Here is a 57,746-nt window from a genome sequence, read left to right as displayed (position 1 = left end):
TAAAAGACCAAGATAGCCGGCCCTAATTTTTTAGTGAGAGAAACTCTGCATTCTCTCTAAGTTTTCTCCCTCTTTCACACATCGAGGAGGGGTGATTTTAGGTCAATTTTGACCTAGAATCACTCCTCTGCATCTTTTTCCCCTTTCTTTCAATCTAAATAAGTGATTTCTACATACATTAAGTTTTTCTTTTGTGTTTTTCGTGATTTCGTCGTCTTAGTGCGACGTTGTGTTGTTCGTCGTTTTGTGCGGTGTTGTTTGATTTCGCATCTTTTGTTGTGCGGTGTTCGTTTGGTTCGTATTGAAAGATCAGCTTCAGACAATCATAAATTCAATCAATGATTTGGACATCAACGTTGCAGATCCAGAAGCATGGGTATTCTGGTGATTTAGATTTTTTTCATATTATTTGTAGGCATTTTGCCGCTGAATGCTATTAACTTGGGTACTGTGAGTTTGTTCGCAGATTCACCCTTTACATTTTTAGCGATATTGATCATGTTATTGTCTTTGATGTATTCTATCAATATGAATGAATGAATATCCTTTGTTTTTGTCAAAAAAAAAAGACTAAATAAAAGAGTAGAAAAAATATCCAAATCGTAAGTATTTTATATGCAATTCACTTGATTCAATGCTAACGATTAAGGCCTTGATCTTATAGAGCATTTGCATATATGTAGACACCGTATGTTTGAACATAACTCATTGGCTCTTCCATAATTTTTCCAACAATACAACGAGCTCCAATGAGTTCCATAAATCAAATTGACATCCAAGAGATTTGATAAAATATGTTATAGATTGGCCTGAGACCCTTAGATCAACGCGCACGAGGCCTAAAATACATCTTTGGCCCAAATAACCTACATCTGACGACATCTCCATCAACCTCTAAAAGGATAGCACTCCAATTGTCGGAAGTTTCATATTCTCTAGATCTATAACGCTTCCGACCATCAATGCCTACAACGTTCGACTGTTACAAATCCGTAGTCCACAACAACCCTTCAACGGCTACCTTCAACAATCGCATCAACGACTGTATAAAAGGGTCCTTCTAATGCAATTCAATGTACACGTTATCTACCCAATTGTTACCTCCCATTCTTTGCTCTTATGCATATTACATCAAAGTGCTTATAAGTACCCTCTCTCTAACTCGCATCTCGACGAATGCAACTCCACAAATGTGATCATTCTAATTACTCCATCTTTTACGGGAACTAACTTTTCCACATCTTTTTGTCAAAAGTTCACTCCATATTAAAACTACAAGAGTTGTTACAAAAATAGTTACAAGAAAGAAAACAAATTTCGATGCCCCATAAATTTAGGACTAAGTGTCGTCGCTCCTCTGCACACCCTTCAAATCGGCAACACAACACACAATATTTTTTATTTTAATTTATTTCTTTTATATTTTGTATTTGACTTTTATTTTAAATTGAGAATGAGCTCTAGTTTAGGAGGGAACCACCCAATAATTTCAACCTCAGATTTTTTTTTTTTTTTAATACCGTCAACTTCGAGCTTACCTCAGATATTTATTTTTAAGACGAGCTCAACCTGAATATGATGTGTCCAATGGAGAGCGTGTAAAATGCCCATAGCTTCTTCTCCTAAATTTAAATATCGTACTTTCTGAAAGGTTGTTGTTGCCAAATGAAATTTCTACGTGGTGATCACTATCACAAGCACCGGTTCACCAAATTTAAAGATTATTGAAAAATTGAAGTCAACGTTACATTTTAACAGTATATCATGTGGTGGTTCAAAGAAAGACAATCACAAAAGCCTTATTTCGAGCCACTTCCACCCAAATAGTGTACCATCATTTGCTCTAGCAATAATTCTCCAAGTGTTAAGAGGAATATTGTCCCAACAAATTTCATTCATAAATTTCTACTCAAATTCCGCACCTCAGTTAGAACATACACCAATGAAGTTGTTTCCAACAAGCTTGAGCAATAGAGCATGAGAAGAATAGATGTCAACAGTGTTACGTTATCCATATTTGTATCGCAAAGCACACATTCACTCGGACAAGATAATCCTTTATTTTACAAAAATCAATGAGAGACTCTTTCATAAGCTTATAAATCAATGATCGAAAATGCCACATTACACTGATTTTAGAAAATCAAATTTTAAAATCAATAGCCACGAGGAACTCAGAAGGAGACACAAACATAATGTCATGAATGACCATCAAATTGTCGTTCAAGACACGTAGTGCCTTGAGAAAGAGTTACTTGTATCTAGTTCACTTATTATTTTACTCCACAACAAGCTTAACAGTTTTAACGTTCACATTGAAATGGGAAAATGTGTAACTCAAATCTCAAAACTAAGAAGACAGTTTGCACATGGAAGGAGGGATGGGTAATCCTAAACAACACTTCTACAATCCTACTATTTTTATTTATTTGGGTACAAGAACAACACTACTAGTATTAATCAAATAAACCGTTTCAAAAAAAATATTATTATATCAAGAAATGGACTCCATTAAATAAATTGACTCTTGCTGGATCTCCCTGTGGATGTCCATCCACCAACATGATTGTATTGTATTGTATTTTATTGAAAGATCATTTCTATCTACAAACATGTTCTTTTGCAATACAATTATTTTCAAGACAAGCCATGAGAATTTGCTTAAAGCCAACCATGTTTACACAAAGGATCATGCTACCAAGTATGCACTTGCTAAGAAATTAAAAAAAGAAAATTGTACATTGAAAATATCATTTTCACACTTTTAGAACTTTGACTGCACATATTTTCAAAACAAAATTGTTACAATCAGATTGGAATAATTATCCCTCCAAGTGATGAGAAAAAAGCTGTCTATAGTAAGAGTATAATTGAATTACCGGGATTAATAAATTATGAACATTAACGCAAAATCATATTGATGGTAAGCTAAGAAAGACGTTCAAATCAAAATTTCATAGCATATCAGACTTAGATTGAAGAAGCTACTAAGAGAATTAAGAGAAAGGAGTGTTATCCCAAATCTGATTGCATAAGATAAACAGAAGTGAAATGTTGATTAACTATAATACATACTAAATTGGAAAGCAAAAGTTTCCGTGGCCATGAATTGTGGTTTCCAATTCATGCCCATACATACATTTTCTTTTCTACAACCACAATGTTCATTACAATTTAAAATCAATACGTTGAGCTTTCCCGTTCTCAGCCACAATAACAAAAATGTGACTAAGTGACTTGTGTCATTTGTTGAGGGAAAGGGTAATAAGTGATAAGATATCAAAAGAATTAATAGAAAGGAGGTGGTGGAGGCGAAGCGTATGGGAGACCAACGATAGGTGGCAATGGCCCTCCATATGCAGGGGCAGGTGGTGGAGGAGGCGGTAATGTTGGTGGCGGCGGTGAACTGTAAATGTAATGAACAGGGGGTGGTGGTGGTGGGGAATTATATTGAATAGGGGAAGGATGTGATGGTGATGGAGGAGTATATTGAACCGGTGGATGTGGAGAAACATGTACTGGTGGTGTTGGTGTGGAAGAAGATGGTGGTCCGGGTGGGGATGGATGCTCTTCACAAGGTGGTGGTGATAATGACGGAGGAGGTCCTATAGAAGGTGGAGATTGAGATGGTGGTGAATGAGGACCTGTCGGTGGGGGTGGATATAGTGAATGAGACGGTGGCATTGGAGTATGTGAGGGTGGCGATACAACAGGAGGTGTTGTTGGAGTTGTAGATGGAGGTGTTGGATGCGCAGGCGGAGAAGAGTGTGTTGGTGGTGGAAAGGAAGGTACCGTTCCCGGCGTTGGTGGAGAGGAAGGGGACGTTCCCGGTGGTGGTGAAAAAACAGGGGAATGAGGGGGTGGGGATGATCCATAATGAGGAGCAGGAGATGGTGTTGGCACCACAGGAGTTGTTGGAGATGGTGTATATCCCGGTGGAGAAGAGTGCGTTGGCGGTGGGGAGGAAGGTGTCATTCCCGGTGGTGATGGAGAGTTGGGTGTTCCTGGCGGAGAAGAATGTGTTGGCGGTGGAATGGAAGGTGTCGTTCCCGGTGGTGATGGAGAGATAGGTGTTGTTCCCGGAGGTGAAGGAGTGCTAGGTGGCAATGCCGGTGGTTCTGGAGATATAGGTGTCGTTCCGGGTGGTGATGGAGAGATAGGTGTCGTTCCCGGAGGTGATGGAGATACAGGTGTCGTTCCCGGCGGTGATGGAGAGATAGGTGATACTGCCGGCGGCGATGGAGTAATAGGTGTCGTTCCCGGCGGTGAGGGAGAGGTAGGTGATCCTCCCGGCGACGGTGACACTGCCGGCGTTGGTGGAGAGGAAGGTGAAACTCCCGGCGGCGATGGCAAAGGCAAAGAAGGATTAAAAGCTTTGCACCCAAACGACTTACAATCCACAGGCTTAGACAAAAACGACGCACATTCCAAAAGCGTCTTCTGAAACGGCCTCGCCGGCAAACAATTTCTCCTATCATCAGACGCCGGTAAGCCAAAGCACGCCGGAGGCTCACCAGTAAAGAAATTATCCGAAAACGTAAAGTTCTTAAGATTAGGCAACATACAAATACTTGCCGGAATTTTACCAGAGAACATATTATGCGCCACATTAAGCTCTTCCAAACTCACCGCACCACCAATAGCAGCCGGTAAAGGACCCACCAACTGATTAAAACCCACATCGAAAACCGTGAGATTCTTCAACAACCCAATCTCAGAAGGCAAACATGACTTAAACAAATTGTTCAAGAAATTGATTTCGTTTAAGTTAGACATGTTTCCTATACTGGAAGGAATGCATCCTTGGAATTTGTTGTTTGCAAAAACGACAACTGAAACAGGTGAGTTACCAAGATTTTCTGGAAGATCAAAAGCAAAACGGTTGTCGTTTATGAAAATAGCGTCAAGGTCTTTATCAAACAACTCTCTTGGAACCGTTCCTTCAAATTCGTTGAACCTAATGTCCAAGAATTTAAGAACTGGTAAGCGTAAAACAACATTTGGAAACTTCCCTGCGAATCTGTTGTTACTGAGATCCAATTCAAAGAGAAGTTTCAATTTTTCAAAAGTGTGTGGTACAGTGCCACAGAATCTGTTGGAGTTTATGTGGAAAAGTGCGAGATCTGTTAGAAGACCGAGTTCATCCGGTAAATAACCAGCAATGTCGGCATGGTTGAGATCAATACCGGCGACGGTGCGTATATTGGGGTTATCTAGTGCTTGAGCACAGTAAATACCAGTGTAGCTGCATACATTGGATCCAACCCAGTTGGTTGTGAAGTTTAGTGGATCAGAGAGAATGGCTTGTTTCCAAGCTTGTAATGCTATGTAAGCATTTTGGATGCGGTTGTTTTCGAAGACAAGAGATGGGTTGTTGATGGTTTGGGCTGAGAGGGAGAGTGTGTTTATGGTTAGAAGCAGAGTAATTAGGAGGAGTGTTTGTGTTTTCTTCGTCATCGTGGTAATAAAGCAAATGGGGTAATTTCCTCACCTTTGCATTTCTCTTTATGGAATGTATGTGAGGTTTGGAACAAAGTGTTTACGTTTTGAAATGTAAGGAAGATGAAGTTTGTTGGTGGCTGAGGAGTTTATATTTCTATGGATTTTGGAGGTGTGACTGTGAGTGAGGTTTAGCATATGTTTGTTAGAAAACCCAACTTCATGAGAAATTTAAGGACCTTCTTCCAATTTATTCCAATTCCAACTATTGAGTTTACGCGTTGCCTGCCAGCCAGCTACTCTACTGCACAATAATAATGGAGTAATAATGAGATTTTTTTTGAATAATTGTGTTGTCCTTGTGACGCTGTTACACCTTTGTTTTGTCTATATAGTTCTTCTGATTTCGATTTAAATGTACTCCCTCCGTCCCGGTATAATTGACCTACTTTGGTTTTTCACACAGATTAAGAAAAGTGTATAAATGAAGGGAAAAGTGGAATATATTGTATTGGGAATGATAAAAGTAGTATTATTTAGTGTTATATTGTATTGGGAATGATGAAAGTTGTATTGAAAATTGAAATGAGTCAGTTATTTTGGGACACTTTTTTTTAGAAAATGGGTCAGTTATTCCGGGACGGAGGTAGTATAAATAATCTAGTATCATTGCACTTTTGTCCCAAAATTATTTTATTTGGAGTAAATAATTAGAGATTTTTTGTTTTGTTTTCGGTGATAGTAAATAAACACTGCGTCTTCCAAATGGTCTAAAGACATTAGTTATGGAGTCTCTTAATAGAAATTTTATCTTAAAAATATAAAATTTAAGGAACTAAAAGAATTGAGAGTAATAATTACAAAAGGGTATGCTAGTAAAAAGAAACATCAATGTTTAATTGATATTGTAAACCTATTTATAATTTGAAACAATTTTTTTTTTAGGGAAATGCTAACCGGTGTCCCGGGTATTGGTTAAGGATACTAAAAAGAGAAATTAGTAATTATTGCATTGAAAATTGTGTAATTAATTCATAAAAAGTTAAAAACAATCATTTTTTTAGTAATACTCCCTCCGTCTCTAAATTATAGTCGTTTAAGGTTTGTGCACGGTTATTAATGAAATGATTAATTGAGTTGATTTTGATGGTAAAATTTGTATCATTTACTAAAACACTCTTATTAATTGTAGTTAGTGTAGTAGTTAAGTTGGATGAATTTCAATAAATAAGGGTATATTAATGGAAAAAAATAATAAATGCTGCATTGGTATTCTAAAGTGACAATTATTTTGAGAAAAAGAAAAAATTGTAAAGAGACAATTATTATGAGACGGAGGGAGTAACTTTTTTTTGTATCCTTAACTAGCGCCCGGAGGCACCAGTTAACATGACATTTTTTTTTAAAAACAACTTGTAATTTAGGATGAAGGAAAAAAACTATATATAAATTACAATTAATTTTTCAACTATACATAGTTGAAAATTAATTACAATCTATTACTCTTTTTTTAGTAATAAAAATTCTAAAAATGACGACGTAAAAGGAACAAGAGAGTATTTGATTAATAATTTGGTTCTGTCTTGCTAAAAAAAAATATTTGGTTTGTCAAAAACAATTAATAATTTGAAAATGGAGTTGTTATAAGTGGAATAAAATTTGTTTTTTTTTCTTTGAAAGGAAATATATTTGATTTATAATACTTGTGTCAAAAAAATATTTGATTTATAATACTGGTAATTAATTGGAAACATGTTACCTTCAACAACAAAAAATAGTAGTAGGAAACATGTTAGCATGATTGTGGACTTATAATTCGTCAAATAAAAAAGATTGATGACTTATCAAAATGTGTAGGTTAGTAGCCGGTGCCGAGTTAAGGCAAGTAATCTAGATTTATGTTTGGTGGTTGAACTAGCGAAGCATTCCAAACGGTGAGACGCGGATGGAAAATACTTGGGTGACATAATGTCGCCGTGACATTAAATCTGGGTCACACAAAGGTGTTGTGTGGCCTAGATGTGTTGTATGTGTTGTGTGGCCCAGATGTTGTGTGGCAATGTGTGTTGTGTGGCCCAGATTTAATGTCACGGTGACATTATGTCACTCAAGTGCTTCCCGACGCGGATATGTGCTTTTTCTTTATTGTTCTCTTCCTACTCATCATAAGCCTATGTTTATGTTTGGGAAACCACATCAGCTCACTGGGTCACCACTACGGCTCTTCTACAATGTTTTCACTGCGAAATTTTGAAGTTGGTATTGTAGCTTCGCACTCATGTAAATTGTTGGGTAATTGTCCAAGAGTCCTGACTTAAAAATATTGAAAATATTAGATTAAACGTTATGATCATAGTTCGAATCCTACATTTTCACGTGTATGAGTTTATGATAATTTTTTCATTTTATCCGTCAATTCAAAAAAAAAATGTTGGGTTAATTTTGTCAGAATTACGTTAACAAGTGTTATAAGGTCACTTGTTAAAAAATAGATTGAAAATATTATTTGTTAGGCTTTTAAAACATTGACTAAAAGCATCCAAAACATAATTTTTATATATGATTTATTAACAAATACTTCCTCCGTCTCAGATTAACTGAGTCTTTTTTTTTTTGAAGAAAGATTAACTGAGTCATTTGTTCATTTCATACATATTAAGAAAAATGTATAAATAGATGAGAGAGAAAAATATTTTAAGTGCTCTTGTTAAGTATTAGTGCATTCTCCACTATCATAAATATAAAGTGGAATATATTGAATTGGAAGTGATGAAAATAATATTAATTAGAGTTATAAATGGAAAAAAGTAATTAATAATGTATTTTTTGAAAAAAGTAATTAATAATGTATTGAAAAGTGAAATGATTCAGTTATTTTGGAACATTTTTTTTTTACAAATGACCCAATTATTATGGGACAGAGGAGTATCATATTTAGGGTACTTTTATTATTTTGTTATTCTCCAAACACTAAGTTTCTGATTATATTTAGGGTACTTTTGTTATTTTGTTATTCTCCAAACACTGAGTTTCTGTTTACAATTTGTTTATTTTAAATTAGTTATCACTTTACAAGACCCATAAAAAAAATGGAGCAAATTCAAATGAAAATGATCTTAACTCTTGTGGCTGTAAAAGGGCTCAAAGAAATACTATAAATCAAGCCTTGTCATAAACATCTTGTTGGTAGATAAGTACATTTTGAGTTTGAATTTCCTCCATTTACCAATTTTTTTTTAAGTAGCATAATAATTAAAATTCACTTTTTAAGGCAAATTTGTCCGAGGTTCGAACTCATCCCCATATATTACAATGCATTGTCTATATATAAGAGCTATGTTCTACGGAACCCTACTACTATCTATTCATTGTCCACCTAAAATAGAAGATACAAATACAAATTAGTGGAAAGTAATTTAACAAAGAGGAATGTTATCTTGTGCCCTCAAGGCACAAGTTAAGAAGCCAAAGATAGAAATATTTTGTTGGAAATTGTGCATTCAATATTTTAGAAATTTGAAATCTTATATTTTCAAGACAAAATTTATTATTTAATTTTATTTTTAAATTCTTAACATGTGTCATGAGGGCACAAGTTAACATTACCCTTTAACAAATGAATCTTATTGATGGATCATCTTTATTTTCAACTTTATCTACCATACAAATGATGGTGGATAAATAAAGGAAATCCAGACTCACGATTTTTTTTAAATTATTAAAATAAACTCTAGCAAAAATTAAGATTTAAACGCCATTTAATCTCATGAGAATCTGTTATGGAAAAAATGAACTTTTTTACGTACAAAGTGGAGCAATTTTGTTTGCGTGCGTCGGTATCGGTTGGGAAAGAACCGTAACATTGACCTCACACAGAGAATGACGCTCTCTGGATTCTCATGTCACCACCTTGGACTTTTTCAGTTCCTATGATCCCGTGAAAGTTGAGACCCATCACTTGCTAAACCCTACCCCCGACCCACAACAAAAGAAGGGAAAAAACAATACATGTGCGGTCGTCAAGAGGACGAGAGTTTGGTTGAAAAAGTCAAGGACCTATTAAGAAGCATGGTTCCAAACGTTGTTTAAATATATCTTTACTCGTAAATCATGTCATGTTTACATGTTACATGTTGATGTATCCGTGGGATGCTTCTTAAATTGAAGAAAATATTTATGTTCGCGTATTTGCTTTTAGTTTAACCATGCATGTGGTGGATGGATGCATGTAGTATGAGAGTGTTTTAAATTATTTTCTATCATGTGTATTACAAAAAAAATAACAATAAATTTATCTTGACCTAGACAATAATGCATAGGATAGACAAACTCAATAAGATAATTTGTGTTTTTTATTGTTCCAAAGAATTCTCTCAATATTTGGTTTCTTATTTTTCATTTCACACCAAATAATCGGTCTACTGATTAAATTAAAATCTCTCATGCACCACAATCGGTCAAAACCCTTAGTAATTAGTAAATCTTCATGCTCCTCTCGTACTCTCTTCAACATCAACACTAATATGATTTTGAGAATAATTTGTAATTTGACAATTAAAATATGTATGACTATAAGGGCTAAGCCCTCGCCCCTTTCTTCTTTATCAACAACAATGAATCTTAGAAACCAATCAAATAATGTAACTCGTCAATTTTATTGGTATGGATTAGTGTCTTGCATAGGAAGATGACATATACATTATAATACCAAACAAGGTCTTTCCGCTAAGGAATTGAACTCGAGCTACCTAATACCTATACCTCGTAAGTTCTAGTAAATGAGACTTATTTCTCCCGATAGATCTGATTAACAGGTCCCGCCAACACAACATTTATCCAACTGACAATGTCGAATCAAAACATCTCAATTAAATCAAATTGGAGTATCTTCATCATCATACCTTTAATTGCACATAAACGAGCAACACTAAATCATCCAACAATAACATATAGGAAAACCGAGGCCAAAAGAGATGGAATTCTCGACCAATTCGACGAGAAAAATACCCGCATAGTGATTAGAATTGGCTTGACCCAAGCAATTGAAATCCCGAACACCCACCTGGGTGTATACCCACCTAGGTGTATAGAGGAAGACTCTAGGGGGAGAAAACGATTTTTTGACATTTGTTGATGGAGAAATGATAGTTGTACAACCATTTTTTGACAATTTTTGTGCCAATTGCTATCTCATACTCACATTATGTTTTTACTTCCTCTCTATTACTTTGATTTTTGTGTCGATACCTCATTTTACTTGTAAATCTATGATTGTACCAAAAGTTGTCATCAAAATGGTTGTTTAAATAACCAACACTATTTAATGTACGTCCTCTTGAGTAATTTCTCACCACACAAAGTTTCTCTCTCTCCCTCCCTCTCTCTCTCTCTCTCTAAAAAATTAAATCCACTCACGCACCCACTCCTTCATTGCAGTAACGTCAACCTCAATCCCAAATCTCCAGCTATGCGTTGTTGTATTCCATATATGGGCAGTGTTGAAACGAAGGATAAAAGGTTTGAATTACATGTCGACGAAATGACGATGTTCCAATGCTTGTTGAGGGTGTGGTGAGATTTTGGATGACACTGCCACGACCGACCATGTTGTTTTGATTGGAGAATATGAAGATTTTTCTTATGTTGATGGGTGGATTATGTTTGGATCTCGGTGAGTTTCCATGGCTCATGTCGGTTTTCATAGATTAATCCACCTTTTGGTTCTAACAAACAGGTCATGTGAAGGTTTTTTTTTTGACGCGAAAGAGAGAGAATGTGTGTGTGGTGATTACACATATTTTTATGAATACTTACTGCTTATCGTCCTTACAGAATGCCCCAGAGCACTCGTTAATAAGTTAGTTTTTCAGCAATTTGACGTCATCTATAAATTAATTTTTCAGGTATTCGGTATTGTTTATTTTTTACCAAACAAACCCTCAAAATTTAAAGGAAAATGTCAACGAATGTGTTCGAGACCCTCTTTAAAAACTTTAAATGATAAATTTTTATAAAAATTTGTATAATCAATACATTAAAAATTGAAATGTTGATTTTTTTAAAGAATAATGTCTTATTTTAGATTGTTTAGAGAATGTTGGGAGACTAGCTAACAAGATCCAAATTTAAGTTAGGATAAAAAATTATCGAGTAATACCTCAAATTCGTCCTTGAATTATCAGCAATCCATCAAATTCGTCCCTGAATTTATCGAAATATCTATTTAGTCCCTGAATTTTTCAGACGTCCATCAAATCAGTCCCTCCGTCCAAAAGCACTGTTAGTGGTGATGACATGTCCCTTTGCATGTTGTGTTGTCCTGTACACGTGTCAACAAGGCAGCCACGTGTACAGGGACGAAATTGATGGAAATGGAGAAAATTCGAGATTTAACTTTTGAGGGTAATTTTTCCTGTGTTTCCAATTATACCCCTCTATTACCATTGTCTTTCATCCTCACATTTTTTTCACTCAGAAGCATCAAACCAGTCCCTAATCTTTCACCTTCCCGCCTAAACCGTCACCCTCTTCACTTCTCCAAAATCATCATCATCACCAGCGATCAACCTTGGAAAAGATTCGGTCTTGAAGTCAGAAGATCATTGTCATGCATAGGAATGCCATGTATGCATGCATGTGCAGCACTTGCATTGAGAGGATTGAAGCCAGAAGATCATTGTCATGCTTGGTTGACCCTTGGATCATACAGGGCAACTTATAACTACTTTATTCAACCTGTGAATTCTCAAAGTTACTGGGAACCAACACCTTATGAAAAACCTGTGCCACCAAAGGTGAAAAGGACAGCAGGAAGACCTAAGAAGAACAGGAGAAAAGATGGCACTGAGGAACCTATTGGTGGGAGTAGCATGAAGAAAACCTATAATGACACTCAATGTGGAAGATGTGGACTGATGGGACATAACTCAAGAACTTGTGCAAAGCAAGGTGTGGCTAGGAGACCAAAGGATTGGATTGACACTGAGCCTAAAGAACAGGTACAAGGTAATGTGGCAGGTGTGGAAACTGTTGTTGAGAATGTTGCTACTGAGGTGCAACAAGAGAATTTTGCTACTGAGAATGTTGCTTCTGAGGTGCAACAAGAGAATGTTGCTACTGATTATGGACCTGTAACTGATGCAGTTTCTAGACAGGTATGACTTTATCCAAAATATGGATCGATTTGATACTTACTGGCATAATTTGAGGACTAATTTGATGGATTTTGTTATAATGTAAGGGCTGATATGATTGATTTTATTTGCAGATAATGAGTACAAGGAGATATGGCATGAGAGGACCAGTGATTCATTCAAATGACATGCATAAACAAACACCACTGAGGGGTCCTGCTCCACAAAATTCAACTGCTCCTAGAATTGTTAGAGTTCAAAATCCAAATTACGGGTCCGCTTCTACTCAACCCCAATACATGGAGTTTATCCCAACTCTAGGATTTCCAAAGCATTGATGCTTGTTTAAATTATGCTTTTGGACTAGTTTAATTATTGCTTTTTGGACTTGTTTAGTTTATGCTTTATTGGATATGTAATCACTTAAGAACATCAAATGATTTGATGACTTGATGGCTATGTAATTTGCATTTTTTGGCTATGTAATGACTTATGAACATCAAATATATGACTTATGATGGTATGCAATGTATGTCTTTTTATAATCAAAGTGTCTGTCTTTTACTTTTTACTTTATTCAGCAAATGTATGCCCAAGATCAAAGTGATATCTGGTGTGAAAATTCAAGGACCTATTTGATGGTAATTTCACTAATTTGAGGATCGATATGATGGATATGCATATAATTCAGGGACCATTTTGATTGAAACTGTTTTTATATCAGCCTTTTGTTAACTTCTTTTCTACCAGTAGAAATTAGCTTCAAAACTGTCTGTTTTTATATCAACCATTTTGTTAACTTCTTTTCTACCAGTAGAAATTAGCTTCAAACAATGACCAATGATTTTTTAATTTCGAATTGAATCAACAAAATTAGGGTTTTATGTTTTTGAATTGGGGAAGAACACCTACTCAATTCATGGAAGAATTTTGGAGGATTTTGAACTCTAGGTGACAAATAATAACATTAGGGTTTCATATTTATGTATTTGGGGAAGAAAGAGCCGTTAATTTGGAAGTGGAGAAAGAGCCGTTATTGAGTACAAGGAGAAAGAGCCGTTGCCAATTTTATGAAAATCCATCAGTTTGGTCCTTGGAAATTTTCTGTAAATCAATCAATTTGGTCCCTGCTTGCGTGGCATCTGACGTGGCAAGCCTTGTAAAAGGTTAACGTTACACGTCACCTCCGTTAACAGACCAACTCAACGGAGGGACTGATTTGATTAACATTTTGTAAATTCAGGGACTAAATAGATATTTCGATAACAGGGACGAATTTGATGGATTGCTAATAATTCAAGGACGAATTTGAGGTATTACTCAAAAATTATCATTTCTCACGCTGGTTTCGTGGCGGTTACTTTTATCCCAGAGAAATCAACACCGTCACCGATCTCCACTGTGGCGGCGAGCACGACCACCTCACAATCAAGTCCACTCAGCAGCGCCGCTTTCGCCCACTTTTGCTCTGACGACTCCTTGAGGTATAACAGCATAATTTTCTTCCTTTGTAGCAATTTCAGGTCACAGTAATGTTCTTACCATATACACATACATCAAATTTCAGTTCAAATCATCAATAACTGAATGTTCCATACACACAGAGCTTTTTTTACAGTTTGATTTTGTTCTAACATCACAGCAAAAATTCTAAATATATCAAAGTTCTCCATTCAAATCTATTAAGCCTTACTTATGATATTAGAATATTGTTCCTTGTTTGCATCTATAGATATGATTTAGGTAGAGCAGGTACAATATGCTTTCAATAATCAATATCAGTATACATGCCGTTTTCCACTTAAATGTTCCTTGCTTTGTCGCATCAAATTCTGCAACAAAATTTTAATTAAGTTAAATTGCTTAAACATGGCATTTCAGATTCTTGCAAAGGCTTTGGGAATGACAGCAGTTTACAGTCTTTACATCATCAATAAGTCCGGTGGATTGATCTACTATAAGGTTCTGCTGTTTTTTTTCCATTGCTCTCTAGTCTCTACTCTCTAATGTGGGCTTGAAGTTTTTTTTTTTTTCCTATGAAAAATGTTTTACTGAAAATCAGTAGCCCTCTTTGATGAATAAGTTGGGTTGTTAATCAGGTCACTTGAACTTGGAACATATTGTAGATCGAGCGTCAGCTGACAAGTCTTGTTAAATATGAAGATACTTTATATAAACACACAATATATAAACAATACTAAAAAATTTAGGCTTTAATCTATTCACTCATTGATTTTTAGTTTTAGGATATGGATTCACGTCGTAGATGAAAATAAGGCTAATTCAATTTTCTTTCCTTAAGCTTACAATAAAAATAATTTTAATATTATTTATATTTATTTTAATTGCAGACGTAAGAAAGACTAGAAAAATTCTCAACAGAGATTTTTAGACAAGACCTTGATTAACAGCCTTGACAAATTCACAATGGCGTCATTTAATCTGTAACTATAACCAAACCCATCTAACTCAGAAAGTTTTTACTACTGTTGTTGGTGCAGTTGAATTGCAGCAATTATTTTTAATTTAATGATTGTAAATATGATTTAAAATTATGTTTAATTTCCTGATATTTAGGATTATGGGTCTTCTGGACGAATGGACACCAATGATAGCTTACGGGTGGCTAGCTTATGGCATTCAATGCATGCCATCTCTCAGCAGTTGTCACCTGTTTCTGGTTGCGCAGGAATTGAATTACTCCAAGCTGACACATTTGATCTTCATTGCTTCCAGTCACTGACAGGTATTATTTTCCATAACTCATTATTATGTTAAGATTTCAAAATCACATAATGAATAAATGAAGAATGAATGCCAAAAATCTGGTACATATCACTGATTGGTATATCTAATACCAATGTTTGCTTTTTATTCACATTGGTAAGTAACCTTGGAGGCACTGTACTGTGCAGTCTGTGCTGTGGCTGGGTTTTACTAACATTTAAGGAGAGAAAGTTTAGTAATAATTATTGGTAACATAGTCTTATGTGCCTTGGAATTTTACCTGTATGTAATGCCTTGGTCATTTAAGGTGCCTTGCTGCACCAGTTGTTACCAATTATGTTTGAATTCTTACCGTAGATTTGTCACCTTAATTGGCCTTTGCGTTCACTGTGATGCTGTATTCTGTATGTCTGCGTTAAATTGAAGCACTATTTGATGAACTACCATCTATAACCTAGCACTAGTAGATTTTAAATTTGATATGAAATTAATTCTTCTCTGCCACAGGGACGAAGTTTTTCGTGGTCTGTGAACCTGGAACTCAACAAATGGAAAGTTTACTGAAATTCATATATGAACTGTACACAGATTATGTTTTGAAGAACCCCTTCTATGAGATGGAGATGCCTATACGATGTGAGCTCTTTGATATCAACTTAGCTCAGGCAGTGCAGAAGGACCGTGTTGCATTGCTGGGTCGATAAACTGCCATGGATCTGGCAAGTGTTGTTTTTAAAAAATTGTTATAGTGCTGCTGCTTTCTTTTAATGCTTATAATACAAAATTTTAGGATGCCAATATATGCTTTTCGTCATTTCCTAATCTCTACAAAATTAAACATACATCTAGCAGGTAACATGTAATTTGGTACTTGGATATTTACGTATCCAAATTGATAAATTGACCTGAAGGTGCTTAATGAAAATATAAGCAACATTTGGAACACTCCCTGGATGCTTTTCATTGCTTCTATCCTTCTCTGGCACATTCTTTTATAGAGTACTGACTACTAAGCATTTGGTGTGGCTAATATGCTCTGCATCACCGTGTGCATTCAACAAGAGTTACCCCACATGAGCTTTGAATGTATATAAACCAAAAATCCATTATTACATAACTGGTCCTTATATTTGCCAGTGCCTAATAGATATTACAGGAAAGAGAGACAATGAGACATACATATATAGAAGGAAAGAAAACAAAATAGCTTACATAAATACACATGCATACATGATGCATGGGTTGATTTTATTTTATACACGTAGGAGACATTCAAAGCCAGGGAGAATTGTAAATAGGTGTTACAATGGATTTAACTTGTAAGTACTTTTGAATAGCTTCTAATCCCAGATCTCTTCCAAATCCACTCATTTTATATCCTCCAAAAGGAATGTCACTCCCCCCGGCAAGATAAGAGTTTATCCAAATAACGCCTGCACGGATGGACCTTGAAACAGTGTTTGCAATATCCAAGTTCTTGGTCACAATGCCTGCTGCTAGGCCATATCTGGTATTGTTGGCACTCTTAATGGCTTCTTCTATAGTCCTGTTATTCACATCCCATACTTAAATTAATCCACCATTCATCAACCTGCCCCTAAATGGTATGTCAATTAAAAAACAAAAATAAAATGTAACTTACTTGAACTTCATTAGTGCCATCACAGGGCCAAATATTTCATCCTGTGCTATAAGCATGTCCTCCTAAATAGGTTATTCAATTCAACGTTTTTGATGAGATAAAAGGAAAGAAAACATGATGGTGAATTATCAACCTATGATAAAGATACCCAAAATTGATACAAATATAATTGATTACCTTTACATTGGAGAAAATTGTAGGTTCAATGTAGTAGCCCTGACTGCCCACTCTTCTACCTCCAGTCAAGAGTGTAGCTCCTTCTCTCTTTCCATGCTCAATATAGGAAATGATTTTTTCGAATTGGTTCCTATCAGCCTACAATAGAAAACTGTTACCTAGTAGGGTCCTTATTTGACGGCTTCTTCAAGCATTTAAGTATATTTTTGAACTATAATAGAGAAATATTTACTAGAAAGTATTTGTGAACTAAGAAAGTGAGGCATAGGCTCATAGCATTAGCATGGAGAAAAAGAAAAGAAGCAAGTAGATATATTTTTAGAAATAGTTTTAATAACATGATTGATGTACTACTATATCCATTTTTGTGAATGTCTTGCATTCCAAGTTGAATACTTTCTGACAGGCTGACAGCCTGTGAACATAGGCTCGCTTTTTAGCAGGAATTCCACCTGTGGTTCGATGATTGTGAGAGACTAACTTCTTCTGCTACACCATTATATATTGACCTTACCTGAGGTCCTTGCTGAGTTTTAGGATCAAAAGGATCTCCAATGACCCAGGCTTTTGCCTTCTCCGCCAACTTTTTCTCAACTTGATCGTAGATCCCTTCCTGAACAAACACACGGGAACATGCAACACAAACTTCACCCTACAAAAACAACAAGCTTAGAAATCAAATATTGGCTACACAACAATATAGCAGATGATGCTCTTTGTAAGGAAAAGATTTTCGGAAGGCAAAATGAACCTTGTTAGTTAGGATACCCAAAAGAGCAAGGTCAACAGCTTTGTCTATGTCTGCATCATCGAAAATTATGAGAGGTGACTTGCCTCCTAATTCAAGTGAAACATGTTTTAAATTACTCTTAGCTGCAGCTTGCATTATTTCACGGCCTACTTCAACTGAACCTGTAAAGCTGACCTGAAGATACAAAATCAAAGGGAATTTAAACTCATCAGTCATTAGTTGATTACAAACTTGGTAATTGAACTTCCAAATATAATTTAAAAATAGCTCTTTAGATTTCCAAAATTGCTCCAAGACACTCCGAAGTCTAATTGTGAACTTCTAAGTGCACCAGTCTCTTGTATGATGGCCATAATCATGGGTGGACCTCTTGTTCCTTAGTAATTATTTTTCAGATTTTCATTGATTCCAAGAATTATGAATAACTTCATTGTTAATTTTTGTACCAAAAAAAAAAAAAACTATATTGTTAATTTTCTTTTCTTTAAGTTGTTCTTGTATATAGCTGCTATAGCACTATAACTATATCGACTTTTTATAAAAAGGTTAAATATGTTTTTGGTCTCTATAAATATGTCAACTTTTCGTTTTCACTTTTAGTCCTTCAAATATTTTCCATCTTCACTTTTGCTCCCTCTTTTGAAGTAAACTCATGTAGAATTTGTATTTTTGAATAAAATTTTGCAAAAAAATTCATAATATTATAAGAATCTCTTAAAAAAAATAGAATTTTTTAACAAAACACGAATTTAATATTTTTTACGGTTAAAAATTCATATTTAATTTATGTTTTACACATTTCTGCACAATTTCATTAAAAAGTACAAAATTAACTTAAAAATAGGGACCAAAAAAAGTAGTGATTGAAAATTCTATAGGACTAAAAGTTGAAAGAAAATTTTAGAGGGATTAAAACAAAAAATTGGTATTTTTATAAGGATCAAAAACATATTTAACCTATTATAAAATCAAGCCATTATAAAATCATTTGAGATGTATCTTCTCTTAAAAATTAAAAATTATTAAAAATTAGACAAGTGTGTCTGCAGGACACTGGGCCATGATTTCAGAGACGCATGAAGAGAGTGAAACTTGGACTTAATTACTATGATTATTTATCCTAATACAGAGAGTGATGGTATGAACGATACTTAAGTGCCGTTGGTCAAATGATTTTTGTTTTGCAACGGCGGTTAACTGTATGCAAACGAGCAATTTTCATATAATTAACTTACCACATCTATGTCCATGTGTGAGCTGATTGCAGCACCAGCAGTTGGACCAAATCCGGGTACTACATTCAGCACTCCATTTGGGATTCCAGCCTTTAGAACACAAACATTAAAATCTATCTGGTCTATGAAAATTAAAGGTACTGATCTAAGGTGCATACCAGCTTAGCTAGATGGGCATAAAACAAAGCAGAAAGAGGTGTTTGTTCAGCAGGTTTGAGAACCATGGTGCACCCAGCAGCTAAGGAAGGGCTGACTTTGGTGAAGAAAATTGAAGTGGGAGCATTCCATGGAATGATGTGTCCCACAACACCAATTGGTTCCATCAGTGTGTATGCATGGAATTGGCCAGAAGATTTTAATACCTGACCATGAATTTTATCAGCAGCACCTGCATAGTAACGTAGTGTATTTGCTGCTGAAGGAATTTCAAAAGTCTTGTTAATAAAGTACACCTTGCCAGCATCAATTGCATCTAATGTTGCTAGTTCTTCTATGTTTTCATCAATTAGTTCTGCCAATTTCATCATTATTTTCCCACGTTCCTGATATTTAATATCAACTCATCATTAATTTAGATTATTAGAAGGCAATGAAAATAAATAAGAAAAATAAGTAGAGAATACTGTAACATACAACACCAGACATCCGGGGCCATGGACCTGAATCAAATGCTTCACGTGCTGCTTTGACTGCAATGTCAATGTCTTCTTTTGCTCCTTCACTTATTCTTGCAATCACATCTCCTGTTCTTGGGTCTATTGTTTCAAATGTGCTTCCTAATTTTCCATAAAAAGCCACATAATAATTATCAATGTTATTTTATAAAAATTTTAAAATATCATTTCAAATTTATTAATTTTTTTTTAATGAAGAAAAAGGGCTTAGAGCCTAACATAGAGGAAAACATAAAAACAAAGAACTTGGGGAACCTACCCCGTTAAATAAGCCAACATGGCTTGAGTATACTTGGTATTTTGCACTTTAACTTAATCATTTTTATCTTTTTAAAGTATCTTCGCATATAATTAGAGAGACTAAGCTTATGTACTCTAATAAAGAAAACAGAGACTAATCCATTCCTTGGGTCTTAAAATGTATTTTGACCTTAATAAGTCGTTATAGACAAATATAACTAGACTTCTCAATTTTTTTTAAACAAGCCAAAACTAGAATTCTCAATTAATTGTTAGTTATGTTGTATTTGCGATACAAATATTATGTATCGAATATTATATATTTTTTTAGTGATAATCTTGCAAATTACTTAAAAGAGTTACTTGCTTTTCGGATTCTCTTCCTCAGTGAGAGACCTATCAAGCTCTTCCACCTTAGACTGAGCCTCGAACATACTAGAGATTACATTAGAAGAGATGAGATTGATACTTTGCTCCCTATCATATTCTCTAGAAAGGAAATTTGTGTGCTGATATTCTAGCAAAATTGAGAGCTAATTGTTTAGACTCTTTAGTTATGATCTAGCAGCCACTACCTAGCTCATCCTCAGCTCTTTTGACTTATGCCCATGGTGTGTCCTTTATAAGGATTAAGGACGTAATCTATTTCTCCTGCTTTTCTTTTCTTTTTCCTCATATAACCAAACAAATTTGCGACAACAATAATTATGTTTGGATTTGGATATGTACCGTACTATGCTTGGGGCTTGTTTAGAAAGTGTCTTAAGTCAATAAAAGGATCAAAGTTAAAACTCTATAAATTAATAATGTCAGGACCTGAGAAATTTATTAATTTAGAGAGTTATTAATTTATCGATAAATTAATAATTATTAATTTAAAGAGTTTTTACGTAATTATACTGTACATACCAAACAAAAAGGTAAATTAGTCTATGCCTTTTAGAATTACGTTGCAGCGAACCTTGAGACTCAACGTAAATTAGTAACTACTGTGTTCATAGGCATTGGAAATCAATAATGACTTTTGAAGTACAGTAAATGTAAACAAGAGGAACAAATGTGTTCAATGTATTCTTAAGCAAGTTTGGCATATTTCAATAGAGTGTAATATATTTTTTTCAGTTTCTATGAATTATTAATTTATGATTTTCTTGGGACCGAAAATTATAAAGGGATCTCCCGAAAAATTATTTTTATTATTTTATCGAGTTTTTCAATTTTTTACATTGGCCCAAGTCGGGACCGGACAAATTTATTATTTTAGAGAGTTTATTAATTTACCGAGTATTAATTTAAAGCGTTTCTACTGTATAGTTTTTTTTTGACCGAAACAAAGTTAACTATTATCATTAATCAACCAATGTTCAATACAAGAAGGATAAGAATAAAAAATACGGTGACTAGCCCAAGAACAGGACGCCCTAGCTAAACTATGAGCAACCATGTTTGCTTGTTTAGAAAGCGGTGGTGGGTTTTTATATTTTGGAACAAACTAAATTCTACTAATCTCCAAAAAATTATGTAAGGTAAGGTGATGATTTTATTTTTATTTTTCTTATTACACTTCTCGTGCTCAAGAGTTATTGGATCTGGTGGCCGTGATTAAATATTAGATTTGAATCACAACCTTAGTGAGCATCTCATCTCTTATATATTGCTCTTAATATTCAAGAACAATTAAAACATGAATTTTAGCATTAAAGTGAAAATTAGTTAGTGTTCTTAAATATTACATGACAGTTATGGGTCTATAAAAAAAAAAAAAAAAAAACTGAAAATATGAATTTAGCATGTGTATTGGAGATCCTCTTAACACAAATTCTTAGAGTACGTAGAAATAAAAAAGGAAATATATGAATGCAAATTACCTGATACAGAATCGACAAAATCTCCATTGATGAAGAGCTTGTTATACTTGATGGTCGGCATTTTGAACAAGGAGCTGTTGTCCCCATTACTGGAGTTAAGATCAGTCATCTGTGTTTGCGTTAGTGATTAAGAAGGTTGATTTGAGGGCTGTGGCTATCTGGTCATACAAGTGAACTCATTATATTATATATATGCATTGAAAATGCATGATTGGCTCAGCCACAAGTGAGAAAAAGTGATATAATTTTATAAACAGGCACATTTCCTTGTACTTTTCACTGTCATGTATATAATAAAAAAAAATATATCAAGTACTTTTAGGGCACTCTATAAATATTTAAAGAGTAGTGATATTTTAACAACCATTTTAGACAACTTTTGGTACAACTTCTATTTTCTCACTTTTCATTGGTCAAAAACAATGGAGAGAGAAAAAGGAAGAGAGAAAATAAAAACATAATGTGAGTATGAGAGATAAAGTTGTCAATAAGTTGTCACAAAGTGGATGTACAAATATCATTTCTCATATTTAAAATAGTAAATTTTTATAAAAATATGTGTATTTAATTAATTGAATCATTTAATTGTTATATAAATAATTTTTTTATCTAAAAATATTAAATGTTTTAAGGAAATTCGTTAACGAGATTCAAAAAATATGGGGTAAAGAAGACTAAACTATATTCATCCATTGGCCCCTTCTATAGTTAAAGTTTCATCACAATCACAAATATCATACAATATATACCTAAAAAAAGTTACTCGTATAATTAATGAGTACATTTTATGCAAGAATATTACTAAATCACCCTCTGTATTTTTTTTATATAAATTGGATATCATATGCACACAACTTCAAACACTAATGGGTTTTTTAGTATTAATTAATGTTATACTTGAAAAGAAATGTGTCTATTAACTTGAAAGAGACTTATATTTAGGAACTTTTTTCTTTCATTTTTCTTATTGATGTTCATAATTAAGGACGAAGTAGATAAAGAATACAATGTGTTTATAAAGTCTAACTCATCTGACGAAGCATATTGTATGATTAGTCGGATTTAAACCCAGAATTCCTATGATTTGTCATTCTCTCTAATACACAAAAGAAAAAGAAAAGAACCCATTTGATTATCGGAACCAGTCTTATGTGTCATGAGTTAAATGTGGAACGCTTTTAAAGCTGAATGTGAATGGTACGGTACGATATGTATGAGAGATGAATAGCAACGAATGCATCATTGTGTCATGCCCAGTTGCCATTGGAACACACTGTTCATTACTGACGTTTTACTTTTATTTATTTATTTTTATTTAATAGACCAGTCATGTGTTATTCATTTGCATCATAGAACACTGATTCTATCGACGAAACTCGCACACTAAGGATAGAAAAGTAAACATTGCAGATTCAGGGCAATTTTTTTTGTTTGTTTTCGGTGTGTGTAAAAATAAACAAGTCTAGCGTAAAAAGAAAACAATAAAACAATAAGGTAATAAAATTATGTAAATATCTGTAATAAAAAATATTATATAAATATTTGATAGTGTATGTATGATTAGGCGTCATGATTGACTTAATTCTGAATGAAAAAGGAAAAGTACGTATCTGAAAAGAGATATTGCAGGAGAAAGAAGACGAAAACTTTATTGCGACAAGGTGAAGTGGCAAATAAGCAGCAAAGATCACCTCTAAAAAATAAGTCATGAGCAGGTGGTTTGTTGGTATGAATTAGGTGAAAATATGTTTAAAAACAACGAGGAATGCTAGCTGCAGTTGCTTGAACAGTCTCCCTTAAACACTCGCTCACCTATTGGCCCACGTTACCATTTCTTTAAAACTGGTAACCGGTTTACAGGCTCTGTAGGTTATTCCTTTTAACTCTGTTTTTTATTTATTTTTGCATCATCAATAAATAACTCTTTGTTTCCTCCAAAGTCCAAACGCATAACAACTTCCACTGAATTGTTATTCTTTCTTTTGTAAAGATGAGTCCGCCATCAACAATTCTTAAAAAAAGCCACCACCATGAACTTTCAATCTCCATAAAGGAGGTCCAAACCTGTATCCAACACCAAACCCTCGCAATAATCATCTAAGTCAGCACTTCTTTCTTCTCCATCCTTATACCCATCAGCACCATTCATGGTCACGAATGGAAATCCAAAGTATCTCTTATTCTAATGGAACTTTTGATATGAAATGGTATTGCTAAATAGGGTATTGCAAGAAATTAATAACATCTAGATCTAGAAACATATGTAGCTATTGTGGATTTTTGGTTTCTGGGTAGTATTATTCAAAATATGATTGTGGATTTTTAATTTCTGGGTTGTATTATTCAAATCAACACAATAAGATATGGATTCCCTCTTTTCACTTACACACTTTTCGTTGTCTGTGACTGTTCTGGGCAGCAAAAGGAACGAGTCAAGCGAGTTTAGTAGTGATCAGGTGAGTCATGACTCATGAGCAAATAATACTTGAACATGGTTTCCTTTCTTTCTCCTCAACGTGAATGGTGATTGTGAATCTTGCTAATAATATTTGTACAGGGAAGAAACTATGAAAAATGGTGGTAACGGTGGAAAAACATGTTCAGAACATTATCTAATTATTTAATTTAAATTATTAAAAAGTAAAAGTTAAGTGTTGAAAAAAGCATCCGGTAACCAAGAAAATAGTAATGACGTGGCTCTTTGTTTGAGAGAGTGTGGATGAGCGACTGCCAAAGCAACTGTGGCTAGCACCGCTCTAAAAACAATTGGGCAAGCCAATATTTTTGTTTTGAATGGCAGTGTTCATATTTGAATAATTAAATCTAATTGGATAAACAAGATATCATTTTTTTTTTGAATAAACAAGATATCATAATAGGAATGCACAATATTTAAAGTGATCATAATTATTTGAACTAGACCATCGACCTGTGCTCCGCACGGGTCTTACCGACTAAAAAGACATCAATTCGTCTGTTTTTAATACTTGTCAAGAAAAACATATTATTCCAAAATAAAAGATAGTTCGCATATAAGTCGTACCATTTTTTAAGTTTAAAAATCTTTAAGAACGACTAAAAGTGAGTATTTTTGAATGGGGGATCATTTCCGCATTTGAGTAAAAATAGAGAGACAAAAACACTCATCACTAAGATGTTTGAACACGTCATATCCTCTTTGATTGGAGCAAGTTGAGACCAATTCCTTCAAAAGAAAGTCCTCTTATACCACAGGTGAACAATGATTACACTTTATCTTATATGTCGTAATAGAAGCAAGTTATATCAATGCAAGTTTTGCAACCGTTTTGCTGGCTGGGTTTTTTCTGTCTGCATTTTTTCTGTTTTGACAGCATTTTTGCTACTAAAAAAAGGTCGTTTTCGGACGGAATTTCAGACGGTTTTGGGACGATATTTACGGAAATTTCCCACGGATTTCAGACGAAAATCCATTTTCGGACGGAATTCGGACGGATAGGGCGTTGTCCGAAACAACCGCGTCGCAAATCGTATTTTCGTCCCAAATTCCGTCCGAAATATATTTCAGACGGATTTCGCGCGGTTTTCACACAGACACGGTTGTAGGTTATTGGACTAACTTTCAAACGGATTTCGGACGGAATTTAATTTCCTACGGATTTCGGACGGAATTGAGTTAAAATTTCCTACGGATTTCAGACAGATTTAAGATGAATTTTCCAACGTGTTTTATCTTGGTTTTCGGGTGTCAAACATTGATTACGTTTGAACCTCTTAAACCGGTGATATCTTATTTTTTTCTTGGGAAGGGAAAAAGTAAGCAAAACCCTTGAGAATCGAGGTCCGGGAGTTGTCTTCGCTACGGGAAGGTGTTAGGCACCCATAACGACTATAGTATCCTATAGGAACCGTCTTTACTTTCTACGCGCGCGCTTTATTTTTAAATGCTATTTTGATAAGTGATGTTAAGCCTAAAGGTATTCTAAGTGAAGAATTGGAGGGAGAAGAATGTTTTTGGATTTTTATTTTAGTTGAATTGAAGGAATGTTGGTTCCTTGCCTACGTACCCGTTTAAGGGATCAAATCCACCGTAGTTCTCTTCCAAAAATATTTTTGTTTTTGTGGGTTGATTTTAAGTTTGAAAATTGAAATTTTTGAAGAATGGAGATTGAGGGGCCTTAAAGGCATGAGATTGTGAAATTGTGAGGTTGAAATTAGTTATTTGCAAAATATGGTCTAAGTATTATTAAGATTCATTAAGATTTTGATTAAGAAAAAGAAAAGGAAAATTCAATGGGATTTTGATCCCAAGGTTTATTGAGAAAATGATTTGAGTGAAGTTGTTCATATTTTTTGGAAAATTGATTTTTCTAAGCGTAAATCCTAAACATTCATCTAAACATACAATCCTAAACATACATCTAAACATGCATATTCTAAGCATACATCTAAAGTGAGGTGTGTGCATGTGTCGGTGCTTGTGTCGGTGTACATTATTAGAGTCCATTGTCCTTATTACATCATACCCTAGATACATTCTATGGTCTTGCAAGAAATTTAAATTGCATGAAAGTAAAATATTACAAGAACTCCTAAGTTTTACATTCTAAGTATGGCATGAATTTTAAATGGCAAGGAAATAAAACTAGAATATGAAGTGAGATGAGTTGTGCTTATGGATGAATGAAACATGAAACAAAATGGTTAGTGGCACAAGGAAGAATAAGGGTTGAAATAGATGCAAGTAAAATAGCATAGGAAAGTAATGAAACTTGACAAAAAGTAACAAAATCTTAGCACACAAAAGTGGTAAAATGCCTAAACTTTGTCATAAAATTCACACAAACATAAGGCCTATAATTTTCATGCCATGACAATCTTCAAAGAGTTTTATTTCAGTTATGACATGAAAATTATAAGACAATATTAAACCAAGAATTATGACACATTTTGAGCACATTTCACACTTTATTTCCACAAACAATTATTTACATGGCTTGTAAAACAAGTAACTATCCACAACACATTAACATTCAGTAGAAAACACATTAAACGCAGATATAAGCTCATCACAAATTCACATATCACAAAACAATAGCATGTGCCAAGAATTAGAATCAAGATCATGCCAAAATCTCACAAAAATTAGCAAAAAGTAACGCAAAATCACAAGAAAATTCCACATATATTTTTACCAAATTTTTAACATGCCAAAATGTTATGAGAAACAATTTTCAAGTGTCAAAAATAATTGCAAGAGAGTTCACAAGTTTTTTGGAAGTTTTTTAACAAGATTTTCGACACGAAATGGAAAAGAAATGAATCAACAAAGGGGAAAAAAAATAAATATTTCCTCATCTTTTTTTGATGAATACTTGACATAAAAATTCATCAAGATTCATCAAAAAAATATCAAGGAAACGATTTGAATGTTTTTTAGGAAATATTTTGAAGATTTTCGATGAAACAAACGGCGCAAACAGCAAGAAGTGGTGTAGGAACAGCAAGACAGTAGAGTAAGACAAAGACTGCAAAGAAATTAGGCCCAAGCCCAGAAAAATGGGTAGGGTTATGGGTATGGATCAGTCAAACGGGTTGAGGAAATGGGTATAACATGGTTCAATATAAGAGCTTGCTGTGTTGAGAAAGCCAAATTCAATTGTTCTTCTCCCACTCTCACGTGCTACTTTCTCTCTCTCAACTAACAGAACAAAAGGAACACGCCTAATATCTTCTTCTTCTCAGGCGACATGAATGTTTTCCGGCACGGTGGCCGGCGGTGCACCACCGTGCCGGAGTTCAAAACAGCTCCGTTCTCAACGAAATTTTACACCAAATCGAAGCTCTCTCCACCCTTTATATGAATTCGGCCTTAAAAATTCGAAATCCAGTTCAAATTGGTCTAGATCGGAGATTAAACACAGCACTCAAAAGGAGAAGAATTACCTCGTTTCAAATCGGAGAAGGTTGGATTCACTGCTTCGGACTCGGATTCACCCCCTTCTTTCACTGATTCGGTTCGATTTGTGCTTGGTCTGACTGCCTCGGCTTCATCTTTTTTCCGTTCTGTTCGAATTCCGCCGCTGGTTCTTGCTTCCTTTGCCTTCGAGTTGTGGTTGTTGCTGAGCAGCAACCTTGTTGTTTCCGGTGACGGTGACGGTGGCGGCATCATCAATTTGAACCTTGTTGACGACGAGTTGTTGTCGTTCTTCTTCTTTCTTGCTCATTACACATTGAAATGGTGACTTCAGTCATGAATGAATGGTTTTGATCACTCTCTCGTTTTAGTTTTCTCTTTCTCTAATCGTTGTGAGTGTGAGAAAATGAGCGGTGGTTATGGAGGTTTTGAGGATGAATTTTTGGTGGTGGGAGTGGTGGTTATAGGTTGTTAGGGTGGTTGAGTGGTGGAGGAAAAAAATGGTTATGGTGGTTAGAGTGGTGGAGAAAGTTAGTTATGGTGGCTTTTTAGAGGTTGTTGAAGATGAGAGAAAAATGGGAGAGAAAATAATTAAAAAAAATGGTTTTTTTGGAATTTTGGGGATTTTTTGTGTAAAAAATGATTAGTGTGAAAAAATGATTAGTTGTCACTCTTTGACCATGACTCATCTATTTATAGGTGATGTGGAAATGCTTGGACCAATTGGAGTGGGACATGTGGCACTAGACTTGTAACAAACTCTTGTGGACTAATAGCATTTGGACACGTGGCACTTGGACTTAACACACCTAAAAAGGATTAAAATGCAAATAACAAAAGTACGAGGACCAAAATGACAATTAAACTAAAATTGAATTGAAAAAGTAAATTGAAAATTAACGTAAAGCGAGACGATTAAAAGCAACAAAGCAGACTAAAATGAATCAGAGATTTTATGTGAAATGACCAAAATGCCCCTAGGGACTAAAATGACTCGAAATGACTCAAATGCAATTTTAAAATGATTTTTTAACAAGGGATTAAAGCAAGAACTTATACATGCACATTAATAGACTCAGAGACAATTTTTAGAATTTAAACAGGGTTTTAACACATGAAAAGACTAAAATGGCCCTAGGGGCAAATCTGACTCAAAATGACTTCAAATGCAATTTTTAAAAATGGATTTTGACATAGAATTGAAATGAAGACTTATCAAACTATTTGAAAGGACTCAAACAAATTTTTAAAAGACTGCAAGAAATTTTATCATGGGAAATGACTAAAATGCCCCTAGGGGCTAAACTGACTAGAAAATGACTCAACTGATATTTTTGAAATGAATTTTGACATGAGATTGAAACAAGGACTTATACAAACCAATTTAAAAGACTCAAACAATTTTCAAGGATTAAAATGAGTTGAATGCAGGAAATGACTAAAATACCCTTCTATGTGAATTTTGCAAATAACATTGAAAAAGAAAGATGTAATTGATCAGAGACATATCAAATGACTTGAAATGCAAGAAAAGAAGAATTGAGTTAGTATTTTTAGGTCCAAAATTAGGGTGTAACAGCTGCCCCTATTTAAGTTTCTTTGTCCGGAGAGTCAAGAGACGGAGTCTTAGAGTTGACAGGACGAAGATACTTAAATATTAACATTTGCACTGCTTTTGGACATTGATGAAAGTCGTTTCTTAGCATCAAACAAGATAAGTATTTTTGTATCGTCTCCACAGGGAATAGTGCGTTATCAATGACAGTTTAACATCGATTATCATTCAAAGTATTAAGAGTACTTGTTTGTTTGAATTGAAATGTATCTAGCTAAACTAATTGCAAAAAGTAAAAGTTGAGATAAATAAGGATTGAAACTTGTTAGGAGTAGCGTTCCTTAACCAAGCGTCACACATAACCTAATGATCAATACGAATTCTAGCTTCATAACCAACATTATCACAATCATTTCTAAACTATCCTTCGTGTCCAAAGTGATATAATTATTTCTAAGTTATCGTTTAAACATTCGTGTCCAAATTCCTTAAACGATAACAAAGTCGATCGGATAACCTAATCGACCGTGTCCAGCCTGGTTAAGTTATACGAAAGCATTTAGCTCTTGATTATGGTGATTATCGCAAGATTAACAAAGATGTCAAGTAAGTTAACCTAAGATATATTGCTATTCTAGCTCAAGATTCAAGAGTTTGTGTCCAAATCATCTTTGAATCTCATTGAAAGCATTAACACAAGAATAACAACAATATTGAATATAAATTGCTAGAATCATATTTTGCAAAATCAAAAGATTACATGTTAAGCAAAGATCAAGTACCTCTCATCCCAACAAAGGGGATTTAGCTACTCATCATCATGGAAGCCATGCAAGGATGGATTGAAAAGGAAGGATTCATTACACTTGTGATGTCTCAACAAAGTATTAAGACCCAACTTCCAAAACCAATCTTACTCAATGAAGAACTACCTTACTTCTCTCTATGAAAATATCTAAACTAAAACCTAAGAGAAGCTAAGAAAATATCAAGCTAAGATATGATAAGATAAGATTTTTACAAAGAATAGCAAGTGGGCTATTTATAGAATTCCCACTATGCTTGAGCTCGCCTCGCGAGCAGCATTACTCGCCATGGCGAGTTCTGATTCCTTCACCATTAAGATTCTGCCACGTCACCCTGGGAGGGTCAAACCGCCCTTACTCGCAACGGCGAGTAGCTCTGCTCGCCTCGCGAGCAAGGGGGTGCTCACGGCCTTTTGGCTTTGTTTTGAAGCTCGCCACTGCGAGCTGCTGTGCTCGCCTCGCGAGCAGTGTAGTACCTGCGGCCTTTTGCACTTTTCTTGGCTTTTTCATGCTTGCTTAGTGTCTTGAGGTTAAATCCTGCACAATTGGGTAAAGTAAGGCAATTAAAGCGTAATAAGGCAATTATCGCTTTTATCTCGGCTTTTCCTTAAATTTCTTGCAAAACAAGTAACAAAAGTGCTTAAAATATAACATGAAAATATCACTTCCTAGCACTTATCAAACTCTCCCCAACTTAACTCTTTGTTTGTCCTCAAACAAAAGATTGAAAATCAAACAAGTTAATAGAACAAGACACAAGTACAAAAGGTTTTGAAAACTTTCTCAGATAATGATTCAAAATGAATGTGCGTGCAAGGCTAAGTTTCCAACTAATTTAGAATTCTACGACTAATATGAGATGAGTCCTATGTACAAAGCTCATGCCAAATAGTTCAAAACAATAATACATATATTCACGAACCACACCTAACACACTTCTTTGAAAGTAGATAAACAATTGAAAACAAACAAATGAGGGTTATGAACACACATCCGGAAATCAAGTTAACATTCCAATCAAGTTATGTGTCCATCCAAATATCATTTCAAAAGGCATAAAGAACATGGATCAAAAGGTCTTTGAGGGTTATAACTTGGCTTGGCTACAAAAGAAATGTCATATGTGGGGCAATTGAAATCAAAAAGCCTAACAATCAGGAACATTCCTTGTATCAACCATTAAATTTCACAACCTTTCCTACCAATCATTACAAACCCTTGGTGCTTAAACATGAAGCACTTTGATCTTGACAACTTATTTTCTTTTTGGATTTTTCTTTCTTTTTCTCTTTTTCTATTTTTTTTTTTTCATGTACACATTGTTTTTCTTTTCTTTTTGTATTTACAACAACATGTTGTCTTGATCAAAGATAAAATTACACCATAGTACTTGACATAAGATTTACATCTACCTTCTCTCCCCAACTTGAATCAATATACCCTATTTGAATGTTCCTTTACTCTAAGGCAAAAGGGAAAAATAACATAGAAATTTTTAGGGTTCAACAATTAAAAACATATCAGAGTCCTAAAGTGCGTCAAAGATGAACTGAATTTTGAAAAATTTAAAGGCAACTTCATCAAGCATTGTGCTTATGAATTGACAGTTCATAATTGTGCTTAGCAATTTATATTCAATATTGTTGTTATTCTTGTGTTAATGCTTTCAATGAGATTCAAAGATGATTTGGACACAAACTCTTGAATCTTGAGCTAGAATAGCAATATATCTTAGGTTAACTTACTTGACATCTTTGTTAATCTTGCGATAATCACCATAATCAAGAGCTAAATGCTTTCGTATAACTTAACCAGGCTGGACACGGTCGATTAGGTTATCCGATCGACTTTGTTATCGTTTAAGGAATTTGGACACGAATGTTTAAACGATAACTTAGAAATAATTATATCACTTTGGACACGAAGGATAGTTTAGAAATGATTGTGATAATGTTGGTTATGAAGCTAGAATTCGTATTGATCATTAGGTTATGTGTGACGCTTGGTTAAGGAACGCTACTCCTAACAAGTTTCAATCCTTATTTATCTCAACTTTTACTTTTTGCAATTAGTTTAGCTAGATACATTTCAATTCAAACAAACAAGTACTCTTAATACTTTGAATGATAATCGATGTTAAACTGTCATTGATAACGCACTATTCCCTGTGGAGACGATACAAAAATACTTATCTTGTTTGATGCTAAGAAACGACTTTCATCAAAATGGCGCCGTTGCCGGGGATGGATTGAAAAGGAAGGATTCATTACACTTGTGATGTCTCAACAAAGTATTAAGATCCAACTTCCAAAACCAATCTTACTCAATGAAGAACTACCTTACTTCTCTCTATGAAAATATCTAAACTAAAACCTAAGAGAAGCTAAGAAAATATCAAGCTAAGATATGATAAGATAAGATTTTTACAAAGAATAGCAAGTGGGCTATTTATAGAATTCCCACTATGCTTGAGCTCGCCTCGCGAGCAGCATTACTCGCCATGGCGAGTTCTGATTCCTTCACCATTAAGATTCTGCCACGTCACCCTGGGAGGGTCAAACCGCCCTTACTCGCAACGGCGAGTAGCTCTGCTCGCCTCGCGAGCAAGGGGGTGCTCACGGCCTTTTGGCTTTGTTTTGAAGCTCGCCACTGCGAGCTGCTGTGCTCGCCTCGCGAGCAGTGTAGTACCTGCGGCCTTTTGCACTTTTCTTGGCTTTTTCATGCTTGCTTAGTGTCTTGAGGTTAAATCCTGCATAATTGGGTAAAGTAAGGCAATTAAAGCGTAATAAGGCAATTATCGCTTTTATCTCGGCTTTTCCTTAAATTTCTTGCAAAACAAGTAACAAAAGTGCTTAAAATATAACATGAAAATATCACTTCCTAGCACTTATCAGACATAAAAATACGTTTTCAGGTTTTCAAAAATATGAATGCCATGCAATACTTTGATTATGGATGCAAGACAGACAACTGGAGTCCATGGAACATGCCATGTCACTGGGGATTCAGATGGACATTGACAGGGTGGACAAACCAGGGGATAGAAAAAGGGTACAAGCTGTTCTTTGGATCGAACTAGCCACTTGACCAGGGAATACAAAGCAAGAGATAGGTGCAAGCTGTTCTTGGGATCGAACTTGGCACTTGACCGGAAACATAGACATATAGGCAGATACAAGTTGTTCTTTGGATCGAACTTGACACTTGATTGAAGATACCAATAGATAGGCAGGCACAAACTGTTCTTTGGATCGAACTGGCTGTTTGGCTGGAGATGTAGACAGAAGGGTAGAGACACACTGTTCTTTGGATCGAACTTGCTGCTGGATCATCACCTCATCATGTCGGTAGGTGCAAACTGTTCTTTTAGATCGAACTTGCCGTTTGACCGATAACAAAGCATAAGCTGGGTACAAACTGTTCTTTGGGTTGAACTTGTCGTTTGTCCGGAAATATAGGTATATAAGCAGGTACAAGTTGTTCTTTTTGATCGAACTAGCCACTTGACCAGTAACAAGATGTGTTGGCCTGTATTCGGAATTTTCTGCATAGTTTTTCCTCTCTTGATACATCATACCTCTGGATCTACCTTCTCCCTTGATTTCAAAAATTTGGCGAATCCTAGCATCATATTTAGGTTGCCATTTACAATACTTCTACAAAATTGCACCCAATTAACATGTTAGCAATTCAAAACTTTCAAGAGTCTTTAATTGTTCAGTAAATTACATGTAACTAATGAAAAAAAAAACACTTAGATAAAGTATTTCGTGCACTGTTTGTACTGATCTACACCAATATTATCTTAACTACCAAAAACTTACGTCAGCAAAGGCATTTTGTATCATTAAAACAAAATCGTTTAGCGAAATTTATGTTAAGAACCGACTGAACTGTATATAAAGCATTGTTAATATACATGCATCGATTATTTATGTATGGTGATGGCGTAGTTTGTGCATGCGATAATGATTGATTTATAGATACCTGTGGAGATGGTATAGTAGGTGTAACTTGAACAGCAATTCTCCCTTTACCAATTGAGTATCGGCCTCGAGAGGATAAAGTCCTTCCACCTCTGTTAGCACCTCTTCTAGACATCTAAAACAACAATTTGATTAACTACCTCTCAATAAACAAGTACAATTCCAAAACAAACTACCCACCTCCAAACTAATCATGAAGCTAATATATACTAAGGGGTAAAAACATAGTAGTAACCAAAATAGCTTTGGCAGTACAATTAAAACCAACTGAGCAAACAATTGCTTCAAACACTACCTCCCAAACCAAAAAGAAGGTGCTAACAGTACACCAGAAAAAATAAACCAAAGGCTACTATGAGAATTAAGCTCCCTTAGCCACTAACAGAAAGGGAAAAACAACACATAAGCTGCAGCAACAGCAGAAAACGCTGCTGATACGCTACTGCTAAACACCAAAACAGCGGTAAAAACAGCACAGAAACACAGCTGGATCGTGCCAAAAGTAGCGTGTAATTATCTTCTCGTTTTTTTATTGCTCTCATAACCAGTAGCCATAAAAACAACGACCTCTTTGCAACAAACCAACAAAGCTTACAATATAAAACAGTTCACAAAACTATTTGACAGCAATTGTATACACCAATAGGAAAATCAAGAAGGCACAATTACAAAATCACTCTAAATATATGAGTGTGCTAATGTAAGTTTAATTCTGTTTGCTTCTCCGTTAAATATGTAATTTCAATAAAGCCCTATGATTTTGTACCTATATGATTTTGCACCAATAAGAATGGCTAATAATAATTAGGGGTTTTCAGCACCATAATGAATATTTACATTCAATACTAATATGCTATCAAACATTGCAAAACACAATAAAAAAAAATGCACAAAATTACATTAAAAAGTAAAGTTTCTCGTGATAAAATTATCATCAATTTTAAAGATCCAACTTTCATAGCCTAACACATAGTAAGCTTTATTCAAATTCACACATACACGTACCTCTAGTGCTAATGCTGCAAGGATGTAAGAAAATAGTTTGATTGTAAATAACAACAAATCACTTTCCGAAGACTTTTATAAGGTAGGCTGCAACCAAAAAATTGTGTGTGAAATAGACTTGAAAAGTGATGAGAGCTACAAACTATACATGTGTACATTAAAATATACAAACTAAACAAATCATAAAGCAAAGAACCATTCACAAAACCTCAGAACAATAAAAACTAAAACCAATGAAATCAAACAAAGTTTCAGAGATGTGAAAACAAAAATAAGCAAATAAAATGGACATCAAACATAACATAGATATAGTTTTAAAAGCTGTCATTTCGAAGCTTCAGTATATGCATGAGATGTCGATCCTCCTCTGTAAATTAAACATGTAAATCAAATCTGTAGCCAATCAAACTGGAAATTGAAATAGTATAGCCAATATGGAATAGGAACCATTACATTTATCGAGAATGAAACAAAGCAACAATTAGGATTCCAATCAATCAATATCATCTTTTTTTGGTTCCAATCAACAATTAGGGTTCCAATCAACCATTAAATTTAAAGAAACCAAGAATATTCTAGTCTTACAACTTGGCACTAGGAGGTCTTCTTGGAACTTCAGGTTCAAATTCAACAGGCAAACCAAGAAAACCACGAAAACGATCAAAAGATTGAAAAACACTCGAATGAAGAGAAGAGAAGCAAACCTTGAAGAGCTTGAGACCTGAAGAGATTGAAAACGTGAATGAAGAGTTTGAGAATGTTCTTGGAAGATATTGATTGATTAGCTTCAGAAATTGATTTTATTAGGGTTGTGAAAGAGGGGAAAGTTTTTTTTGACTGATGAAATAGGAAAGGCGCACACACGATGAAAATTCGAAGTGAGAGAAGAGGGATATGAAATTTTCCAAATTAAAACCCTCAAATATTAACCGTCCGAAATCCGTCTCAAAATTTCACACGGATTTGGGACGGATTTGTTTTTTTAAGAAAATCCGTGCGAAATTCGTGGGAACAAACCTTGTTTGAACATGTCATAAATATTTCAGACGATTTTGGGACGGATTTGGGACGAAAATTTCGCTCCGTTGAAACTGTCCCAAATCCGTCCGAAAAAATCAGACAAAAAGGCTTCCGTCCGAAAATTCCGTCTGAAAACACAGTTTTTTTAGTAGTGGTTTCTGTGTAGCAGAGTCGTGCTTTTGTTAGGATCGGCTGATTTTGTGTTTTTGTGGGTGTGTGGATTAGTTGTTGTCACTTTGTTTTTCGGCTTTTCGCGAGCATTTGTGCGTCTTGCACAGTCTCGTCATCAATAATATTTGATGTTTCTAAAAAAAAGCATAAAAAGTTTGGAGTTGAAAATTTGTTTATCAATTGTCTAGGACAAACTATATCAAAGATACATTGATACAAAGTGTGCTGCATAAATAACCAATAAAATGGTATTGAAAAGGACACTTGAGTAGTTAAGCCCTCCGCAAATTCATCTTAAGTACACACAGTCATTTCCAATAAGATAATATTGAAAAGGCAAACCACATTTAATCATGTAGTGGAAGCATGTATTCAAATTTTTTTTCTAAATCATAGACATAAAATGGATGACAACACAAAGATGTCCTTAAGTTGCCTATCATGCATATGCTATTTTAAGGTCATTCACAAATTGATACTAAAAAAATAGTTTGAGATATTAGAGAATAATGTGATGCAAATCATGCATCACATAAGTAAATCAAAAAATAAGAAAAGCGGGAAGAAATTAATCAGTTTGAGATATCACTTACTTAAAATTGAAATATTTAATGAAATTCTCAATGAGCATGTTCTTCAAGATAGCATTGTGTAGAAAGTAAATGAATCAAATTATGAAGTAACCAAAAAGTTTCACATCTCATGGAACAAATAGCTTCAACAAATTTGGAACGTAAATGGTAACACATTTGGCTATTATATATACCTTAAAATGATGTCAAATGTACCAAATCAATAGAATATAAAGAATAACCCCATCACTCCAAAACTCAGTAGTTGGTTATGCATACTTGTCATTATCAATTAAGACAAAGTTAGGAATTTAAAACTAATGAGAAAATGCAAATCATTTCCAAAACACAGCATATATAATAGGAAAAATCACTACAAATAGAACTTACCATCCAGATTCATTATAACATACTTCAAACTTGTCTCCCTTTTCATCAATCCACCATGAGATCCTATAAACACTAACAATTTTCTTGTGTCAACAAATTATTCTAAGCAAGAAAATTTAGTTAGAAAAAAAATTCGAAATTCTAGATAGCTTACCTTTCCCTTAAATATTTTACAGTGGCAAAGTAAATTGGTGCATCCATCTTTAGAATTAGATACTGAAAACACGATTTTTGATTCGGATAATGCACAATGTAATTGGCGCTGCAACAAACAAAAGCATCTGAAGTACAAATATCACAACCTAAATATGCTTAAGAAAACACATTAATTTCATAAATTTGTATATCAGACTCAAAAGTGGGAGAACAAAGAGCTTACAGATGCATACAACCATGACTAAGTCAATTTCAACACTGCCAAAAACAACGCCAATATATGCACCAACGTAGTGGAAGCATGACTATATCAAAGATACATTGATACCAAGTGTGCTGCATAAATAACCAATAAAATGGTATTGAAAAGGACACTTGAGTAGTTTTGATAGCAAAGAGCAAAATCTTAATAAAAAATCAAATTTTATTAAGATTTTTATTGGGGTAGAGAACTGTTGCAATAAACATCTAACTAAACAACATTCATACCACAATCTTAATCATTAAAATCAATTCATAAGAAAAATGTCCAATTTATAAGTTTTTTTCATGATAAAAAATTGGCTAATGACAAAATAAATAAAATTTTAAAGCGTGTCCATACTCTTTTATAGAGGCATGGGTTGCAATCTTTTTTTCTAAAATCAATTTGTATATCAATAAAACAAATTCTATACTCGAATATGATTTAAAATGCCAACTCAAACAGCAAAAATCACTTTTACAAACCTTGCACAACATCACATATTACTTACTTGACATAAAATCTGACTGCTATAAACTCAACAAAAAACACAGCTTGCGTCAAACAAAACGCAAAAAGAAATAGTTCTTATCGCACAAACCTCATCTGGATGGTACTCGACATGATAGGTACACCACTTAAGCCTCAAGAGATACTTATAAGCCATATTTGTTATGTCATTTACATTCCCATAGTGCAACATCTGTGAAAGCATGATTCAGACAAAATACATTAGAAACAAATAACAAAACCATGTATGATAGATACACGAACCAGCAAAACGAAACAGAAAATGCTAACTAAAAAAAGAGCTTGTCAGCTTTTGAGAATGATACTTAATTCAATATCATTCTCTGCAAATTAGCTTAATTTTGTTAATCTGATAGTGTCAATGGCTAAATGGCACATGCATGATCTCCTTTACTCATCTATAATGCTTTTCAAGAAAAATCTAGAATGATAAAATGTCTTAAAGAATTAAACATAGTTGAAGGTAAGGAAAATTAACAAATTCTAAATGAAATAAAATAGAATAGTAAGCTATATACATAGGCAATGTATACATGATATATCAATTGCACAATGGTGCAATGCAACTTTAGAAGCTACGCAGTTTAACATGTTATAGTTTTTAGACAAAATCAATGATCAGTCTAATCCATAACTCAAGAATGATGCATTAAGTAGTTAAATACACATAATTCTCAAACAGAAAAAATGTCAAATTCAGCAACAACTATTAACAGTCACACCCTTGAATATTTGGTTTTAGAGTTATAGGCTTGCTTTTGACTCTAACAGATGGGATAATTTGCTTATACAGTATATTATACTGAAAAGAAATAAAGGTGGACATATAACTTAAGGCAAAACAGACAGATTCATTATATTCTATTGAAATAAGGAACAATCTTGCACATTGGTAATAAAAACATAAAACAAAAATACTTCTTTAAACCATTGTTGATAAATCTGAGCTTACTAACGAAAACAACTTAAAATCATATAACCGAAATACATAGAAATAACCCAACTTAAAAACAATTTTCAAATAAAAAAAAATTCAACTCAAAAACCAATTTCACGATAGAATTCAAGGTAAACAATTTCATTTTTGCCAACCATCAGAGCACCCAACTTGATATGTGCAGCTTCACAAATTCTGTGCACAACTATCTTCCGTTTCCACTTGCCGGCAATTTTCATGTGATGGTACGATATAGATCCAAAAAAAAAAAAAATGCTGTTACGGCAGTTAGGGAAGAAGCGGAGGAGTAAGGAGTAATAGATTGAAAAGCGTGGTTGGGAAATTCAATCAGCTTATACAACATGTATATCAAAAGGTCTGTTACTCAAGTCATCATCAAAAATTGGTATTTGATATTGAAAGTAGCGGCAACGCAAATCGGCCACAAACAATTGCAGAACTCTTAAAAACTTGGTGTTTATTCCTATTCAACTTGGTACCAGTTCTATGGTGATTCTAATCATTTTTAATAAGAATGCAAAATATGCTGAATTTCAGTTCAAAACAATCAAATTATGATACAATAAATTCAAGAACAATGATCACAAAAATACCACAAATGAATGAATCCAAGTTATCAAATTCATACCATTATTTTCAACCTCTTGCTTGGATGAACGGTGTTCTTGATCAGCATCAACAGATTCCTCAATTTTAGCTTCTTTGACCTTCCTATCCTTCTCCTTCTCTTTCACCATGTTATCCTTCCTTGGAAAGCAATATGAAAAGGAACTTCAGTTCCACTATTAAACTCAACAACAAACAGCCACCTACGTTACCATGAAAAAGTACATCAACCAAAAATCATGATTCAGATATAACAAAACACAAAATCTCTAACTGATAGATATCAACATAGCTTAGAGTAGGGAATTGCAGAGAAAATCAATTAAGAAAAATTGAAACTACAAAAGGAATGAGAAAGATGAGGCAAATAGAATAACGCAAAAATGATCGAGGTCGAAAGATTAATAGATAGAGATTAAAATTTGATGAAAGGCATCACATTAAGAAAAATAACGTGATTTTGATTTGTTGCATATCTGAGTTGTTGGGTTTTGGGATTAGTATTAGCGGATTAGAGGAGGGAAAATAGGGAAAAATTGTTAGGCTTTTGGAGTGAACTTTGGTTCATTGTATGGGGTCTCAAAATAGGTCAGGGGTAATACAGTAAAAGTTAGCTTAGGTTTTAGGTTAAAATTAGGGCTAAAATAATCACCCGGTTAACTTTTATATATAATAAGAAGATAATTAAATCTAATTTCTTAATTAAAAAAAGAATATTTGATTTTTGGCAAAATTACACTAATAGTCCTTTAACTTAATTTCAGGTAACGCTTTGGTCCTTTATCTTATTTTTTTCCCATTTCAATCCTTTATCTTTTTAAATGTTAACACTATTATCCTTTTTCAAAAAATAAAAAATAAAAACCCAGCAAATTCATAACAAAAATAAGTTGTTCATCAATAAACCCATATCTTCATCAACAAAAGCCAAAAACCCAGATATTTTTAAAAATCCAAGAGAAAAAAAAAATGCAATCCATCTTCACTCTTTGTTTCACATAAACTTACTTTCTTCTATATTCAATATTCAAGAACAAGTACCTAACATAGATTAGATTAATACACAGCACAAGCACAATGTCTGTTTCAATTTATATATGTATGTATGTTATGCTATAGTTTGATTGATTTTTGAATTAAATTAATTCGGTGAGGAGTTGAAGGTGGGAAAGGGAAGCTGTGGTTCATTCTCAGTCACTCGCGCTCTCAACAACTACTATCATTTTTTTTTCTTATCTGATTATCAATTGATTTTCTCCTGTCTTACAAGTTAAAATCCATTTTTGCCACAAAGCAACAATAGATATGAATAAGTGTTGGAGGATAGGTGCATTTAGCGCACAAAACCAACACTCCAAGACCATTAGGCATTCAAAACCCAAAAGCAACAATAAGCTCCAAATTTGTAATCCAGATATCTCTCTCTCCCACAAAGGCAAAGTGGCAGTAAGACAAAGTGACGATAAGAGTTTGAGTTTGTTTAATTGAGAGAAGTGGGTTGATAGATGGTGGTGAGGTAGGTGTGGAAGAGCTGAATTGGTGTAGGTTGTACAAGAGGTTGGGATTGTGATTCATTTTCTGCAGCACAAATCTGATATAGAAAAACAGAAATGGTGACGGGGATTTTATGAAGATATGTGTTTCTGGGTTTTATTAAGAAGATATGAGAAAAATTGATTTTTGTTATGAATTTGCTGGGTTTTTGTAAAAAAAGGATAATAGTGTTGACATTTAAAAAGATAAAGGATTTAAATGGGAAAAAAATAAGATAAAGGACCAAAGCGTTACCTGAAATTAAGTTATGGGACTATTAGTATAATTTTGCCTTGATTTTTTTTACAGGGGTAAGAAAACCCTAGGTTGTCCCCTAAAAAAAACCCTAGGTTGTATTATGCACATTTTTACACAAAATGAGCCGAAGCTTATAATTAACACCAATGACAAAATCATTGAAAAACTTTATTTTCACGACTAATGGCGTAGTACATGAGCTGAATTCACCAATAAAAAAGAGGGTACATGAAGGTTTAAAGTTGGAAACTAGTAATGTTACAAAATACAGAGTTAAATACTTAGAGCCAGGGAGAATTATAAATGGGAGTAACAACTGATTTAACTTGTAGATACTTGTGAAGGGCTTCTAATCCATAATCTCTTCCAAATCCACTCATCTTATATCCTCCAAAAGGAATATCATCTCCAAAAGCAAAATAACAGTTTATCCAAATTGTGCCTGCACGAATGGATCTTGACACTGTGTTTGCAATATCCAAATTTTTTGTCACAATACCTGCTGCTAGCCCATATCTTGTATTGTTAGCACTCTTAATTGCTTCCTCAATAGTCCTGTTATTCACATTTCATATCATAAATTTGTTTGAGATTAAAATAAAAATAATTTTGAATTTTAAATGTCATTTTAGAGATTTTTATGAAAAATAAAATTTGATTTGTTTTTGTTTATAATTGTAATTTTTTTTTAATATTCTCTCATCTAGTACACTTATTAAAGAAAATATGCAAGGAATCATTTATTTGAAGCTACTGAAAATAGATTTACATTTTAATCAGAGAAACCATTATTCTAGATTTTAATTAATTTAAAAATACTGAACAAAGACAATTTAAAATAGTAAAAATAATTTTGTTAGTTAAAAAAGTTATTTTTTAGTTTGTATATACACAATTTACAATATAACAAATAAAATAACAAAGAAATAAAAAAAAAAACTTACTTAAACTTCTTCAGTGCCATCACAGGACCAAATATTTCATCCTGTGCTATAACCATATCATCCTAAACAAGTAGTCAAACAATTTGTAAAGAGTAGAGCAATGGTTATTAATTATGCCTAACATACCAAAATTGATTGTGGACTTGTTATTCACCTTTATATTGGAGAAAATTGTTGGCTCAATGTAGTATCCTTTGTTTCCCACTGTTTTACCCCCAGTCAAAAGGGTAGCTCCTTCTCTCTTCCCATGCTCTATATATGAAAGAACTTTTTCAAATTGTTTCTTGTCAACCTACATTAATGTACACAAGATTGTAACCCAAAATATGAGGATGCAACGTCCATTTTTATAAACACCTTTTGAATCTATTTTTATACATTAGAAAAAGTTTCTAGTGTAACTAATTTGTATGTTTTGTATATGATTATTACTAAATTATTTTTGGTACATAATTGTATTCAATATCAATTTTTCATCTTCTAAGAAAATTAGTGCTAGTATTTTTTTGTGGACTTGTTATTCACCTTTATACTAAATTATTTTTTGTACATAATTTAAAAATCATTGTGCCACTGGTTTTCTTACTTGAGGTCCTTGCTGAACTTTAGGATCAAATGGGTCTCCAATGACCCAAGTTTTTGCCTTTTCTACCAATTTTTTCTCAAATTCATCATAGATGCCTTCCTGAACAAACACACGTGAACTTGCAACACACACTTCTCCCTGTGGTCAGAAAAAGGAAAAATGAAAGGTTGACATTTGTCACATAAAACCAAATTAAAATGTTTAAAAAGAAAGTATCTCATAAAGCAATATCACCTTGTTAAATAGGATGCCTAATAGAGCAAGTTCAGTTGCTTTTTCAATATCAGCATCATCAAATATTATGAGGGGTGACTTGCCTCCTAATTCAAGTGAAACATGTTTCAAGTTACTCTTAGCTGCAGCTTGCATTATCTCACGCCCAGTTTGTGTTGAACCAGTAAAGCTAACCTAAACATACATAAAAAAATTAAAGCAATATTATATATTCAACATCATGGTCCAAATTGGATTTTAAAAAAAGATGATTCAGGTTATGACACCAATGTTTTGATGTCCCAGTCTCCCAGAGACGAGTGACATCAATTAAGGACACATCAAGTGCATTTGACTATGATTCTCCACAACATAAAAAATCGTGATGTGACTGTTACCACAATTTAAAATCTCACTTACCGCATCAATGTTCATGTGTGAGCTCACTGCAGCACCAGCAGTAGCTCCGAATCCGGGTACTACATTGATCACTCCATCTGGAATTCCAGCCTACAAGAAGGAAAGAAACAACGAAAACACAATCATCTTGTGCTCAAGTAACATGTGATGTGCCCAACGGTGAAGCTAGCAACTTTTTTACGAGAAGGCCAAATATAAAAAGTTTATTTTTATTTTTTATTGTAAGCAACTAAGTAATTTGCAAGAAATTTATTCTCTATTTTATGTTTGAATCTTGTATTGACAATTTTCATTGTTAACAAAACTCTCTTTGTAGTTACTAAAATGACCTAAACTATAAAAAAATAAGATGAAATAAATCTATCAAGCTAACTTAAATACACTTATTTGAGGTAGCTAAATATATTGGGGTTGCTAAATATAAATTTTACTTATTCAAATAAAACAAAAAAATTTGGGGTAGCCAATGCTACCCCATAGTTGTTACTTAGCTTCACCCCTGGATCATGTATCCAACACTTCAAATTGAAAGTGTGTCCAGTCTTTACATTCAATTATTTCATTTTTTAAAATTATTAACAGTATCGATGTGTGAGTGTCAGTGTTGTATTTGATGTTTGTGTCAATGCTAAGTAGAAATTAATGATTTACCGAATCATACCAATTTAGCTAGATGAGCATAATACAAAGCAGAGAGAGGTGTTTGCTCGGCAGGTTTGACGACCATGGTGCACCCAGCAGCTAAACAAGGGCTAACCTTGACAAAGAACAGGGAAGTGGGAAAGTTCCAAGGAATAATGTGTCCAACAACACCAATTGGTTCCATCAGTGTATAAGCATGGAACTCTCTTGCAACTTTTAATACCTCTCCATGAATTTTATCAGCTGCACCTGCATAGTAACGTAGTGTATTTGCTGCTGAGGGAATGTCAAGAGCCTTACACATATGGTACAACTTTCCTGCATCAATGGCATCAAGTGCTGCTAGCTCTTCTATGTTTTCATCAATTAGGTCCGCAAATTTCATCATAAGTTTTGCTCTTTCCTGGTCATCATATCATATATATGACTTATCAATTTAATATGCTGCTAAATAAGACGAAAGTAACATAAGATTTTTTTTTTTTTTCTTTCTCTAGGAATCAATTAAATACATGATTGTTTTTTCTCTGGAAATTTTTCTTTTATGAATGAAATTCATTATAGGGAGTAGAAGGGTGCATCAACCCTTAAACAGAAATTTCTTCATTGCAATATTGGCCCCCTGAATACTAGCGATTGCGCAATACCGACCCTCTATTTTTGAGTGATTTTGACCTTTTATATTTTTCTCATTTGTGATTTGGTAGTTTCCTCTCAATTTCCTCAAAAATTTACATTAAGTGACATCATTATTGACCTAGAACCCAACTTTTATAGTCGGTGTAATTTTTCTTCACAGTTAAAAATATAAAATGCCAAAAACTAGCATGTATATGTGAGAGATAATGTAATCTCTAATTAGAGTTTTGAACTTTTTCAGCTGCATTTGCCGTCTTTAGTTTGTTATTTTCAAAGAAAAGTCACATTGGATATGAGAGATGAATGTTACGTCAATAAATAATCATGATCGCTATATGGTAAAAAAAAAACATGAATGTCACACGATATATGAGGATAGTTGTGTTATATTTTTAAGATAATTAAAAGTAAAAACAAATTACAATCTAAAGCCTATCTCACGGTTTATATCTATTCGTTGTTTTTCGTAAGTCAACTCTCATACTAACAAGTTTTTCCCATAAATAATTCCACATAAGTTTGAAACAAACTAAAAGTAAAAACAAATTACAATCTAAAGCCTATCTCACAGTTTATATCTATTCGTTGTTTTTCGTAAGTTGAACTCTCATACTAACAAGTTTTTCCCATAAATAATTCCACGTAAGTTTGAAAGAAAATCTCGACGAGACTACCAAATCACAAAGAGAAAAATTATAAAGGGTCATAATAATCAAAGATAAAGTGGGTTCCAAAAAAATAATCACAGACAAATTAAAGATGAAATAAAATACTTTGGACAAATCTTCATAATCGATAGAGGTTAAAAATTTGTTAATTAAGTGTTCAAAATTTGTTAAAAATACAAATAGAGGTTGAAAATTAGTTTGATACTAAGGATTTTATATGAATCCTCTGTCACCAGGGCAGTGCAAGCTCTAAATTTTATATGTTTTATATAATTAAATTAACCTAGAAAGTTATTTAAAATATCAAACAAATAAATTAAAAATTATTATTTTAATTTATCAAAAAAAAAATTCAAACTCTTTTTGACAAAGAAAAATTATAAACTTAAGTTAGTTTTGATAAATAGACCATTTATTAATAAATAAATAAATAAATAAGGGTCTTGTTAACAAGCATTGTTTAATAAACCCACAAAATGAAATTTTATCTTGAAAATATAAATCAAACACACGTAAAAGTGATAATTACACAATTTTTAATATAAAAGTGTCACTTTTATATTAAGTTACTACTCTTATATTCTTAAACATTAATGCTTTAAAGGCACTTGTTAGTATATTCCAATAAATAAATATGAGTTTTTACTATAAATCAAGTATGATATAAACTGCTGTGATTTAAGACTTTGACATCGTTATGTTCTCAATAATTATTCTTGTCCATTTATACGTAATGCATAGATGGCTAGTGATGATTAATTTACAAACAACTTGATGAAGAACTCTGTCGCCATGTATAGTAGTAGATCATGTAAAGTCGAGAAATTAGTCTTTGTTGCGCGCGATATCCGTTTCACGCCAAACAAGCATAATAATATGCAATTTAAGGTTTCTCGTGTTACTTTTTCTTTTAATCACTCTTTTTCAAATAGGAAAGTTTTAATTATTCGCGATTACTTCTTCCCTATCTTGAGAGATTAACCTTCCATAATTAGTATTTTTCGGATTTAGATCATCTTCTTATCTTTTTTTATACATCTCTCTCCTCATTCTCCATCTATTTCTTAATCTCTCTCTTAATGAAGTGAGAGAGTGAGATGAAGAGAGATAAAGAGTTAAGAGAGAAATAGAGAGAAAAACAAAGGAGATGATCCAATTTAATTTATTTTGTTAGGGATTCAATTTCATATATTTTCATTCTACGACTCCGTGTCTGCATGAGAGAAAAAGTACATTTTGACATGAAAAATTGATGAGGAAAATGAAGGTGATGTGATGATAGATGAGTGATGAAAAATGAGGGTATTTGAGAGAGTTTATGCACCTATTAAACTTACCCAATGACGTGATTTTGCAAATGGAATTAAAGAGATTGAGATGAGTGGAGGAAGTTTTAGAAACAAAAGGACAAATAGTTGGTGGGTGAAAATGATGTGATTTAAAAATATGGATTTGTGTGGATATAGGGGAACTCAAAGATTGAGTTGAGATTAGATTTAGATTTGATGGTTCAAATGGGTTTGTAGAAAGGGGAGGGTTTGTTGGTGTTATGTAGAAAGGAACCAAAGGAAAAGGGGGAAGAGGAAGCATATTTTGAAGATGGAATAGAAGATGAAGCCATGGTTAAGATGAAGCATAATTCCTATAAATGCGCTTGGTTGAGAAATATAGTGACATTTTTTTTCTATCAAGTAGTCTATTGGATATAAATTAATCCCTTAAGATAAATAAATGAGGAATTTAGGGTTTAAAATTCAACCCTAATATATCGCAATGTCCATGCCAACATATTCACACGATTATAATGACATTTTTTAGTTAACTATACAATAAAATTTGTTACGTTTTAATATATATAGCCAATAAAACGTTTGAATTTGTACCATAAAAATAAAAAATTATACATTTTACTCGATCATTCAACTTTTATAAGTTTGGCGTGAACATGATATATTGAAATATGGTCATCCACCTACATGAGTAGTTCTTTTATTTTTTTTACTAATACATTGTAGAGTCTAAAATATTCCACAATTTAAGTCTTTTAAATTCATTATGAGATTAATTATCGAGTCTACAACCAAATATCAATTTTTTTACATACATAAGTACACTTCTTTATTCATTTTTAAGAAAAAATATTTTCATTCAAGGAGCGTGCCAATTGTGATTATTGGGGAGGAAATAGTAGTGAAGCCAAGAATGCTTAAGCAAATCAATATTAGAGACTTCCTCCTCATAGTCTAGAGGAAGGATGCACGATGAGTGAAAATCAAAAGAAGCAAATATATGTGGTCAAGTTGTACCTGTAAAGAAAGATGTGGTTAAGTTTAAGGTTGGATATGCTCCAAGTACATGCACACCCTTTATATTTGACATTGAAAGATTTGTATAGAGGATCAAGTTTTGCTTTGAAGTCATGATTTTTTTCTTTTTGTGATGGCCGGAGTTTAAACCCCGGACTTTACATATATTATACATTGTCTCTGCCAACTGAGTTAAGCTTGCAAGGACTTTGAAGTCGTGATTTACCAATATAGTTTTATGTTTTTGTTTTGTTGTTGATTACCGGCTTAAGATTCTCATTATGAATTATCCAACTTTCTTGTCTAAAATAATTCATTTAATATCAAAATATAAAAAGAGAGGAAGGAAAAATAACATACAGCACCGGGCAGGCGGGGCCAAGGACCAAAGTCAAATGCATTACGTGCTGCCTTTACAGCAACATCAATGTCTTCTTTGGTTCCTTCGCTAATCCTTGCTATAACCTCTCCTGTTCTTGGATCTATTGTTTCAAATGTCTTACCTGTTTTCTCAAACAAAGCAACAAACAAAAGCACATAAATAAGAGTTTTTTATTTTTATTTAACCCTTTGACTCCTATGAGAAAAGCGTCAAAATAATTCAGAATTCAACGGGAGTTAAATAAAGTTAGCCAAAAATTATTTCATCAATAAATCAAACTCTGTTCTTCAACGATTTGTTATTTAATAAAACTCATTAAACACTTAAGTTCAATCATTTGCTTTGTAAAATAAAATAAAACTTACCTTTGTTGTTAATATGTCAAAGTTAATTCTGCCATAACTTTCTCACGTCCCGCAAATATCAAGAAATTAAAAGAGTAGTGATATTTTGACATCCATTTGATGACAACTTTGTTGACAACCTTGTTTTTCTCACTTCTTATTGGTCAAAAACAATGGGGAGAGAAAAAGGAAGAGAGAGGATAACAACATCATGTGAGTATGAGAGAGAAAGTTGTCCAAAAGTTGTCAAAAAGTGGTTGTCAAAATATCATTTCTCAAATTAAAAATTGACATACTATGTTCAAAAACAATCTGCCATATCTAATTTTTCTTTTTTGAAAAAGATTAAAAAATATTGAACATTTAGCAAATTAATTTTGTTGTAATTTTTAAAAGAGCAATGCTATATCTCTAGAAAAATAACATCAAGAATTCTTCAAGAATAAAGAGTAGCCAATCACAATGCAATATTTGCCACAATTCAAGGAGGTGTGGCTGGAAAATAGGAAGTGGGCAAATAAATCATCCAATTAAAATTTACCAACTGTGTCTTGAAAAATTCTTGAAGCTATTTTTTTTTGAGAAGTAGCATTTTCCTTTTTAAAAATAATAATAACATGATGGTTATAGTTTGTAAAAAAAAAAAAAACATGATGGTTATAGCATGACTGATGTGTCAGTGTTATTATTACCATATTTGTTGAGGCTACTATTTATTAATCAAGTTAAATAAAAACGTAAAACGTTGTTCTTTATAGATAGAATCATGTCAATTTGTGAAGAAAATTACAGAAAAAGAGAAGGAGCAGAGAAAGCTAGAAAAAAAAAAATTAGCAATATTGTGAACAAAATAAATGGAAATATATTATTATAGTATTGACCTGAAACCGAATCCACAAAATCTCCATCGATGAAAAGCTTGGTGAACTTGATGGTGGGTTCGCCATTAACTGGGCCATTCATCTTTGTGTTTGGTGGGGTTGACTTAAGTGATCGATGAAATGAAAGAAAAGAGTGCAGTCTGAGAATTGAGTTGTTATAGAAATGGAAGCCGTCATTATTATATGTTTAATTACGACATTATTGAGGAAAATGAAAGCATTTTATATGTTTAGTCCATAAAAACAATATTATCATTGCAATTGCACTCCTTGTGTATTTTTTATATTTAAAGTATTTGTTATTGTTCGAATTTACCATCGTTGTTATACGATTTCTTTCATACATCACTCTCATATATCCTACAATAAGATAAATTTATCACGGAGTAATTAGCCAAAGACCCCCCCCCCCCCCCCCCCCCGAAATTGCAAGGTGAATCAAATACCCCCCTGTAGTTAACGAAACATCAATTACCCCCCCGAAATTGTCTAGCGTCTGTCAATTACCCCCCTCCGTTAATTTCCTCCATCCAAAATGCTGATGTGGCCGTTAACTGCCACGTGGCACTGCCACATGGTCAGAAAAGTCATGCCACGTCATAGGGGGGTAATTGACTATATTTGATTTTTTTTTTTTTTGAAAAAAATCTGATTTTTTTTTTAAATTGAAACTGCATTTTCGGGGGGGTTTTTGGCTACAGGGAGGTATTTGATTGTGTGGCAGGTTTTGAAATTGAAAACAATGATTTGATTTTGTTCAACAAATCAAAGATTTCAGGTAACAATCTAACATAACCCACCCTAAGGAAGGATCTAAACTACTAGGAACTCACAAAGATTCTCTTAAAGCTTCAACTCCTTCTCCTTTCTCCCACAATTGCTTCTAAACACCAATTTAAGTCATCATCAACATCACACTAAACATGCATTCACTTCTGAGCTTAATTTGAACACAATTTCAGAAATGGTGAAGTTGATGGTGTGTTTCGATTTGGACAGAAGAGGGGGAATTGAAGCTTGCTTTAGGGCTTAATAATGATGAAAATGATAATGGAAGCTTTGCATGTTGATTTTTATTGAAGTACATGATAGTATTGTTGTGTATGTTGGTAGTTTTGATTAAAATTCTTGGTTCACAATAGTTATATGAAATATGTATTGTTGTTCTAAGTATTTTCTTATGTGTATTGGAAACAAATGTAAGAGGCAATTATGCTAAGCTGTTTGTGCTGCTATTGTTCTAAGTTGTTTGTGTTGTTATTGTTCCAACAAGTTCGTGTCAAAAACCCCCCTGTAGTTTATCAATAATGGTCAAAAACCCCCCCTGTATTTGAATTATTTGGGCTTATGTTTTGACAGAACCTGTTATGCTAGTTCTGTTTGTGGCTGGTGGCGTGTTTCTGCTATGGGCCTGCAGTGTCTGGGTGCCTGCAGTGTCTAGGTGCATGAGTGTCTAAGTTCATCATCTATGACTAAGGTATGATACTATATGACAGAATTATCTCTGTGAAATCATCATTTAAGTATGCTACCTATAATGACAGTATAAGCATAGAACAATATAAGCATAGAACATCTATATGACAGAACTATATGACAGAATTATCTCTGTATAAGCACATTATATAGTAGTGATAATAATGACAGTGGCATATATTAGTCATATAAATTAGCATATAGAAAGAATAAGATTCATAGTAGTGATCAATTATCATAAATTTGCAAGGAAAAATCATATTTTTGTTCAAAAGGAAAAAAAAATCATATTTTTGTTCAAAAAAAAAAAATTCAAAAAAAAAAATTTCAAAAAAAAATTAGAAAATATAGTCAATTACCCCCCTCTGACGTGGCATACCTTTTCTGACCATGTGGCAGTGCCACGTGGGCAGTTAACTGCCACATCAGCATGTTGGATGGAGGAAATTAACGGAGGGGGGTAATTGTCTAACGTTTATCAATTTCGGGGGGTAATTGATATTTCGTTAACTACAGGGGGGTAATTGACGCGCCTTGCAATTTCGGGGGGGTATTTGGCTATTCACTCATTTATCACGTCCTCACAAAAAGGAAGGAAAAAAAATAGAGTTATCATTATCTTAATCACGGCGGCTAAGACTAAAGTTTTAGACCATAAGATTTTGGGTCTTGTTTACGAGTACCTTTAGAGTATTCTTTAAAGATTCTAAATTAAAAAAATTAAATACTTCAATTTTCAATACATTGAATACACAAATCTTCATAAAAGTTTGTCATTTAAGATTTTTAAAGAGTGTCCCACGAACATCGGTTAATATTTTCTTAAAATTTTAGTCAACCTAAAAAAATTAGAAAATTGTTCTAGATCGTTTTTATTGCATGTTCCTAAAAAATTCTAATCTGTCTCTCACTATTAACAACTCTCGATCCGTTCAAACAGTAACTACCGATCACTCAAGTTCGACGAGCACGGTCCAATCTTCCATATTTTCACTTTGTCAAGGATCGATCCTTACGAGCCAAACCATTCAGGGGTTACAACTCAATTTGTTCTTGCATCCGGAAAGTAATTTACAATATCATGACTCTTAATTCAACAACCACTCATACATAATTCAACAAGAATAACCAACGCTCATAATTCAACAACAAAAATTCTGCTAACATTTTTTGACACAAATTATAACCCAAATACCCAATAGTAATTCAACAAGAATAACAACTACTCATAATTCAACAAGAATAACCAACACTCATAATTCAACAACAAAAATTCTGCTAACATTTTTGACACAAATTAGAAAAATGGTTTAAAAGTCGACTCTAGCAGGTCAAATTGTTTTTTACTTTAAACATTTCTCGGTGGAAACCAACATACTCTATCCACTTTTGTCTTTCGTTGTATCTTAACCTCAAAATAGCTTTGTCCTTTCTCCCACACACCTTTGTTTTCTCCCACCACTATGGCCATGCTTACCACGCCCCATTGTCATGGTGTCGCAGGCAAATTTAGATCCTAGCATAGGTCAATCATAAAAGTTTAAGAATTCATACAACAAACAGTGATTCATTAAGTTTAGCACTTTGGTATACCTTGTACCTGGGTTTTAATTGTTATTTTTTTAATAAATGTGATTTGGTTTCTTTAAGATAAGAAATACTACTTTTACAAAGTATTAATAGGTCTCTAAATATAAATTCTAATACAAGAGTTAATAATAATTTGTTGAATAAAGGGAAAAAGAGAAACCTTGCTCTTCCCTGGGAGCAGTGCTATAGCGAAAAAAATAAACATTGATTAACATAATATTACCAAACTGATTTTTTTTCGGTGACACTTGGTTAAATTTTGGGTAATTTACCCAAATACGAATACAAATTTACAATTTGCAAGTGGAGTAAGGCAGTAAGCATTATTTTGTGGATTCTACTTACAAATTTATTCATGTTAATTCTCTCATTCGTTGTTGGGTAAATTATCCATAATTCTTGAAGAATAACCTAGATCTCACTTTACAATATTGTGACTAGACTTATATAATTTTAAATTTTACAATCTACAAAGGTGAAAATTATAATTTAACATTTTTTTTCTATTAAAATCTTTGCCCTCATTCAGTCATTAAGTTCTCCCGGTTGAACCAAAGAGACCATAAAACTCTTGGTAGGTTAGCAAGCAAGACTCCGCATGCAAGCTTACAAAGAAAAAACTTCCCTCTTTTAGGACACTTCGAGCAGGATCTCGATTCCATGTGGTCAGGAAAAAGACGCAATCAAACAAAGCTTGTCCACGCAACGTAATCTACTGTTCAAATTCTCCACTTTTCGAATATCCCACACTAACTGTAAGACCAAAACACAGGATAGTAAAAAGTGAAAATAGCTCAAGCTTCACTTCGTTTTCATGTTCTGTTCCGATGCTTCTAAATTTTGTTTCAATTGTCATGAATTGTGGCCAATTCATTTCAAAGGAGGAGACGTCAACTCATTCCAACTCATTCAAATGCCAATTCATAGTGACTAGTTCTTGAAAACTAAGTTTCATTCAATTCAACACCCCAACAAAACCCATCTACGTATTGAAGGAAGCAAGGAGGGCAAGAAGAGTATTGGATATATATAGCCACAGATATGCAATCCATGCAATTAAATGAGGAGTATTACTTTTTCCACCACATGCCTTTACTCGCGCGCCCTATTTTTTTCTAATTTTACCCTCGGGACATTCCGGATTATATATTCCGGAATGCACCAATGCACAGAAATGAAACAGATTTGCATGTCATTGTGGTTTTTATCTTTTTTTTTTTCAATAAATCATTACATATGTTTGTATAAAAGACAATTAACTTAAATATTATATCAAAAAATGATTATATATATATATATATATATATATATATATATCATTATACCAAAAAATAGTTGAATTTATATCATTACATATTTCACCTAATGATATACATTTCAACTAAACTAATGATATATATCTAATCTATGGCGTCGAAAGATCAATGGGACTATCATCCATTTCAACCTTCACACCAGGAGCAGGATCAGCACCAACCCTCTCATCGGGAATGAAGATTTTCAACAATGTACAATTCCTCATCATCTTTTATGACCGCTACACCCGCCGCCTGACTTAACTCATTATAATCTGCCATCCGGCTGACATATCTATCTGGCCAGGTGTCTGCATCCTCTCGATGGTATTGTCTCCATAGAGCGGAAGTGGGAGGAATCGGACAACCATCCTTCAATTTCAATGCCATAAAATGGTTGTCATTCACATATGTCAGACACATCAACGGATCGATAGTTGGCGGCGGGGGTGGACCACATAGAGGGAAAAAGGTTTCTGATTTCCCAATGGACAACACAACAACCGTTTGACTGAATTTCTGTGCAATGAGGAACCTCATATCCGGCATTGTCATCCATTTATCTGGTGGTGCATTGCCAATACCGGAGTAGGAAAGAGCGTCCAAGACCTTGTTATACCGCTTATCATCATTAATCATCCTCCGATAGCGGCCATTTTCACCGATAAGCTCTTTGTAAAGGTTGTACCGGACTAATACGTGATCATCAACAGTCAAGTTACGTAGGACCGCAACTGCTCGGAACCCACAATGGCCATCACCGGGTACATCCGTAACCTTTTCAATAAAGCCATGCATCCAAATTGGGATTTGGTCTTTGTTTGGTATGTGGACTTCAATGGGTGTTGGCTTCTTCGGATTTTTTGGAATTGGCTTAGGAGGAGTAGGAGACATGTTGCTTTTCCGTGCTCTCTTTCTACTTGTCCCTGTTGACCGTGTCTGTGAACCCTGTGTTTCTTGCTCCTGGGAGTCAACAATCTCCCATAGGGAAGGGGACCGCCTTGTCGATCGAATGCTTTGCTTATCTTTCTTTGGAGCTCCTTTGGTGGTGACCTTATTTGACGGTGGACGCATAGAGGTGGTTTCCGGTAAAACAAATTGTCGGAATTGTTCTTTCAAATGCACCTTCATGTTGTAATCGGCGACCTTGAACCGGGCCTACAATGTGTAAAAAACTGTCATTATTGTTGTTGATGGAAAACAGCCAGAAACATGTACTCTGGTACCACTACTGATACAGTCCGGATTTTATTTTCCGAAATACATAAGGACATCCGGATTATAAAATCCAGAACTTCCCGATACACCCTATGCATGAGCCTTAAATGCACTTGCATGGGGCGTAAATGCTACCTTTCCGGATTATATAATCCGAAACCCATCAATTATGTCCGGATTATATAATCCGGATTGCACCAGTACAGAATATAGAAACAGAAATCCTGGGCAGAACATAAACTGACAGTTTTGAAAAAAAAATACCTGGAGAATATCTCATTCTGGCAATAGAGAAATGTCTTCTTTTTGAAGCTTCGAGTCAACCTCGTACTCAAACCCCAACCTCTTCCAGTGGGTGTGAATTTCTTCCAAACGGATGGCGGTGCTGTTCTTGATCTTCAAAGCTATCATACACGCACACGGTAATCCGTAAGTGATCAAACTCAAACAACCACATCTTGATTTATCCGTACCAATTTCAAGTGCTTTATTGTACTCTACTACGAGATGATGCAAAGCTTCCCTTGAAATGTTCCGGATCAACCTAGACCACAAAACCATGTCTTTGAACCAATGTTCAAGCATGATAATGCTCGTCTGAAACGAAGCATGTATTGCGGTATGTTGCAACTCTAGCATGGCATGAACGGATTTCCAGTTTGTACTCAAATCACCCATACTACTACTCAGATTTCCCGGAATACATGGCATGAACGGATTTCCCGCCTGGTTTAAATACAAGACGTGCGGATTTTCTTCTCCGGAATACAACCATTGTGTCCGGATTATGTTTTCCGGATTGTATTTCACCCTGACCAAAGCCATGTTTCGCAAGTCCCATGGGGTAGGGTGATTTCCAAATCCTTTCGGATTATATGATCCGAATATTGTCCGGATAAAGGGTATTTTGGTCAAAAAAACAGGGCGCGCGAGAAGGCAATAGGGTGGGAAAAGTAAATCCCTTAAATGAGTATCGGTATTTCGTCAGCCATGGATGAACATTATCAAATAGATCTAAGGTGAAGACATCATCTTACAGGCTTCAACATAAAACTAGAAAATAAAGATAGAAGCATCAAGAATGACATAGGCAACATAAATAGAAAATAAAAATAGAAGCAATCTAGACAGTTGGATTCATCAAACGACTGAATTTGGTCTGAATGCGGAATTCCTGAATTCCTTTGACTACAAGAAGTCCGCGACGCATCCCTTCAAGCCTTCTCCACGCAAAGTGGTCAGGCCTTGCGCAAGGAGGGACTAAGGACCAATACAGTACACACATATATTGACAACAAAAAGGCTGATCAACACACTAATCCTCTTGTTAATGCGCTAGACCCAAATACACTGAAGGCCCTCCCAACAATTGCAATACACCCTGCACGACTGCATGCCTGCATCCATATTATATCAGGTGTATTCTTACAAATGTTCGGGTTGGCCTTTGTCGATTAATCATAATGTTTAAGATATTACGGTAACTTGGTCAAAATATAATTTAAAAAAACACTTTAAGACAACAACAATTAGAGTACATTTTTCAAATGATCCCCAACTACGATTATCATAATGTAACTATTACATAAAAGTTCACTTTGGCACACCATAGATTTATGTATTTAAAGAAATACATTCCTAGGATACTCTTCTATTTTCAATATTAACATACACAAAAAGAAATTGATTAGATGAAAGTAACATAAAGGAAACAGCCAACAAATGACTGAGGGGGAATAAGAAAACTCAACCCCTGTAGCTGGTTTGATCTGTTGTGTATGGATAAGTTGGTGGAGCAGCACTTCCGTAATCATATTGCCCGTAGTTAGTCTGTCCTGCATAAGAACTACTGGATAGATAACTAGAGGGACCTAAATTGTCGACAGGGTATGAGTAGTGTTGTTGTGCCATTCCTATTCCAGCTGGGCTTTGAGTGATAGAAGTTCCATAGGTTCCTGCGTATGGATTAGCAGCAGTTGAACTTTCCAACATATTCTGGCTTTGGTAGTGTAATGGTGCAGAATATCTTGCAATAGGGCTAGGATGCACAGGAGCCAGATTGTTCCTGCGACTAAGGCGACTAAAAGATGACGGGTATACACTAGTTTTGGCTGACTTGGCTGGACGGGAAGAGCTTGTTCCACTCCCTCGACCACCACGCTTTCGAGGTGGTCTATTTCCACTTCCACTTCCAAATGATGAAGTATTCTTTCGCTCAAACTTGTTTTTGTCCAACTGGGAAACCCGTCTTTTCAATTTATCAAGTCTAAATTTTGATTCAAGTTTGTGATCTTCCACACATTTGATTACATCCTTAACCGAAGTCAACTCCAAAGTATTTGCCTCATCCTGAAAAATACAATGTTTTAACAAAATGGTCCATCTAAGATGTGTTTCATGAGGTAATTATCGTAAATGCATTACTATATGAAACTGAATTGAAAAGGTAGCTGTCCATACCGTTGCAGCCTGACTGTTATCTCCGTTTTTCAATATGGCAGCAACATTATTTTCATAGTTCCGAACATAAGAATTGAGTAGCTCAATTGGTTTAAATCTTTCAGTCAAA

General features: G+C 34.1%; 8 protein-coding genes across 26 annotated transcripts in view; 2 read left to right on the top strand and 6 right to left on the bottom strand.

Moving 5' to 3' along the window:
- Nucleotides 1-3,012: 3,012 nt before the first annotated feature.
- LOC146934581 (uncharacterized) lies at nt 3,013-5,663 on the bottom strand. Its single transcript, XM_085706473.1, has one exon. The coding sequence runs from the start codon at nt 5,455-5,457 to the stop codon at nt 3,289-3,291; it is 2,169 nt and encodes a 722-aa protein (XP_085562599.1). The 5' UTR covers nt 5,458-5,663; the 3' UTR covers nt 3,013-3,288.
- A 6,147-nt stretch (nt 5,664-11,810) lies between these two features.
- LOC146934580 (uncharacterized) lies at nt 11,811-12,910 on the top strand. The gene is made up of 2 exons (XM_085707927.1): nt 11,811-12,593; nt 12,707-12,910. Exons 1-2 carry the CDS (start codon nt 11,811-11,813, stop codon nt 12,908-12,910), a joined length of 987 nt encoding a protein of 328 aa, XP_085564053.1.
- Nucleotides 12,911-13,911: 1,001 nt separating this feature from the next.
- Nucleotides 13,912-16,244, top strand: LOC146934579 (uncharacterized). 4 transcript variants are annotated; one of them, XM_085706484.1, is made up of 5 exons: nt 13,912-14,056; nt 14,454-14,534; nt 14,924-15,016; nt 15,150-15,318; nt 15,807-16,244. In XM_085706484.1, exons 4-5 carry the CDS (start codon nt 15,171-15,173, stop codon nt 16,001-16,003), a joined length of 345 nt encoding a protein of 114 aa, XP_085562610.1. In that variant the 5' UTR covers nt 13,912-14,056; nt 14,454-14,534; nt 14,924-15,016; nt 15,150-15,170; the 3' UTR covers nt 16,004-16,244. The 4 variants fall into 4 exon arrangements, with proteins under 4 accessions (XP_085562610.1, XP_085562609.1, XP_085562608.1 ...); XM_085706483.1 differs by lacking the exon at nt 14,924-15,016 and having other exon boundaries at nt 15,888-16,244; XM_085706482.1 differs by lacking the exon at nt 14,924-15,016.
- Nucleotides 16,245-16,348: 104 nt separating this feature from the next.
- Nucleotides 16,349-22,046, bottom strand: LOC146934578 (aldehyde dehydrogenase family 2 member C4-like). The gene is made up of 9 exons (XM_085706480.1): nt 21,887-22,046; nt 19,738-19,880; nt 19,263-19,646; nt 19,105-19,194; nt 17,870-18,043; nt 17,633-17,770; nt 17,119-17,256; nt 16,942-17,003; nt 16,349-16,845 (listed from the first exon to the last, which is right to left on the bottom strand). The coding sequence occupies exons 1-9, from the start codon at nt 21,993-21,995 to the stop codon at nt 16,572-16,574; spliced, it is 1,512 nt and encodes a 503-aa protein (XP_085562606.1). The 5' UTR covers nt 21,996-22,046; the 3' UTR covers nt 16,349-16,571.
- Nucleotides 22,047-33,659: 11,613 nt separating this feature from the next.
- On the bottom strand, nt 33,660-40,082 carry LOC146934577 (sulfate transporter 3.2-like). 16 transcript variants are annotated; one of them, XR_015007816.1, is made up of 8 exons: nt 39,805-40,082; nt 38,289-38,390; nt 37,442-37,779; nt 37,288-37,359; nt 37,092-37,175; nt 35,135-35,221; nt 34,131-34,244; nt 33,667-33,799 (listed from the first exon to the last, which is right to left on the bottom strand). XR_015007816.1 is itself a non-coding variant. In XM_085706478.1 (6 exons), the coding sequence occupies exons 3-6, from the start codon at nt 37,680-37,682 to the stop codon at nt 35,795-35,797; spliced, it is 276 nt and encodes a 91-aa protein (XP_085562604.1). In that variant the 5' UTR covers nt 37,683-37,779; nt 38,289-38,390; nt 39,805-40,047; the 3' UTR covers nt 35,484-35,794. The 16 variants fall into 16 exon arrangements, 2 of the variants coding, with proteins under 2 accessions (XP_085562604.1, XP_085562605.1); XR_015007815.1 differs by having other exon boundaries at nt 37,288-37,350; XR_015007819.1 differs by having other exon boundaries at nt 34,131-34,236; nt 37,288-37,350.
- Nucleotides 40,083-41,710: 1,628 nt separating this feature from the next.
- On the bottom strand, nt 41,711-49,715 carry LOC146934576 (aldehyde dehydrogenase family 2 member C4-like). Its single transcript, XM_085706477.1, has 9 exons — nt 49,599-49,715; nt 48,352-48,494; nt 44,398-44,781; nt 43,737-43,826; nt 43,338-43,511; nt 43,104-43,241; nt 42,672-42,809; nt 42,518-42,579; nt 41,711-42,128 (listed from the first exon to the last, which is right to left on the bottom strand). Exons 1-9 carry the CDS (start codon nt 49,678-49,680, stop codon nt 41,855-41,857), a joined length of 1,485 nt encoding a protein of 494 aa, XP_085562603.1. The 5' UTR covers nt 49,681-49,715; the 3' UTR covers nt 41,711-41,854.
- A 4,430-nt stretch (nt 49,716-54,145) lies between these two features.
- On the bottom strand, nt 54,146-55,090 carry LOC146934575 (uncharacterized). Its single transcript, XM_085707926.1, has one exon. It carries the CDS (start codon nt 55,088-55,090, stop codon nt 54,146-54,148), a length of 945 nt encoding a protein of 314 aa, XP_085564052.1.
- Nucleotides 55,091-56,716: 1,626 nt separating this feature from the next.
- LOC146934574 (FRIGIDA-like protein 4a) overlaps nt 56,717-57,746 on the bottom strand; it is a 4,119-nt gene continuing 3,089 nt past the window's right edge. Inside the window, exons 2-3 of the mRNA XM_085706476.1 lie at nt 57,638-57,746; nt 56,717-57,526 (exon numbers count right to left, since the gene is read on the bottom strand). The exon at nt 57,638-57,746 is cut by the window's right edge and continues 67 nt beyond it. Coding sequence (XP_085562602.1) covers nt 56,924-57,526; nt 57,638-57,746 — 712 coding nt within the window. The 3' untranslated portion in view covers nt 56,717-56,923. The remainder of the gene's footprint in view (nt 57,527-57,637) is intronic.

This window comes from Medicago sativa, chromosome 4 (assembly GCF_051527215.1).
Source record: "Medicago sativa cultivar Bolivia chromosome 4, Bolivia_mono, whole genome shotgun sequence".
In the NCBI taxonomy this organism is placed as follows: Eukaryota; Viridiplantae; Streptophyta; class Magnoliopsida; order Fabales; family Fabaceae; genus Medicago; species Medicago sativa.
Note: the sequence above shows the minus strand (reverse complement) of the source record. Positions and strands in the feature narration are given on the sequence as shown.

Coding starts and splice junctions, on each gene's coding strand:
- LOC146934581 (XM_085706473.1), bottom strand. CDS start 5,457: ATGACGAAGAAAACACAAACACTCCTCCTAATTACTCTGCTTCTAACC.
- LOC146934580 (XM_085707927.1), top strand. CDS start 11,811: ATGGAGAAAATTCGAGATTTAACTTTTGAGGGTAATTTTTCCTGTGTT. Junction 12,594..12,706: donor CTGATGCAGTTTCTAGACAG/GTATGACTTTAT, acceptor TTTTATTTGCAG/ATAATGAGTACAAGGAGATA.
- LOC146934579 (XM_085706482.1), top strand. CDS start 14,475: ATGACAGCAGTTTACAGTCTTTACATCATCAATAAGTCCGGTGGATTG. Junction 14,535..15,149: donor GTGGATTGATCTACTATAAG/GTTCTGCTGTTT, acceptor CCTGATATTTAG/GATTATGGGTCTTCTGGACG. Junction 15,319..15,806: donor TTGCTTCCAGTCACTGACAG/GTATTATTTTCC, acceptor TCTCTGCCACAG/GGACGAAGTTTTTCGTGGTC.
- LOC146934578 (XM_085706480.1), bottom strand. CDS start 21,995: ATGACTGATCTTAACTCCAGTAATGGGGACAACAGCTCCTTGTTCAAA. Junction 17,771..17,869: donor TGGGTATCCTAACTAACAAG/GTTCATTTTGCC, acceptor TTGTTTTTGTAG/GGTGAAGTTTGTGTTGCATG. Junction 17,004..17,118: donor CAATTTTCTCCAATGTAAAG/GTAATCAATTAT, acceptor TAACCTATTTAG/GAGGACATGCTTATAGCACA.
- LOC146934577 (XM_085706478.1), bottom strand. Junction 37,360..37,441: donor GTAAAATATTTAAGGGAAAG/GTAAGCTATCTA, acceptor GAAAATTGTTAG/TGTTTATAGGATCTCATGGT. Junction 35,856..37,287: donor TGTTATAATGAATCTGGATG/GTAAGTTCTATT, acceptor CAATCTCTTCAG/GTCTCAAGCTCTTCAAGGTT.
- LOC146934576 (XM_085706477.1), bottom strand. CDS start 49,680: ATGAATGGCCCAGTTAATGGCGAACCCACCATCAAGTTCACCAAGCTT. Junction 48,495..49,598: donor TTTTGTGGATTCGGTTTCAG/GTCAATACTATA, acceptor TTGAGAAAACAG/GTAAGACATTTGAAACAATA. Junction 43,512..43,736: donor CACACATGAACATTGATGCG/GTAAGTGAGATT, acceptor ATGTATGTTTAG/GTTAGCTTTACTGGTTCAAC.
- LOC146934575 (XM_085707926.1), bottom strand. CDS start 55,090: ATGAAGGTGCATTTGAAAGAACAATTCCGACAATTTGTTTTACCGGAA.